Raw genomic sequence first — 72,089 nt, forward strand, 5'->3', positions numbered from 1 at the left:
AGGACACCTATTTGCTAGTCTGGATGTGCTTCACTCCTAGGGGAATGTGAGAAGATCCTTAGAGGTTTGCTCAACAGAAGACTCTCTGAAGAGAGAGGAAATGAGGAAATCAAAGCATCTACAGTGTTTGTAGAGGACAGAGACTGAGGGGGTAGGAGCTGTTACATCCATATTGCAACACTCAGGTGTTGCTTTGGGTAAAATGCAGAATGCCAAGAGATTGGCAGGCAAAGTCTTTTAGCATTAGAAATCTTGCTGGTGATGACAGAATGTGACTCCCTTGAAGGCAGAGTCAGTTCATAGCTGAGTAACTGTGTTCCTAGAGACTATTCTGTTCCTTCCTTCAAACCCCCCTCAGGTGATACACCATTGTGCAGGAAAATGAACTCTGCAACCCACTTTGGTCAGGTGAGACTGGGTAGGAAAAATTAACACAAACCCAGTACTAACCTGTGTAAAAATGATATGGGATTTCCTTTTGACTGGAAACACTGTGTTTCAGGTGGTTTTGCATTTAGCACCTTTAATGGTAGAACTTAGTTCAGGTAGAGACAGTTCCCATCACTCTTCCTACCAGTGGTACACGTAATGGCAAAGGCTTAATACTAGAAATGCAATTCATTTAAAGTCAGCAAAACTTCCTATACAGCCAATGGTGCAAAATACTTTGAAGTTTAAAAATAAATCCTTCAAAATGTCAAGATTACCATCTGGCAAGAAGGTTGGGAGAGGATTAGGTACTTTCATTTCAAGTCACCTGAGGACAGTTGTTTATAACACAAGATTTCTTATGAGCAAGAGTAATTTGGAGGACAGTGATTCAGAGCTGAGTGGTTCTAACTTTGGAATAAAAATTCAAAAGAGAGGATCAAAATATATTAAAAAAAAGTCCTTTCTGAAAAGGACAAATTTAAGTTTATTGCAATGTTAGAGAAACAAAAAGTTTGGGGAAAAAATATATTTATACTTATATTTATATTTATGTTTATTTTATATATTATATATTATATATTATATTTTATATTATTTTATATTTTATATTTATTTAGTTATTTTCAATATTTATGATTTATATCTTGTTCTCTTTTTCCTGACTGGCAAGAGACCAGTGATCATAACCAAGAGCAATGAGGTCTGGAGCTGTGCTTTGTAACTCAAACCAGTATCTCCACATAACTGGTGGGGTGTCAAGGCAGCCAAGTGATGACTACAATTCTGCAATGAGAAGCCTTTTTTTGCTTAAGAAAGGGAATTATTAAAGCACCAATAAATGTTTGGGGCTTGCTTATTAACCAGTCAAACACTGGTCATGCTTCTCAGAACTCTACCAGGCACCAAACACAGTATCCTCAACAGTTGTGCCAATGTCTCCTGCCTGGTATATTTAATTTCCTTTTAGCCAAACCAAGTAGTTATTGCTACAAAGCAACCTCAAATTGAAGGAAAAGGCAAAGGACAGAAGATGTTGTTCCCTTCCTCCTTCGTTTTGTGGGTACACAACCATCCCTTGCTGCTATGATGCCTTGATGCTGCGATGCACACAGTGCAATGGGACCAGCCTGCCACCTGCAAAGCTCAGAAATCAAATATCCAAAAGTTTCCAAAGTGCTGAGGATTTTGAAAGGTCTGAGATCTCTTTTTGTTAAAGAATAGCTGTCTTACATGGAGACTTTTATTACCTAAGGACCTGAATGTGCTTCTGCATTATTGAAAATACGTATTAGAGCATTGCAAACAAGTGATGATTCATTATGGAGTCAGAAGGATTAGCAACAGAGTTTTGTCACTTTCTTCTATGAATAAAACATATTAGTAACAGCTTTGTAAAACTAAGTAGGGTAGAGCATAATATGCTAAGGCATATAATAAATAATAGTCAGAAACTTTAAAAGGCAAGAATATTTGTTTATCTCTCTCCTTAAAACCAGCAGCTCTGTGCTGCCTCAACTCTTTTCCATGTCCCTGAAGAAACTTTCCTTAGCAAAGAACTGAACCTATTGAAAATTGAAGGTACCTCTTGAATATCTTCTTGCATTGAAATCTGCAGCACTAACACCAAACAAATAACTCCCCAAAGGCTAACAGTGTTCTGTCTGTAATTTTTAACAGATTATGAATATTTACATGTACCCAAGTCAAAAATTGGGGAATTGCTGGGATGGTGATTTAAGTCTATCACTGAAAGCATGAATAAGCATAAACTAAGCTCAAGGCACCCCCTTCTGCACTCAGGTGCTGCTCTGTATCTGTAATAAACACTGTAAAAAGAGGAATTATGACTGTCAGTAAAGTTTCCTATATAGTTTGTGACAACATGCCATTAAACCTTGCACAGAGGTTTTGCCACAGCTGTGAATTGTATCAGGCTCCTTTCAATGGGGTGTAAAGCACAAGACCCCAATCTTTCTTCACATGCCCCAACAGCTCCCATCATTTAATTCACATAAAACCTCCTTGTTCCTAGTGAAAAATGGTTGATGAGTGAAGTGGGACATATCCCTCTATATGGTAACTTTAACAAAGCATTTCCTGCTCAAACAGCTGAAAGTTACTTTAGGAGGAATTCCAAGATTTCCAGAAAAGAAAAAAAAATTAAAAATGAAATAAATGTATTGAAAGAATAAATACATTTTTTAGAGCCAAGATTTTCTTCTAAGATACACTTTCTGTTGTGTTACTATAACGCTACACTATAGCCTTGCAGAAGATTTCTTTCCTCACAAAACCTCCTTTTATAGTTATTTTACACCTCCTTTTAAAGAAAATATGTCTATAAGGCATTGCCATTTCCCCCAAAACATCTACAACAAACCTCTCTGGTGTCAAATAAATACTTGCATTATATAACAAATATAACAACCTCCTAAGCAATTGATTTCCTATCATTAATCCAGCCAGGATCTCCCTGCTATTTACACACTTTATCATATCATTTTGCAGAGGCTCTGTGACACAGGAAATAACAAATATTTATTCAGTTCCAGAACAGGATGGATGGTTTCAAAGGTAACATCTCTGTTCACAGCTGTGGAAACAGGAATATTTGGATGTTGTTTAGCACATGCAGCTGCTCTGGAAGTGATGCTGAGCATGGTCCCTATCCCACCGCATCCAGCCTTGCTCCATCCATTCCTAAAAACTTCATGCATGGCTTTCCTGCTGTACTTAAGTACAGAAAGGAGGCAGTTGGTGCTCCACTTTTGTGACACAACATTAAAATCCTTTTGGCCCATCTTTTTTTTTTCTTTTCTTGTGGACAGACGACATGTCTCTTCTGTGATTTATGACACTTAATCATGCTGACTTGCACACTTTCCTGCTGTGATGTGTGTTGAAAAGTGTGCTGACTGACATGAAGTTTTATCTGACAACCCTTCTACGTAAAAATGCTGTTTGAGGGTGATAACGAGACCACCACGTGGGAGCTGATGCTCTGCCTCAGCCATGGACCTATCCTGGAAGCCTCTCATCTCTTATTCCTCCTGTTCTCTGCTGTAAAATATTTCCTTTTGGAAAGTACTTCACTGATTTTAAAGACTAGATTATACCTGCTCCTGCTTTCAGAGAAAAGAATGGGCAGTGTGTGAATAGAGAAGACAGTAAAAGCACAGCCTACCTTACAGCTCACTGCTCTCAGCACCATTTCTAGTCTACAGCTAATTAACAAAGAAAAGCAAAAAGTCTGAATGAAAATACAGTCATCAGCTTCACTGGAGTCACTGAAAGAGCCCCACAAGTTCATTCAAATGTCTTCCCTTGCATAACTCATCTCTGGCTGAAATAACTGCATTGTTCCTATGGGGGTTAAACATAATATTTGTTTTACAGCCTGACTTCATCACCATCCAAATTGCTCCTACACTCCACATACCAACAAGCCCCCACTCCAGCTGTATATTTTAAATAACTCCACAGAATCCATCCCTTTTTAACTTGCAAACTAGAGAGTCTCACAGTCAATGGGACTTCAACACATACTTGTTTGACAAAAGCACCCATATTTCAAAGAATGCTGGAGTCATTATTGACTGTCTATAGGAATTCAGACTAAGTTTACAAACACTCTCTTCACTTTCCCTGTCCTGCTTAGTTTTGAACTATTTGTATGTCTAGATGCTGTCTTCTAAAACCTCTATTCCCTTTTCTCTTTATTAGCCTATCCCTCCTTGCTTTTTCTTCTTCTTTTTTATTTTTTTTTTGAGTGGTTATTGATTTCTCTCTTCTGTATTTGCTCTCAACCCCTTTCCTTCCTTTCAAGCTAACAACTCCACACTGTATTTACAGGCTGGATTTTCTTTAAGAATAACATACCAAAGTCAGGCTACAACTATTACTTATGCCTGATGTCAGTTATTCACTGCTTGTCAGTTCCAATGCACACGTCCCCAGAGAGTCTCCACTGACACTCTGGCCCAAAGTACAAAACCTCTACCACTACAATTCAAAAAATAACAAAACCTTTTCATGTATGAGCTGTCAAAAGCACTGTTACAGTGCATCACAAGCAGCTCCTGGATTAGGCAGCAGAGAGAGGGTCACGAGCACTACCCACATGTACCATAAAAGTATGAGCCGTGTAACTAACTCCAAGCAGCAAGAGCTGATCACTCTAGGGGGATGGTGAGCCCCTTCTGAGCAGCTCCAGTGCAGGAACATGGGTTGATAAATATATTTGGGTTTCTTTTTATCTGCCCTTGCCAGGGTATTTGGTGCAGGGTTTGGGGGAAGTAGTGCCTGGAACACAGCTGGAGCTCCGGTGGAGGAACGTCCCGGGTGAGTACCAGGGTGGCATTGCACATTTGGTAGCAGACAATGAGTAAGGCCACATTGTGCTGCTTGCTGAGCTGTTCCCAGAAGAGAACCCAAGTCAGAAAACAAAAGCAAGATATGGGATGTGGAGTCATTTCATACTCTTCAAAACTGCTTTAAATAACCTCCCTCTGATAGCCTCACTGACATGAAGGCAACTCACCCTGCATCCTGGTAGGATCCTGGGCCAGCTGGAGCACTGAAAGGGTGTGAGAGCCTTGCTGCCAGCTCTCAGCCAAAGGGAGGTTAAGCCTCTCAAGCAATTTAAAACTGGCAGCCTTCTGGACCCTTCTTCATGTAGACTTGGGAAAAAATGGGAAAGAGCTGCTTTGGGGCAGCAATTCTTGCAGATGAAGTTCTTGAGAAAGTGGCACCTGTTCCTTCTAGCAGAGTGCTGTAATGAAAAGGAGGGGGAAAATGCATGTAGCTATAAAGTTGCTAACCTTATAGTTCAGCCTTTGATTAAGATTTTTGCTTCTCACATTAGTGTGTTTCTTCAACTGCAAAGTACTTCAGTAGCACTGGGCCTGTTCTCAGAAAATAATTCAAACAGAACAGATACCATGGACTGGACATTATGATTAATTCATCTTTATTTTCATATATCACAGTTGTTTAAATAACAAATTATTCATTTCTACACAGAACTCACATCACACTTATCTTTTAATATTCCTTCTCCTTAAACTGTTCCCAAGATCCTTGTAAAGCTGACCCTCTTTTGTGAGAAAAGAAAAAGTAAATACATCTTTAGAAAGGGTGACAGCAAGCTTGCTTGCAGAAAAACAAACCCCACTGTCTGGATTAGTAGTTCACCAGCACAAACCATTTTTAGTTCTTGAGAGCTAGGTGCATTGTTCTGTCCCTTCCCCTTTGTGTTTCTAAGCTAGTTCTGCACCTCACACAGCACCTGGAATAAAAATAGATCTGCCTGAATAACAGTGAGACCCTGAAATCAGAACTCACAGCTTCTGATTAGATTCTGACAACCACACCATATCTCAGCTGGCTTGAATGGTACTCAGTCACACCAGGCAATATTGACCCATCTCTCTTGATCTCGGATTTCCTAGCTCCTGGTAATTAAAGGAGAAAGCCATGCAACAGGCAATAAACGACTCCCCCAGTGACTCTCCTGTAGTGTTTACTGTGTGCTACAGGAACTGCTGGATCTTTCTCATCTCCCTTTCCAGTGCAGCCTTCCCTGACAGCATCACTCCCCACGCTGGCTTGATTAGCTGAAGAGAACTAACTCCTGCCTTGGTATCCCAGAGCTGTAGCAGCCAGAGAACTGCAGGCAGATGGGAACACAGAAGTAGGGTGAGGGCTTTTTCCAGGGAGGAACTCTGCCTCGTAGTTCAGTGTCATCACATAATCTGTCTGTTCCTGACTCTGCCCTCCGTGCCATTCCCTGCTGGGGTCAGGAGTGTGCTCCTACATTCCTCTGTACAATAACCAGAAATGTGATGCTCTGTGGTTTTAGTCCCTGTAATGAGAACAAGGCAGCTCTCCTCACACACAGAATTTGTAATTATACACAACTATATTGTGTTCCTGGCAGATAATTAGAACTCTCTGTTGAAATGGCATTACTTTATTACAGATCATTAACATAAAATGTCAAAATTAGCATGATAGATGTTTTTTTAATAGGAAAAATGAGCCCACTTTTGTAAATGAAATGTACAAAATTACAGCACTTCAAGTCCCAGTATTTTAACATATCGTATACTGTTGTTAAAGAGGTATGGTCACAGGTTTTGCCATATCAGAGGGACTTTTCCTTTTTAAAAATGCCAGTGACTATCAGTTTTGTCCTCTGCATGTGTAATGCAGATTAAACAAGATCCAAAAATCATCAAATGCCAAAGGGGGGCCTGAAATTATAGCGTTAAGCTCACATTTCACTCTGTATTCCAAAAGCACAGGGCACATCCTAAGTAATTTACTCTCCTCCTTTGTGAACTACTATTATTATCGTATTACACACAGTTAAACCCAGGCAAGGAATTGAAGTGAATTCCTCCCAGCCAGCCAGCAAGTAAAATGCTGGTCCTGGGATGAGGACACAGGGCTGAAACACCAGGATATCACATCTACTTCTCACTCATGGATTTAACTCAGCACATGGACAATAAATGACCTGTTGTTAGTGGCAAGGTGTTTTGCAGTGATGAGTACACACACAGAAAGCAAACAGGATGCTCAGAGATGTAACTAAAAGTTTCTTACTACTTATTAGAGGTTTCAGGTTAAAATAAGTGTATAATCACTATATAATGTTGTGTGATTTTTGTTTACTGGAGTAATGAAGGCAATCACTCTTGGCATGCATTTATGTGCAAGGTATGAATGTTTGTAAACTGGATAATAAGCACATTTCTGATCAGAGGGGCTGTAGGAGACATTAGTGAATCCAAACCAGAGTTCCCAAGGTTCCCTCACAGTATTATGACGCTAGTAACATACAAAACTGATGTGAGGGTAACATTCCCCTGGCAGCATACTAAATATGCTGCAAGACACATAACCAATGGATATAATTTGCAAATGTGGATGGAGAATCAGTCTTGACAGCTTTGTTTACAAAGGCAGGCAGCTATTTGCTGAGAGCAGATATGACATGCTATTCATCTTGCTGCTGCTAAGCCAAAGGGATTGCCACTATGATAACAAACTGTTAGATTTGATTGTTGGAATGCTTATGCAATGCTGGTAATAAAGGGTGTTTAAAAGCATATCTTGTTTGTTCTTGGGCAATCAGATGGTATTTCTTATAATTTTCCTGGGGCACTTAAAAGGAGAAGCCTAATTAAAGAACTGATATCTATCTGCCTCAGCTTTAATGGGGCTGTGTTCTGTTAGTGGGTGTATATAGGGAAAAGGAGCAGACACATCTTTATTTCCCTGCTTGCATGGGTTGAGGCAGGATGTCAAATGATGTAGTTGCAGCCTCCACCCTTCAGTTCCTCTGTTTCAGCTGGGGTTAGCTCCACACAAATTCTGAAACCAGAAAGCACAACCATAACAACCTCATAAGTAAAGCCCAAGGTGATAGCAGAGAAAAAGACAGGAACAAAACTAAAGCCTTGTGCTGGATCCTAAATAAAGCCAAGTTCAAGCTGATGATGGAACTAGAGTGAACTGCAGCACCCTGTTTGCACATGCCTCACTCACGGATTTAAGCAAGGAGGAGCACACTAAAATACTTAGTGGTGTAGCTGCTGCACGTTACAGCTTGGCCTCTTAATGCAGGCTGATGCTGACCTCCCTTCACACCTCCTTGTCAGCAGACTGGAAGGACTCAAGAGCAAACACATCCTGCGGAGGTAGGGGCAGGGAGGAAAGCTACACCGTTCAGTGCTTGAGTTGCTGTGGCTAATTCAGCCTGAGTGCCGTGGTAATTCAGGCAGCAGCCTGCATTTTGAATTGAGTATTGATCATTACATGGAAGTTTACACAAGAAAGACAAAGCCAAACCCCAAACATTCTGCAGCCAGGCTCTCTAGGGCCAGACAGAGGGAGATGAGCTGCTTTGCTGTCAGCTGTTCTTGCTCACAGTTACAGGTGATGTTGTGAATAGCACATAGGGTGCCAAAATACAGCTGAAACTCTTTGAATGCAAGCAGACCTTGGGTTTAGCAGCAGCTGTGAGATGGAGGCTCACAGTTAATGGCATCTTCAAGTTGCATGAACAATAACAACACATTGTTTAAGGTGGACAGAGCTTCACCCTCCTGTTGTGCTGATTTACAACAGGACCTTGAGAACCTGTGTTAATTAACAAAATTTTAAGTAGTGTCAGCTGATTCTGAGTACTCCTACAGATCAGAGCAATAAAGGCTTTATTCTGCTTATTGTATGGATATGGATTTAGGAAGAGTTATGATGAATAAGTGGGGTTTAAAATTTTTGTATCCCAAAACCTTTCAAAAGCTGTGAAATATTTTAATGCAGCAACAAGATCAATGCATTTCATAATAACCTGCTCTTAGCAAAGCACAGAAATGTCTGGAATGGGGTAATTTGATGTTCATTTCCAGAGGTTCTTGGCTTACTTCCAGACAACACAATTTCTTATGCATGCTTTATTCTACTCCTGTTGAGCAGTCTTATTGAATTAGATGATCTTAATCACATATACGTCTTGCCCTAGATGTTATTTATAAATCAGGGGTTATGGTATCTCAAAATGTAAAGAGTTGTGTTCAAGGATAATCACTTAATGCACCCTTAAACGGCATCCTGGGGCCAGGGTGCTGGTTTCATGAAAGGGATTTGGAACATAATGAAGTCCATGAGTGTTCCTGATCAGCACAGGTCTGCAGCTTGTCTTGCAGCTGGGGGATCTCTAGCCACTGCTTCAGTGTGTTGGTTATTCATCTAAGGCAGAGGCTAGGCTGTCACTGGTCTTTATGGTGAGAAAAAAAGATATTTTAGTAGCTAAATTGAAAAGGTGAGACATTAATTGGATTGTTCCATTCTTCTTCCCAAAGGCAACAGCTGGATAGCGTGGCATAATTTAATAAAGTGATCCAGCATGTGATGCCTGGGTGAGAATAACTTACTAGTTAGTGGTATAAGAAACAACTCCATAGAAAGGGTCTAACAGAAAAGCTGTCCACATGCCTAGGTTTCAACAGCTGCTTGCATATTCATCTGGAATTAAAATATTCTTTTTTTTGACCAGGAATAAGGAAATCTTCTGGCCAGAACTGGTCATACAATTTTTCACATAGAATGAGGTGAGCTGCATTTGCCTATTCCTCCCTCTTCCACAGACTTCTAGCCTAAAGAATGAAGGGCAAAATGCACCTCCTGTCAAAGGTGGCCACACAAGGTGGGGTGCCTGTGCACTGACCACAGCACAGATGAGCACCCCATTATGTGGCAGGAGCTGGTGGTTAGCTTCCATCCACAAGGAATAATGCAGACACCAGGTCTTGGCAGTACCAAGGATATATGATGCAGCTTATCTCTCTAGCTTTACTTAAGGCTGCCTGCTGAATAGGCAGGCTCCTCCACAGTTATTACCTTGCTTTGTATTTTCAGTCTTTTTCCCCCCCCAATGCTCAGGAGGACATCAGTTCCACTTTATTTTTTAAATTTAAAAATGAAAATAAAAATTTATCTGCAAGCCCTACCATGGCTACAAGAGTTAAGCTTCAAATCACCTACTTTTCTTTCCCATTCCCAGAAATGCTTGCAGGAAACAGAAGGTCCATGTTAATAATGTGGAAGAGCCCAAGCACTGCAGGTTCTCCTCCTTCGTCACACACCTATGCCTTGCAACAGGCACTTTCTGCACAGATAACTTCTAGGTAATAACTAGAGGAGCTGATAAAGCACCTGTTTCTCAAGAGCATGCCAAAGCAACTTGGACTAGCACTAACCTCAGGGAGCTGGCTTAGCACCAAAACACCTTCTGCTACCCTGCCCCTTACAGCCTGGGAAGCAGAACTGTGGGCAAAGCAAGGACTCCAAGGTGGGACCTTTGAACTGCTGAGGCTTAATGCATTAGGAAAATGAGTTTTTAAGGGAGGCTGCTTTGGCAAGGAGTTTCTCAGTTTATGCCTGGTCTTGACAACTCTAGCACAAGCTACTTCAGTTACTGCCTTCTTAAAGGGTAATTTGTAGATACATGGTCCTTTAGGCTGAGTTATTTTGCTCATCTCATCTCTATACAACTGACTAAAGTCTAACTACTTGTCAGAGAAGACTTTGTACAAGTTCTTTTGTAAGTACGTCAATTTCTGCTAAGTGAGATGTGAGCGAAGGGAAATTCCATTCTACTGTTATAACTGGTGTGACACGATTACATGTGTTTGAGTCTTGGGAGGAAGGAATGGCTGAAGGATTTGGGGTCGTTTAGCCTGGAGAAAAGGAGACTGAGGGGAGACCTCATTGTTCTCTACAGCTCTGTGAAAGGAGGTTGGAGCCAGGTGGGGGGCAGTCTCTTCTTCTAAAGGACTAAGAACATGGTTACAAGTTGCAGTAGGTGAAGTTTAGTTCAACATTAGGAAAAATGTCTTCCCTAAAAAGGTTGGCAAGCCCTGGAACAGGCTGCCCAAGGCAGTGGTGGAGTCGCCATCCCTGAAGAGGTTTAAAAGCTGGCAGTACTGGATTAATGGCTGGACTTGATGATACGAAAGGTCTCTTTCAACCAAAACGATTGAGTACCTGAATCGAAGGACTGGAGTCAGTAAGATGGGAGGAGGTTTATAGGATGAGCAATGGAGTACTGTGGCAACAACTGTACTTTTGGAAGGTACCTCAATGATCAGCAAACAACTGGAGTTGTAGATCAGTATGAGAGGCAACCTTTGAAAGGAAACCTTTGCACGACCACATGCAACGGGATAAAGGTGTATCTAAAATTAACTCCTTGATGGTGCTTGGTAGCTGCCAAGTGCAGAATACTAAGAAACTGATCTTCACGATCCCACCTACCCTCTGCAATAAAAAAACCCAAGCGCCTTAATTTAACAGAAGTAACCAGCCAGCTCCTGAGGTACGGCCAGGCAACTGAAGCCCTGTTAGGCTGAGCACAGCGCCGGCTGCCGAGCAGCGTTTGGCACAGGCGGAGGTGGGGGGGTTTCATCACAGACCCAAATTAACTTCAGTGAAGTTGCCCCGCGTCTGCCAGGGCCGGAGGCACAACCCTGGGGTGGGAACAGCATCCAGCTTTGCCACACCGCCGCCCTCCCCTCCCTCCCCGGGCGCCTCTCGGCCGAACAAAGGCGGCAGCGGCGGGTCCCCTTTGTGCAGCGCGGGAAAGGGCGAGGGGCAAGCCCGCCCGCCTGGGGCTCCCCGCCCCACCAGCCAGGCCTGTTGGCGCTGGGCGGACCCCGCAGCTCCGGCCCCCGCGCCCGGCTCGGCTGGGCTCGGCAGCGTGTCGGGAGGAAGCGCCGGCTGCGCGGAGGGCGGGCGAGCAGGCAGGCAGCTGCCAGGCGCTCGGCTACCCCCCGCCTCTCCGTCTCCTCCCCTCCGCCGCCGATCCTCCGCCCCCCTCCTCCTCCTCCTCCTCTTCGCGGCGGTGGCGGCTGCTTTCTCGGCCCCGGCTCTTCCCCGCAGCTTCTCCTCGCTCCTCTCCGGGAGGTTCCAGCGCCGCGCTGGCGAGGACGGTAAGGGCGACAGCTAGGCGCTGGGCCGGACCGGCCGCTGCTCCGGTGCCTGGCGGGCCCCGGGGTTGAACGCGACGCCGTCCAGCAGCCGTTCCCCAGCTTGCTGCCGGCGGCCCCTGGCAGGAACCCTCACAGGCAGCTCCGGTGGGCACCTGGCGAACGGCCGGTGCGTGGGCGCGGGGCTAGCGGTGCCCCGGGGACGGGCGGGGGGCTCGCCCCCACCGGGCGCTGCGGCAGGAGCCGCCCTGCCTAGCCCTGCCCTGCGTTGAGGGTCGGTGGGGTGGGCGGCTCCCTCCGGTGATAGAGAGCGGCTCCCATGGGGTGGACACCGCGGGTGGGTGCCTGGGGCTGGTCGGGCTTCGTGCTCCTGCCTTTGGAGGCGGCGGTTTCACAGCCCCCAGCCTGCGAGCGGGTCGGCGGCTGGTCGGGCAAGAGCGGTTTGGCTCCCATGAAATACCTCGCTAATGTCAGGGGAAAACATATAGCCCAGGAGAAAGTGGCTGGAAGTGATAGCTGCTGAACTAACTGCTCCGAGTCGTTGCCCCCGAGCCGGTGTGAAGTGTGAGTTTCCTCCCGGGGGGCCCTTTCGGGGAGGACGCGGGGCCGAGCACATGGTCGCCTCCCGGGGACGGCGCTCGCCCGGCTCCGGGTCTGCTCCGCATCTGTCACAGCACCGGCTGGGAGCGGGCCTGCCCACGCTTGCTTTCGGGACACAGTGCTCCTCTGACCTAAAGCAAAAGGTGGGAGGAGGCTTATCCAAAGCGAAGTTTACTTAAAAACGCATTTCCCCCCTTCTTTTTACTCGGACAAGGCATCTCTGCAAAGAAGGGAGAGCGTTCATGTCTTAAGGGTCCGATACCTATATGGCAGCTCACAGGGCAGAGAAGAAGGTTAAAACTTTCAAAGACCTGGCACTGGCAAATTAACATCTCCTGTGAATCAGAGCATTAAGTTTTCTAAACTTCATGGTCATTTGCAATGTTGATCTTTGCTTGTCTTTAAAGTCTGCAGTTACTGTCTCCAGATATTTGATGAAATATCTTCTTTGTGTTTAAAGTGACAATGCTCTTGTGTTTTGCAAGCAGAAAGGCAACTTTTTTCTTTAATGTAGGCCTTTTTATCACTTAGCTTGTACTTGCTGTGTTGGTAAATCTGCCACTGATTTGTTGGTGCCTTTGCAAAGGTCACTTCAGTTCAACTTCCTTTTTTTTTTTTTTTTTTGGTAAAATGTCTGTATGGTTTTAATGTGATGCTGGGTCAGGTTTGGTATGTATCATTTATTTCACATTCATACTTCTGTGCCACAAGAGCCATGCTTTCTAAAGCAGCTTGTCACTGGTTCTGCCCACAAAGCCAGATAGCTGATGGTGGTGTGCAGGAGGTGCACAGCCTGAATTGTGTCTGTGTTAAGTGTCCTACTTAGTTAACAATGTTGAGAGCTCTGAAAGGGTCAGTGTAATCCATACCACACGTGTGCTCAACTGACCTAGAATTAACAAGATAAAACACTTTAAAGTCATTCTGGAGTTAAAGGTGGCACGTTAGTTCCTCATGTGTGACTAACACAGTTAATTGTCTTTTTATGTGTCCAGTGCCATGCCCTCGGTTCAGAGGGTGGCTGAACCCTACCTCTTGCGTTGAGAGGGAATGGATTGAAACTTGAGGAGGGTAGAATTAGACTGGAGATTAGGACAAAATTCTTTACAGCGAGGGTGGTGAGACACTGAAACAGGTTGCTAAGAGAAGCTGTGGATGCTCCCTCCATAGAGGTGTTCAAGGCCAGGTTGGATGAAGCTTTGGGCAAGCTGGTCTACTGGGAGGTTTCCCTGCCCATGGCAGGGGTGTTGGAACTAAGTGATCTTTAAGGTCCCTTCCAACCCAAACCATTCTGTGACTCTCTGAATTGAGCTAGCTAGACCAGTCATGAGAACAGAAGGCATCAATAGCATGAATGTGCTCCTTGGGGAGATGTACTTGTTGGTGATGGTGGCCAAGGGAGGTGGGGGCAGAGACCACTGGCAGTCCTTCAGAGACAGGAGGCAGCCCCTGACATGATGTGGGGCAACTGGAGCTGACTGAGCTGTGTGCCCTGCCAGGCTTCCCTTGTAGGTGCTTTGGAAACAGGGTGTCAGTTTCCCTTTTGCAGGTTGTACCCTCTCAGCAGGAGGTAGCAGGCAGGTGCTTGTGCACCACAGTGTAGATGGAGGTGTACCAGGAATGTGGTGGCTAGTGTGATTTACTGCCTTGATGGAGCTGATAGCCTACATAGCATGTTCTTGCTGTTGCACAGAAGGCCTGGACCGCCCTCATGCCAGTGCAGCCATGTGAAGAAAATGGTATCACAGACTCAAGTTGAGAGAAATGGTGTTCTGCAGGTTCATGTGGAGATCATTCACTGTCACTTTGCTACAGCAGTTCTCTCTGTGTCCTACTGTAGCACCTGACCATCAGCACCACCCTTCCTTCCACCTCACAGGCTTGTGGTGAACACGCTGGAGATGTCAGATCTCAAATTGTCGCTGCAGGCACTTAATATGGGTTCAGTCTTCCAGTGGATGGGAGATGGTTTTTGTGTTAAAGGTTTGTGTTATCCTCCAAAATCTAGAGCGTTAATAATGATTTAGTGAGGCAAAACTGAGTCAACTTGCAAGGTGTAGCCTTGCAAACATGTTCTGGTTGCTCAGAGCTAAGGAGCACCTTTGAGATAGTGAAAGGAAGGTGTTTCTCAAGTGTGCTTTTGTAGGTATGTTTCCCAGTGAATAGTTAATTGGAAATCAGTCCATGAAATATCAGAGGGTAGATTTTATCCATTAATTGGAGTGGAATGCAGGGTACATGAAGGTTCATGTTTGAACTCTGGGTAAGGAATGTCTCTGGTCTCTCCATGGCTGACACCGGGTCTTGCTTTCCACTGCTAGAATCCAGCTCCATGCCACAAAGCCTTAAGCACATGTGTTGATTAACCACAAGTTCATTATTTTAAATTAAACTGAGGCATAAGTATATGTCAGCTGCAAAGTGGTTTTATTTCAAGAATATTTTAGCAGGGCAAGTTTTGAAAAGTTAGAAGAGCTAGTTTGTGAAGTCCACAGGGCTGAAGAGATGTAGGAGTTAGAGGCTTAAAAAAAAAAAAGGAAAGGGCTTGGACTGTCTTAAGTGGAAGGTACAACAGCTGCTTGGAAACTGCATTTTAAGGAGGGGGGGGAAAACTTGCCAAGTGGGGCTTTGGACCTTGCTGTAAAAATAAGATACTGCAAGTTACTGGAAAACCTGTAAGGAATGAAGTGAAGGAGGGGATTGATCATCAGAGGAGAAACTGCAGGGGTAGCACATGAATTGCCAAAAGCAATGCATGAAGAAATTTAAGATGAAGAGGGGAAAAAAGCTAAAGGAGAAGAGAACTTGGCTATGATGTGGTGAGGACCACAGTATAGTTGAAAAATGTGTCTAATGCTTCCAAAATCAGCAATTGTAACCAATTTTAGATAGGGATGAGGGTTTGAAGGTAGGAGAAAGGGTGCCAAAGAGAAATGGCCAGAGTAAATGTCTTATGCCTAGATTTAAGACAGACTAGGGAAGCAAAGGGTCTTTGCTTCAGGGGTCTGAAAGAGTAAGTACAGGATAGTGGAGCCAGGTTAAAAAAAAGGATTTGTTGTTATCTATCAAATTGAATGTAATGGTTGTGATAGCATTATAGGACAAGAAGTATACTTGCATTTATTTTAGAGGGAGAAGAGAATAAAATCTTCACACGTTTTGCTCTGGTCTCAATAGTATTCAAGGATTTAGAGCAAATTTGGAATGGAAAAAGTAATTAAGTATACAAAGATAAGTGGAAAACAGGATAAAATGCATCATGGCTTTGCCACAATTAGGTCATAGAAGACTAAAGTCGTATTATTACTGGTTAAGTACTGAATATCCTTGACAAAAGGAGCAGAAGACTTCAGTTTGATATACACCATGGCAAGCATGACACTGAAAATTACTAAATTGGAAGTATGGGGCTAAAGAATGGTGAGGTGTCTCCTGAAGGAGAAATTGTGACTCTCTCACAGTGTGTGAATAAAGGAATTACTGCCCTGAGTTGGTATTAGTGGAGGGCTGGTTTTCTCACTGCCGTGTACAGGCTAAAGCTATGCTGAGGATGATTGCTGATGAGGCAAAGATAGGAAACAGTCAGCAGCGAGTGGGGTTGGATTATTGCACAGGAAGAACTGAATGCCTGTGATGACTGAAGCAACAGGAATGAGAGGAAGTTAAATAGCTCTAAAAGTGAAGTTACCTACTGAGTGATTATTAACAACACATCTGCTATCAGCTGGCAGGTCATCCTTTAAAACAGGCCTGGAGGAAAAGGCCTGAATTGCATAGTCTGACTGATGGTGAGCATGAAATGAAAGCTCTCAGTGAGAGCCCTTCAGCAGAGACAGGCAAGCTGTTCTGCAAGGCATTTGGGAGACTTCATGTCAAGCCCTGCACAGAGTTCTGGTCACTTGGGTAGAGAAAATATTAAGTTCTAGTGGAATGTGTACAGGGACATGCAGGCTGCAGAGAGGATGGGGTGTGATGGAGTTAGATGAGAGACCAAAACTTAACCTACGCTGGGTTTTGTGGCTTAGTAATGGCAGAGAGGGGAGATAGCAGCTGCTTATAAATTCCCTGGGGCAAATTCTTGGAGAGGAGGAAGGGTCATAAACTGAAAGCTCATCTGGGTTTAAGAACTTGACATACAGGAGGGGTGATTTGATGGCTTGTTGAATGTACGTACATGGGGAGTTCAAAATGAGTTTCCTAGCCATCAGATTTTGGATGCCCTCCCAGACATATGTCTTTCAAGTTGTTGTTTAAGTTTGCATGTGACTGTTAGGGAAATGGGCAGCTCAGGTAACTCAAGCTACCATAACTTTTTCAACTTTTATGTTTCAATCTTCACTGCTAATCAGCAGAAATAGAAAACACTTCAGCAAAAGAGGTGTGATGAGCAGAAAAACTTCTTTTTGGGTGGTATGTGTTGTCCAGTCACTTGATGGTGGATTCAATTTATAACAATTGAAAAACCTCATTCATGGCATTAGTAGCTGCTGCTTTTTCTTCTTTTTAGTGCATAATGGAATCAAGCCTAGCCCATAAAATGTTAAAGATAACCACAAATTAATATATGTGGGACAGAAAATGCATAAATGGACATGCAAGCTGGAGGTCAGGATGGGTGACTTGCACCCATAAATAAATAAAAGGATTATGCTCTCCTTTTGTGTGTGCTCATATTGGTCCTCTGCCTGATTTCATGCTCTCTGATCTTAGGAGTGCTCGTGGCACTGTCTGCATCCTTGTGTTTCAGGGTTCAGTGGAGCTGTTTTGCAGGTGTAGTACGTGATCTAGATGCTGGTGCTGAGCTAGGTAAAGGCCAACACAACCTGATTGCCAGGAACAAATTGAGGTATGGGATACACCAACTCAGATGTTCTCTGGTAACTGATGAAGACTTGTCTGGTATACACTGAAGAGACATGCCTCAAAGAAGGTGTAATGATGGTGTATGTGGTTTGAAGGCTATACTATACTATACTGACTTCATAGAATCATAGGCTGCTCTGGTTTGGAAGGCCATCTAGTCCAACCCCCTCTGCTGCAGTAAGGAAGGGCATCCTCAACCAGATCAGGTTGCCCAGGGCCCTGTTGAGCCTCAGACTTGATTTGATTGTTGCCATAGCATCAGGGTCTGTCCATTTATAAACTCTCCTGTAGCTGGGCTTTGTGTGCCCACTCAAAACTTTTGGAAGTGTCAAGATGACTCTTCAGAAAGGAAGAAGAATGTATGCTGTCTGTGTGAATGTATCTTGAGAAGAATCCTTGAAAAAACTAAGATGCTTTGAGAGTGGTTTTCCATCAAAGCAAGATCAGTGTCTTCATATTGCTTGATATCTGTTTGTTTTGAATTTATAAAGCAGGTGTCCTTCTTCCTTAGAAGTAACCCAGTTGCAAACTCCTTTCTAGCATAGTTTATTAAAAATCTGAAGTATTAAATCTTAGGTGTTTAGTTTGAATATATGTTTTTCCTTCAGAGGGGAGCTGTGTAATCAGCTCAATGCCTCAGCATCCCCCTCAGGAAATAAACAGAAAGAGATTGTGTTGAGCCATTGAAATAATAATTGAACAATCCCAGGGAAAATTGAATTTATTGTCTTGGTAGCTTTTAGCATGTGTTATTAGGCTAGGTTATTGTGGTTTTTCATTTGCTCTTATTGCTCCTTTATATGATTGTTGGGTGCATCATTAAAAAAGATGAGACCAGGGCCCCGATTTGCATTTGTGCAGCGACTTTCACTGGACAGCCTTCAAGTTCCAAATATTAATGGATGAGGTGGAAAAGTTATTTCAGATTTACAATGGAGAGCTTCAACCTAAATTCAAACAAATATCTAGCAAATCAGGGCGCAGAGCACTTGTTCTGATGCTTTGCTGTGTTCTTTAAAAAGAAAATCGCTCAAATGATTTCCTGTTACAATTTGAGGTCTTGGAAAAGTCTGCATTAAGAAATGGGAGGAAATGTTTTAAGACTTTATTGGGCAGGGAAGATAACAGCAGCAGCCAGTATTGTCTGCAGCTGAAGCAAATTGAAAGGAATAGCTTTCTTGTTAACAGAGCAAGGAACTTTCTGTTTGTAGTGAGCATGGTCAGACTGGGAAGCAGAGAAATGGACTGAAGCAAGGAGCTAGTGGTTAAAGAGATGAGGGAAGAACCTGGAACATGCACACCTGAAAGAGAAAATGTGATTGAGAAAGTGAGAGTTGTGGAAAGCTTGAATGAACAAACTGGTGAAGAGGGAAATGAAGGAGAAATACTTACATATTCCACATGAACTCAGTGTGCACATTAACTGGTGTCCAAATTGGATTGGAAAGCTCATGTTTTATTCATGACTGTGATGTAACTGGGGGATATCTATTAGCTCCTTGGGGTTGAACTGTTTAGAAAAGCACATTTTGCATGAAGAGAGGTTACAGTGGGGGAAGGAACAAAGCAGAACCTCAGAGTAAACTGCAGGAGAACCTTTTAGAAGTGAGAATCTGTAAATTGCATGGTGTCTTGCATAATTTCAAAACAAAGCACAAGAAAAGAATTGTGGACAGTCGGAGGAGGATGAGAGAAAGGATGTTTATGCCTTTCCCAGTGGTTTAACTTGCAGTTTCCACGTGGTTTTGTGCAAGTAAGAGCTGAAGGAGTGTCCTTGTGCTGTGCAAGGACCTTTGGTAACAGTCTTCCTCTTTGTCCAGTACCTCTAGATGGTGTTAGACAGGTCTAGTTTAAATAACTACCCAAAATCATGACTGGACCCAGACCTTTGGATTTGTGATGACCTTTGTATGTTTTCTTTCTCTGTTTGACAAGTTAATCTGTGCACATTACCATTTGGGGGAGGTCAGGAGGCCACTAGCATCCAAACAGTTTCTTGGGTCTACTTATGGATATATTCAGCTTAAACTAGGATGGAGGAGAATCAGTTAATAGTTGGGTGGAGCACTTTTGAGATGGTGATGATAATATACATTTTATTTGTACTTTATCCGTATCTAAAAAGCAATGTTGCTGTTGTCATCTGTTTGACAGGCTTATTTCTCCTGTCCACCTCCACTGGCTTTAAAAAAAAAAAATCTTAATTAAGGACATCTTGTTATTTCCCATGTGTGCACATCGTTCAAGACTACATTTAGAGAAAATTCAAATTTAATACTAAGCTCTGTAAATTAGTCATGTAAGTACAAGTGTGACAGATTTCACTTGCAGGTTGTTTTTAATTGCAAGATTGTTATTATCTGTGTTGTTTTGCTTTTCTGAGCTGTGATGTTTCTGAAGTGTGTGACTATAGAGTTCTCCCAGTGGGGCTGAGGGAGCTGGGGGTGTTCAGTCTGGAGAAGAGGAGGCTGAGGGCAGACCTCATTGCTCCCTACGACTGCCTGAAGGGAGGTTGGAGTGAGGAGGGGGTGGCCTCTTCTCCTTGTTATCAAGCAACAGGACCAGAGGAAATGGTTTCAAGGTGCACCAGGGGAGGTTCAGGCTGGATGTTAGGAAATATTTCTTCACTGAAAGGGTTCTCAAACATTGGAATGGTCTGCTTAGGGCAGTGGTAAGAGTCACCAGCCCTGGGGGTGTTCAAGCAGCCTGTGGACCTGGTGTTTAGGGACCTGGTTTAGTGTTGACCTTTCAGTGCTGGGTCAAAGGTTGGACTGGATGATCTGGAAGGTCTCTTCCAGCCAGATATATTCTGTGTGGTTCTGTGGTTTTGGACATTGAATGAGAATTGCAGTGAGTGACAATCTTGAATGGGTTTAAATGGTAGGCAGTGTGAGTTAGGGCTTGGATTGCTTTTGCTGTGTTTGGGTTAGATGCTTTTTCACTGAAGATGACTTGTTGGACTTCTTGACACAAAAATTGACGCAAGGAATTTACTGATAAATCAGTTCCATTAATTAATATTGCTAATAAAAAACTAGAATCCCAGTTCTGCGACACGTGAGATTTCTGTGATGTTTTTGTATAAATCCTTGGGAAATGTTTGCAGATGTTTGCTTGCTCAAGAGTGCCTGAAAGACCTTCACACACACTGTGGTGAAGGATTGCGGATGGTTTGATTAGTTATTACTTATTATTACTGTGTTGTCCACATGTTGTAGCATTTGCTATGCAGGCCCATGGGGTTACTCCTTGTGTAGTACTGGGTCTTGTTTCAGTACATGAAATTATATTTATTGGGCTGAGTTTCAGAAGTTCTAGCTGAAGAGAAGCCTCAAGATCTTTCTGCATTTAAAGCCACACATTTCAGGTATTTTTCTCCCCCCTCTCTCCCCCTTTTTTCCTATTTGCTGGACTGTGAGAAAAAGAAGTAATTGACTCCAATGATGCACAGCATACAGGAATGCACAATGTAAGCACTTCAGTTTGGAGAGAAAAATGTTGTTTTGCTCTAGTCTTCACTGTAGGAGTTTGAGGTGTTCACTTGTGATTGTAATAGACAAAAAATTGGAAAAAATGTTTGTGTGTTTTTTCCTTTCCCCCTCCCCCCCCCGCTGCCCTGCTTATTATAGCAAATTTGTGCTATCACAGTTTCTATTTTAGGAATGAGATATCTCCTTTTTTCCTGTTTAATTTGAAAGATGATCAGTGTCATTTCTCTCTTCCTTCCCTCTCCCTCCCCCTTAAAACAAACCCTTCAGCTCTTAAACAAAAGTGTCTTTGTTTTTACATTTGTTTTATAAAATTGCTTAAATCCTTTGGGAAAAGCTTTTCTCTAACAGGAAGAGGGGAAAAAACCCAACAATCCACCCTCCTAAAGCCAAAATCAGCAAGTCTCTACCAGACATCACAATGTTTTGCTATCTGAATAGTAGCAGATTGCATAAAAGAAACCATTTCTCATCTTAATGAATGAAAAGTGCAATTGCAGAAGTGCACACAAATAGACATATGGTTTTCGCTCAGCAAATGTAAGATTGGGAGCATTCAGGATACAAATTTGCTACATACCTTTCTTAGAGCTTCTTTGGGCTGTTGCTGTTGGGAGTTTAATTTTAAATGTGGTATTTCTAAGCTCAGAAAGATGGGGGGAAAACAACTGCTCTCTGCAGTTCTGATTTTTAATTTTTGAAAACATTTATTCCTAAAAATCTCTTGGTTTTACATCTTTGGGCTGTTCTGATGCCGTGGCTCCAGTTCGGAAGCCTGGTGCACTAGGCAGATGTGTGAATTACCCTTCCCTGATCTAGGAACCTTTCACCTGACAGCAAATAAGGCTTAAGTGAGTGAATGAACCATAAAGACCAAGAAGTACTCGAAATACCTCACCCTGTTAATTTGTCTGCATGGGTTTTATGCAGAAAACGTATTAAAGAACAGGAGTGCTGATGAGATAGAGCTAAATTATTGCAGCAGACTTTCCCCCAGATGTACTAAAAATGCAAAATTGAGCCAGTGGCCTACTGTTCTCCATCGTTTGTGTTATTGTGTAGGCTGGAGTGATCAAGGATGAAGGAAAAATTTCCCAAGTAAATGCTGAATGTGAATGAAAACACAAAGAGGCCTCCCTTACTGCCAGGATGTAAGGAGCAGAGTGCGAAATCAGACACTGGACTGAAACAGGGGCATAGGACTGTCCTAGAGGAAACCTTTTGAAGTGCTATATGGAGAATTTGGAGTTGTGCCCTCCCTAGGATCCAGTGGTGCCTCGCACAGTATCTCCTGATGCTTTGGGCAGCTCTGGGACTTTGCTTGATTGACAATCCCTCTGCACCTTGCCTTTCTGCTTGTCCCCAAAAGCCTGTGAACAGTTACAGCGAGCACTGCGCTTTGATATGCTCACAGCCTGTGCAGTCACTGGAACTCTGAGCTGTGAAACAGCTGTGTCCTCACAGCTGGCTTGTCCATAGCATGAGGGTGAAGCCATTCGTCTCTTTGTGGCTTTACTTTTATACCCTAACCTTGTAGGTATACCTGCTTGGCTTTCTGGTGCCCAGGAGGGGACCTGTGCACTCTGCCATGCCTTCTGGAGTAGTGTCCTTACCACCCATAGAGAGGCATGCACAGAGATGATTATATGGAATGTTCACCTTATAGTTAAAACATTTTAAAGTGCTCTTCATGAAGACTAGACCAGAGAATTATAGGCTTTGGAGAGATAGAAGCTGAATTAACTTGTGCTTTGCTGGCTAAGCAGTATTAAAGTTTTCATTACTTGGCCTAAAACGGAATAGGCAGAAGCTGTAAGGAGAGGCCCTGTCCTCCAGCTATGTTGGGTTTAATAAAAGAAAGGATTTCTCTTTCTAAACTCTCATTATCTAAGAATTACTGTGGAGGTATCAAATGATGCCGTTTAGATTGTTGCAATCAACTAATTTGATTTCCATATTGCTTCTGGATGGCTGTTGCTGAAAAGACTTTTTATAAGGTGCTCTGCCCCAGGGTGAAATCAGAACCTTGCACTCTTCCTCTTCCTACAAATGCTTTACTGCATGGTGTGCACTGCACAGCCAGAGAGTAGAGAGGGATGTTTGCCTCTGGTGCTCTCGTTAATACTAATCTAATGCTGCTAATGACTCGGCTTGCTTTACTGCTGAATGATGGCATAGTTTGGTCAGAGGAGATTGAGCTGTAGAGTGGAAGAGCTGCCACCCTACAGACCCGTGCTTGCTCTCCCAGAACCTTTGGTTCCTTTTTTGCTGCAGGGCCAAAGCATTCTCCTTGAAAACTCTTTCCTGTGGGTGTTACAGCTGAAGTGGGACAAAGTGGATACTGAAGGGGCAAAGACATCAGAAAAGGCTTGGCAGTTTTTGCACCTGATTGTTGTGCAGTGGCTTAGGAGTAGATGTGGTTAGTATTGTGGTGCTGCAGCCCAGTAGCATGTCACCCATTGCTGTGGGTTAAGTCTGAGGAAATAGAGGTAGATTTAGACTCAGTGGGTAGAAGGTAGAATTTTTTTGAGCTGAGGCTGCTGAAACCCTGGCTCAGGTTGCCCAGAGAGATGCCCCATCCCTGCAGATATTCCAGGTCAGGTTTGTTGGAGCTCTAAGCAACCTGCTCTAGCTAAAGATGTCCCTGCTTACTGCAAGATGAGCTTTAAAGATCCCTTTCAACCCAAGCTATTCTGTGAATTGCAGTGTGAATCAGACAGGAAGGCAAGGAGACTCTGCGTTGTGGCAGTTGTGATACAGATACTGTCTAATGCAAAGTTGGCTGCTGTGAGGTTCCAGTCTTTCTGCTATGTCTTTCCCATGCCTAGAACTTCCACTAATTTGAAGCTGAATTCCTAATGAGAAACAAAACCTGTTCCTTAATCAGTGTGATTTGCTTTCATGGAACACTTCATTCAACTTAGTGCAAATTATGAAAGCTGTCTAGTATTTGAAAATGAAGTCAGCTGTCCTTAATGTTGAACCAGACTGAAGAGTCCTAGCAAGCCCTGTGAAGTCCTCCTTCAAAGAAGTCTAATTTAGTACCATAATACACTGACCTGAAAGGAGCAATAAAACAGTTCTCCACTTAGTCCTCTTTGCATTACAGGCCTGGAGCTGCAACACTGCAGCTACTCCTCTTTCCTTAATGCCTTTCTCTTTTAGGTAATATATAGAAGGCTGAACTTCTAAAATCCACTTTAAGTGTACTTAGAATAATAGATATATTGGAGTTGAGAAATAACCTTTTCTTCTTCTGTGGAACAGTCACCTGAATACTAGTTTTTTTTCTTCTTTGTTTGAAGCTGTTTTGCAGTTACAGAGAGCTGTGCAGACCTTCCCAGACAGGGACAGTCAGTGTCAGAGTCACTTAGAATGATTGCGGTTTCTGACTGAGATATGCCTCACTTCAGTTCTGTTTATCTTGCTCATCAAGTCAAACAGCTTTGCAATTATTATCCATGATCAGCTACCTCATTGACATGACAATTAATAGAAGTATAAATGAGAACATAAGAAACTCTGTGGTTGCCACCCTATAAACTTCACTGGCACCTCTAGGGAGTGTTCTCCAAGGATAAGAGGTTGGTGAGGAGGATGCGGAGGAGGGAATTACAGTGCTAGGGGATGGCTGGGTTAGTCCTGGCTGCTGTGCTTTGTACCTCTGAAGGTTCCTGAGAAAGAAGGGAGTGTGACATTGGGTTGCTGTCCAGTGTCTCTTTCGGAGTTTAATATTGTGTCCTTGATCAGAGCGTCACAGCCTTTAGCAGCTCAAAGTGTAGGAAAACTTCTTTCCCTTACTGAGAAGTTGCAGAGCATACCTGCTTAATTGTTCTCAGTTGCGTGATGGCTTTTGTTTTAACCAGATCTTTCCTAACTTGGGAAGAAAAAGGTTGTTGTGTTCTTCATGAGATAAATATTTTACATGGATAGAACATACAATAAAAAATGTAAAATACATTTTATTTCAGATGATTTAAAAGCACATTTCAAACCCAATTAAAATTATCTCGAGCTATATATCATTGGTCTTCAGCCTGAATACATAAGAAATGCACAAGGATGGGAAATGCAGATGTCTGGTTTATTATGGTTGCTTTTAAAATGCTATCAACTGGTCACAAGGGGAAAAGATTGACATTAAGTACTGCCTTGCTGTCTCTATTGTTACTTTTCTGTTGTTCTAAGTGTTTGTTTTGTTTTTAATTTAGGATTTCTATTACCTTCTAGCAATCCCTAGTACATGTATTTAAACAAGCCATTAATACTCCAGTTCTGATGGCTGCAGTACTTTCACCTTTATGCTAATGTAAGCAGATGAACAGGTCAGGACTTGACCTATATAATAAAAGTGCCTTAATTTACTCCTGTGTACATTCCAGGGTGTGGGTGTTTAAATAAGAGGGGGGAAAAAAGGAGATGAACTGGTGCCTGGTGCAGTAACTGTAGCTGGAGACTGGGGCCTGTGAAAGGAGTGCAGTTGTCAAAATAGCCACCATCTGATGCTGCTTTTCCTGTCCCTGCTCTAAAAAAAGCTCATGGAGACACATCTGCAGCAAGGCAGAGGCAGTGCCCACCCAAGGCAGGCTTTCCAGAATCATCCATTTGGTGTTGATAGCAAGATGTGTGTTGGGCTTGTCCTTGCAGCAGGGTGTGCCCCTGGGAAGTGCTGCAGCTCCTTGCTGCAACCCAGGTCCAGGCTTCCTGTTGTAGCCCACAGTACATGGCCTGGCCTGGCTCTCCCCTTGGGCTGGGCCTTGGAGTTAGACCACAGGGTCTACCTAGCCATCCCTTCTGGGTCCTTTGGTGTCCCCTACTTGTGGTTCTGTGAGGGGTGCTCAGTGGAGAGCCACAGCTGACTTCAAGAGCTGATGTGCCAGGAGCCCAGCCCTGCCGAGCACTCACAGGTCGTAGTCAAGGTTTTCTATTATGGGTAGGTAGAAAGTAGCAATCCCTTCACATAAACCACTGTGAGACTGCACAACACAAGGTTCCCAGGAAAATGTGCATGCCTGAGACCAGGAAAAGGAGTTGGACAAGGAGCTCTGGTCTGTCAGTTGCACCACTGACTGGGACCTGCAGTGTTCCTCAGCATTTAAGAAATATTATGTAGATGGAGTCATCTTGGGAGAGAAAAGACTAAATCCTCCTCCTCCTCCTCCCTTGACATTTTTGTCATAACATGATGGTGTTCACATGTACACACCCAGAAATAATGTTCTTTGTTTAAAAGTCCTAAATATTTCTGTAGGGATCTGATCTAATCTTCTAGATGAACTTTCCCTTTCTGCAGCTGGTTTGGCATGGATCTGGGGAAACAGTTACTGTACGTGATCTGAGTCCAAAGGAGAAGTATTGCTCCTCTGAGCACTGTTAGCTGTGGCAGGAATGTAGTCCTTAGTGGTGAGTGTGGGCTCAAATTCATGTCCTGCCCTGGGCTTTGAAGAGGTTGTCTGTGAATCCTGAGCTATGGTGTTGCTCCCCCATATCCTCTGAAAGGTGCTGAACAGACTGACAAGGCAGTGTGAGGTGGGCACCCAGTGAAATGCATTCCCTAGGTCTCTCTTTTGGGTATCTCTCCTAAATTGCATCAAATGCTTTTACTTTTCACTTACTCTCTGTCCTCCAGTGTGTGTTGTCTGGAAGTATTTACTTGTAGAAGTTCTTACTGGTGGTGTGAGATAACTTGCCAACACCTATGAGAAAACAGTTATACAGGGAAGAGATTATGTAGAGATATTTGGCTTGCCTGGAGAGCTACCAAAAGCTGGGAAGTGCAAAATACATGTGGTTTGTTTCTCCCCCCCTCCAAATTTCAGACCACTTTTCAAAATGAATTCTTCTGCCTTCAAGTGGAGGAGTCCTTGTTCAAAAGTAGTGATTCCCAAATGAAATGTTCCTGTTTGAGCTAAGAATAAATGCAATTGCTTCAGAGCCTGTCTTTGAGAAAGAAAGAATTTAGTCTTCTTTTGGAGACTTCATTCTCTTTATAGACTGTAATGACTTTGCTTTTCAAAGGCAAAACCGAGGCTTGCAATTGAAGATGCTCTGTTGCGTTTCTGACTCGATTCTATGCGGGATAAAGCTGTTTAGCATTTAATACATTAAACTCTTTGAAAAGGATAAGTTATATAATTACCATGAACTTTTAAATAACCATTACTGTTAGTGCTTGATTGTCAGGAACAGCACAGTGTACTAACATTCAGAAATCAGCAAATACGAAATAACTATCTGAGCCTTTCCTCTTACTAAGCTGAAAATCAAAGATGTGGCTTTGTAAGTAGGGAAATGGTTGCAGATACAGTCAGATCTTTTGAAGATTTTGTTTGCTGTTCTTCTTGTTTACCACTATTTCCATATCTCAATTATGTACAAGTCTTCAGTTTAGAAGCTGAAGTGCTGTTTTATATCTCCAAGTGTCTTTTAATATCAGCTTGCTGCCGGATTTTAGGAGCTTGTTATCTTGCCTGTGACAGTTTTCTTCATAGCTCAGATATGGCAGCTGCAGTCTGATGGCTTTGAAGTAATAACACCATAAAATTCTTCGTAGACTTAGGAAAACTGTCCTGTAGCTTCATTTCTAACAAGCAAGCATGCATATGGTGGATGGAAACAAGTTCTCCTTCGCTCTGTGATGCCCGTTGGTGGACTGCAGGTGACTTCAGGCAGGAGAAGTACCTAGTGGTAGAATATGCAGTGGTATTAAACAGTGCTGATGGCAATCAGCTTCTCATGTGTGCTTGAGGGGAAAGAAAATAGCCTGCAAACATATCCACTTCCCGGTGTGAGTTTGGGCTTTAATTACTGTCTGGTGGCTACAAGTGGGGTAGGAGTTGAACCAAGTGTATGGATAAATCTCACCAAGTTAAATTCTCCTCTGCTGAAAAGAGAATCAGCACCAAAATTCAAAAGGAAAATGTCTCTTGCAGCTTTGGTATTTAAACTTTCATGACAGAATAGCTGAGGACTGAAAGTTCAGTCTCAATGGAAAATGGAGACTTCTCAAAGCTGCTGCACTGGAAGGTATCTTGTTCTTGGTGGTTCTCCTTTTTTACTGCAGTCTAGAATCACAGGATTTAGAAGCACTTTTTAATAGTGACCCAGATTTTCCATGAAACAAAATGGGTCCATTACTCCTGAATAGCTGACATTCATTTAGCCTCCAGGTGCACCAGCAGAGCTCCTGGTTATATACTAGGAATTCCTGAGGTCCTGAGCCCAGCTGGAAGTTTCCTGCTGTAGCACCTAATGTGACATGTTGCAGTAGAAAACCATCAGAAAAGATTGCATGAGGCAGAAGGAAATGGTATTTAAAAATTAACTTTTACTAGCCATTTAGCTGCAGATAAATTATGCTAGTTTTTAAGATTATTCCATTCTTAGGGGAATATTATTGTGTTTGAGGAATTCCTCCTTGCTTTATGAAGATCTTTACCAAGTGCTTAGACCTCATCAGATAATCCAGGAATTTACAGAAAGGTAATGCAGAGTTCATGGAGGAGTGGTGTGGTATGACTGTGTCAGTTTGAACTGGTTTTTTTATGTTTCCAACATGAAATTTTTTTTGGTTTTCTGTTTTCTTGAGCTTTTTTTTTTTCCACACTGTCAAGTCCATTCTCAGGAATGCTGTGTTGAGTGTACATGTGTCACATCCAGGGATCCTTCTGGCAAGTGATTATTGTTTGTTTTTGAAGAAGGCAGATACTCCACTCCCTAAGACCAAAAGAAACATTTCTCAGACAAAACTTGATCTCTTTGTAAGCATTTTAAAACCCTGCCTGTGTATTGCAGGTGCATGCCCAGACCACATGCTGCCTGGTTACCACTACTTCTGTGGACAGAAGGATTAGAATAGAGTTTCAGCCTTAATCCTGAGTTTCCTGTGCAGATTCACATTACAGTTTTATTCCTCTTTAGTTGCCTGTGTATTAAAGAGCATGGTTTTATTTGTACTGCTCAAAAAAAAGACCAAAGAACCACCAACAAAAAACCAACAAAACCAAAGCCAACAACACCACCACAAACACCAAAACTAAACAAACAAAAAACCAACAAAAAACTCCCAAACCAACCAAACCAAAAAACCCCCCAAATACCCAAAACAGACAAAAAAAATCCCCACAGGCACTATCATCATTTTGTTTAGTTGTTTTTTAAATTATATTAATGAACTATGTAAAGACTTCTGCCTTTTTTTTTCCCCTCCTGACTCCTCACAGGGCAGTAATTAGTGACCTGCTATGCAAATTCTTGCAGTAAAGGCAATTGGTTGCCTGTTAATTAAAACTAAATGATTGGAACAACCTGAATCTAGAATTGCTAAGTATCTAAATTATTTAAGATCTATAGTCTTATTTTTTTTTCAATGAATGCCTTAGTCTGCTTTTTTGGTTCCTTTTAAATGCCACAGTAAATGTGTTTTTTTTTTATGCACAAAATGATACCCTACAATTAAAAAACCTGCAACTTTTGTCTGCCTCAGGGGCTTGAACTGACCTTCAGAATTTTTCAGAAGTGTGGAAAAAAATCATTTGATCACTTTTTTTGTTTTTATAATGGCCTCACCTTTTGTGCTTCATATAATCTGTGTGGTTTGCACAAATTGAACTGCATCTAAAATTTAATGCTGGCCAAAAATCTGTAACTAGCTTTGTTCAGCAATATGTTTAATTGATTTAAAAGTTTGGTAAAAGACTGTTTTATTCCTACACAGTTCCTCCTGTTTATCCTCAAGATAATTGTATTTAGGGAACTATTTAAAACAGCATCATAGAATGGTTTGGGTTGGGAGGGATCTGTAAAGGTCATCTAGTCCAATGCCTCTGCAGTCAGCAAGGACATCTTCAGCTGGAGCAGGCTGCTCAGAGCCCTGTCCAACCTGATTTGGAAGGTTTCCAGGGGTGGGGTATTTACCACCTCTCTGGGCAACCTGAGCCAGTGTTTCACCATCCTCAGATATAAGAAATTTTTTTCCAGTGGTCTAAATCTCTCCTCTATTCGTTTGAAACCATTACCCCTTGTCCCGTTACAACAGGCCCTGTTCAGAAGTCTGTCCCCATTTTTCTCATCAGCCTCTTTAATAACTGAAAGGCCACAAGAAGGTTTGCCTGGAGCCTTCCCTTCTCCAGGCTGAACAACCTCAGCTCCTTCAGCATATCCTCATAGGAGAGGTGTCCCACACTGAGGGAGCCGTGAGCTTCCCCCGTGCATGGGAGGGAAGGGAATTCTTCCATCTCTGACCCATCTATTTGTAATCTACTACTGCTGCTCTTCAGAGGCCTAAAAATATACTGGATTGCGTTTTAAAAAGAGGATGGAATATATTTTACTGTAGGAACAGTATTTTGGGTAGTTTAGGCAGGAGATTAGCTGTTGTATAAAAATGCCTACACAAAGTCTGCCGTTGGCAAGCCTGGAAAACAAATCAATTTGTTGCCTATACAACTCTGTGTTACCCTTCTTTTTTTATTATTATTATTCTCATAGAAGCTCAGCAATAAGCCTTGAGCACAGAATAAGTTCTTTATCCTGTCTGATTTGTGTGTGTGTTCTCTTTTTTAATCTGTTTAACAAAGTAGTGCAGCAAATTTGGGATTAGCGACGTGCAAGTTAGGTTTGCTGGAGGAGGCTGGGAGAGGGAAAAATGGGGAAAGTGACTTTATTTGCATTAGGTATGATTAGCTGGCTCAGAGATTAGCTGTGTCATGTGTTCCTTTTCAAAGGGTTTCGGACCTGATGGGTGCAAGGAAGTTGTGATCCAGCTGTAGCAGCATCAATTTGGTCGAGAAAATAGGCAGAGGTTTTGTGCAGATTTATATATTGGAAGTAAAACATTCTCAGCTCATGGGCTTCCCTCTTAGCTCTCAGAACTATTTCAGGTGGCTGTTGTTCCACATGCCTGTTGAGACTTTAGTGTGTTTTAGTGCTTTTAGGGCCTTTATTACTTATCTGGATCTGCCCTGACACTTAGAATACAGGAGGTTGTTAATACCACCTTAAAACAGGTATTGCTCCCAAAACTTTGATACACAATGAAATATGAATTTTAAATATCAGTAACATGGTGCATGGGTGGTAAAATCCTACTTTAATCTTAGCTCATTTGGTTAGGCTGTGTTATGTTAAACCCATTCCTAAAAATGTTCAAGCTTGTTGTTGTTGCTGCTTTTTATTATGTTCATTTGGGATCCAATCTCTTTGAACCATGTAGACACGCACCTGTGCTCATTTTAATAATCTCTGTGTAGCTTTCATCAATTATCACAGCAGGTAAGAAGAAAATCAAATTGTGCAATGCTTTTGAAAAGTAAATAAATTCAGCCCGGAGTTCAGGTTTCTGTTTTAATCAAACATCATCTGTATTCATGTTCATACATAAAGCTGGGGTAAGGGAGGGAAGCAAAAAAAAAAAGCCTTTTTTTTTTTTTTTCCTTTTTTGGTGTTTACCTTGTGAAATACCTTTTTTTGAAGTGCTCTGCTGCAGGAGGAGTATACATGGTAGTGTTTGTTGAGGAAGGCTGTGTTGTGTTTGTGTGTAGGAATTGGGTTGTGTGTTTTGTGTTTGGTTTGTGGTTTTTTCTTTTTTTTTTTTTTTTTTAAGCTGGAGAAAAACTAGGTCAAGAGATTTCATTCTTATTAATAACTTAAGGCTTTATTCCAGAAAAATTATGCTCCATGGCTAGAAAGCTTCCTGATTTGGGAAGCGCTGGTGGGGAGGGAACCTCCTGCCCTCAGACACAGATGAGAGCATTTTCCTTTCCATCAGGGTGTTACAGCCTCATCTTCCCCCATGTGTTTTTAATGCCACCATACAAGCTCCCAGGGATATGCTCTTCATGGAGCCATACTTGAGCCCAGGGGGCCCTGGATGTTCTGCCCACCATGTCCAGCCTTGGCTCCACACCATGGCCCCAGCCTTCAGCACTGCCTCAACTACCTTACTATAGGTGATCACAATCCATCCAAAACAGGTCTGGTGCTGCTGGAACAAACTCTGGAGTGAATTTATGAAACTATCCCTGTCAGCAAGATGAATAAGCATGGGAGGGTATCAATTCTTGTTTTAATTCATTGGGAGATACTAAGCTTGGACTCTTTCCCTTAGCCTTCTGTCAGTTTCCTGTTCCATTCCTTCATCAGTCATTGCCCTGTGTTCAATATGTACCCAATGTTAAATATGTAGACTGGACAAAGTGCTGTTCAGTGTGGAGACTGGAAGAATAGGAGAAGTTTGGGCTCTTTCAGCTGAAGTAATCTATGGTATTAAAGGTTTAAAGAAACTTGGGGAAAATAGTTGTTGCAATGCCTTTAGTTTTCTCTTAAGCTTCTGTGTCACCCTACAAGCAAAGCAAAGGTAGTTAAAATAGGGCAGTTAATCATGGAACAACTTACACAAGGGATGTAATGAGTTTTCCATCAATTTACAAGTTCTGTAAATCAGGATAAGAGGCTTCTCTAAAATATGCTGTCTGGAAGCTATGGCTGCTGTACTTGACAGAAAAAATAGGTTAAGTTAGATGCCATCTGTGTTGGCATCTTGAAGTTGTTTCTGGAGTAGTTCCTTCAAAATAGGTTTAGGGAATTACTCTATATTTCCATGTCTTAACACTGTATCAAGGAGTGCAAACTTGAGGGGAATAAAGGTCATTTTAGGTTAAAAAATTTGTGTTCAAGACTCTTGCGTTGACACTTCCCTTTTCCCCTGTTTCTGCCCCAAACCCTGTGGATGTGGGAGAGGTCAGAAATGCTGCCCAACTGCTGCTGTGGGATCTGCCCTGCAGGACTTGGTTTTCATAGAATCCTGATTTTATGCATCTGTGCTGACAGAATTTGTAATTTTGTGCTGATGAAAGACAAGACGATGGTATTTATTGCTTTCAGGGGGTGTCTTCCAGATGTATGGAGCTGGAGGTCCTAACTTCCCAAAGCAAGATGTGCAGAAGCCTCAGACATTGTAGTCAGCCTGTGTGACTAATGTAATTGCATCTTCTTTTTTGAATAACTACTGTAGATGTGAAGCAGACTTTGAAAGCCAGTCAGTTGACACCCACACAGGACGAAATTATACCATCCTGAATAAATTGCTATGCAGAGTGAGTGCTAAAGTGTTGTCAATACAGAGAAAGTTTGCTCCCAACAATTCTTCCCATGTTGAAAAATCACTTGAAATTTGCTGGATTAAAAAGTTAACGTGCGTAGTTAGGGTTGTATTTGCATGTGAAATAAGCAAGGATTATCAAGAGCATTAGAAACCTCTGAAGCTTGAGAGAGGGGAAAAAAAATGTCAAGGGTATTTTAAGTAGGCCTACCCAATTCTGTTCACATCCCACATATTTTATTGTGACTATTATAGTTAGTGGCCAAATGGTGACTTTTGCTGTACTACTTTTCTTCAAGTTCTGATCATTGCCTGTTTTGTGGCATGCAAAGAAACATAAACTGGGTGGCATGGAACCCTTCAGCAGAGTCTGAGGAGGGAGGAATGCTTCTGAAAACTTATTTCCCCTCTTTTATTTAGCACACAAACAGAATAACTGGAAGCTTTAATATATTGTTTGCACAGTATGAAAATGTGGCAGTAGAAATGATAGCACTGCAGTCAAGATTAAGGTAGAAATCTCTTTAGATGTTGGGCTTCATTTTAAAGTTTGTTCCTTTCATCTTTAGTGCTTTTGATACTTACTTCGCATGTTACAAAGCACCTTCTTAGATGCCTCATATGTTTGAGATTACAATCCAGAATGTTCAAATTCCATGTCTGAGTTTTAATGCTTGTTTGGGTGCTTGTCTTTGTAGATAGCTTGCATGGAATTTTCAGCGTATCCGATACAGCAAATGTTAGCAAGGGAGAATGCCATATTGACTTCTTATTAGCCTGGTGGAACCACCAAAATGCACAGCATTGGGGATATCTGAGTGCCTCCAGTGAAGGATACATGCTTTGATATACAAAGATGTTGCATCTGGTTTTGGAGATGTTTTGACAACCTAAATGACTTTCTTAGCTGCAGGGTTATGGAATTACAGAATCTGTCTGGTGGGAAGAGACCTCCAAGCTCATCCAGTCCAACCTTAGACCCAGCACTAAAGGGTCAATACTGAACCATGTCCCTAAGCACCAGGTCCACAGCTTCTTGAACACCCCCAGGGATGGTGACTCCAGCACTGCCCTGGGCAGACAATTCCATTGTATGAGACCCCTTGCAGTAAAGAAGTATTTCCTGATATCCAGCCTGAACTTTCCCTGGTGCAGCTTGAAGACAGAGTCACAGAATTATCATTTGAAATTCCAAAGATTAACCAGTTCAAGTGTTAGTGGTCCATGCCTATTATTTGAATAAGAATTGCCAGGTAATTTCACAGTGAGTGGCAGGGTAGGATGATTTCTCAATTGCTTTTTGGCTTCAGGGTAGAAGAGAGACCTTGCTTTATGGTCTAATAATGTGCAACTGACAAGTTGAAACCTCCATGCATCCTTTCCAACAGTTATTTCACAACAGCAATCTACTGTATGAATTCTGTTCATATTTTTAAAGCTTTTTTAAAAATCCTGTATGTTCTCTTCTTCTTCCCTGACCTCACTGCTGTTGAATGAAGATAAGAGTTGTCAAAGTAAGATTTTTTTTTTTGTTTGGTTGGGGTTTTTTTGTTTGTTTCTTTCTTTGTTTTGTTTTTTTTATGTGCAACCCATGGCAAAGCCCTATCTGCTTTCTGGCTTTTTTGCCTTGCATCTGGTGATGTGATGCAACTGCTTGATGTCCTGCTTCATGTTTTTGTGGTTTGTGTTTTTTTTTTATTTGAAAGCTGTAAGAAAAGTGTCAGAAGCTTCTGTTTGAGTTGTTAGAACAATGTGAGAATAGAGTCTTTTAAGCTTCACTCCTGGTTTGACATCTGACAAAAAAGTGGCTCAGAGCAAGGTCAAACTGATGGAGGTACTCAGCAAGTGCTGTCACTTTCATGCCTTTCCATAGCAACTTGATCCAAGATTGATAAGTGTTTATTAAAGCAGCAATAAGTGGCTAAGACCTCAGAAAGGAAGTGTAAAACCTTCTGATTCAAACCATTGATTTATACTGCTCTTAGCCTTAGTTGTTGGTTTGGCTGCTTGCCCCTTGCCTGTGTTTGCCAGCTTCCCACTACTTGGAGCAGAGCAGTTGCCTGGATTCACTTCCTCTGGGGTGGGGAAGTGCTGTAGCACTGCACTGAAATTCTGGGTAGTAACAATTTTGTCTTTGCATTCTAATCTTTTACCCAATAATCAGATGTTGATAGCTAGCTTTAAACCAAGAAAAGGAAACAGTCATCAGACCCTATTTTTTTTTTCTCCTGTACAGAATTACCTCAAATGGCCCATTTCTAAGCTACAGTTACATTGGTATATGAAGCTGTTCCCTTCTCTGCTTCTCAAAATTGTGGTGTGCAGTGTGAGAATGTTATTAATGCCTCTGGTGATGCTACCTTCACTTCAGAGCTGGCATGTTGTGCTCAGTTCCTGGTTTTGTAAACCTCTTCTGAGCTGTCCTAAGCATTGAGTCCATGGCCTAGCTGTGGGCTCTGCTTCTGGTGGTCCAGGGAGGAAGATTTTTGGTAAGACCTCTCCACATGTCACTGGGTGTGATGCAAGGACTCCTTCTGCAGCCTCATTAATATTGAAGACGTTGATATCATATTCATAGGATCACAGAATGCTAGGTTGGAAGGGGATCCCAAGGATCATCTTGTCCAACCTTTCTAGGTGATAGTGTAGTTTAAATTCCCATCACTCTTTTTTTTTTTTTTTTTTTTTTCCCTGCAAGCGTGATACTCTTTTACTGTTCCTACCAATGATAGTGCAGTGTTGCAGCAGACCCCAAAGGGAGGCTTTAAACTGCTGGTAATTTTTTGTAGTGCCAGTGGCTGTCCTCAAGTGAATACAGATTAAACTAAATTCTTACACTTTGGGATTTTAATAACTTGCTGATGAAAGTGTTTCTAACCTGGAAACTTGCATGTAGAAATGTGGGCTTGGAAGGTCTTTCAGGCCAGAGGAAAATTTGCCCTACGCAGGCTGCAACATCCATCTGGATTTCAGCCTTGCCTAATGAAACGATAAATTGATGACTGTTTCCCTCAGCTGATTCCTCCTGCCACTTGTTTCTTATTTCTTCTGAAGTGCATAACTTTTTTTTGTCCTCTGCATTTGCAAATGTCTTGTTATTGCTAATCTGTACTTATTCTACCTCAAGCTTATATTGTAAATTCGGTTCTTACTACTTTGGCTAGTGAGCACATGGAGGTCAGCTGAAACTCTCCGAAACTCTTGGCTCAGTGTTCAGGAACCATCTGGCCACTTTCACACTCCCCAGTCTTCCCACAGATCTGATGGAAATGCTGTACTACCTCAAGTCATTCAGGTGCTTTGGAGAACCACTCTTCCAGCTCCTTGGCATTGTTCCCTGGCAGAATTGCTTCGGCAGGTTTTACCTCAGCATCTAACTGTATCCTGAACACCCAAGAGCTGTCTTCATCTGGCCCTTTAATGGGATGGGATGTCACTTTGATTGGCTTGAATGTGGGACATTGTCCTGTGGGTCACACCTGAGGGAGAACTAACGCTCCTCACGTGGTGGTTTGGTACCAGGATAGAAGGCTTAGGACTCCCAAGTCTCTTGCACAGCTTGTTTTACCTGGCTGTGGCAAGAGGAGGGGAAGATTAGAGGCTACAGCAAATTTGTTTTATGGTTTGAATAAAATTCCAACTTCTCCCAACTGTGGCTGGATTTGCGACGACAACAATCATGAATCCAAATCTGTTGAAGGCATTAAGTAACATTTGTCTAGCTTTGATGTTGCAAAGGCTTTTGAGAGTGCATTCCAGAGTGTCTTTCTTAAAATGGTAATGGTGTCATTATTGAAAACCAGAGAGAGGCATTAGTCTTCTCAGGTCTAAAATCTCTCTCAAGTATAGTTCATGCTTGTAGTTCAATGCTTTGCTTAGAGTTCCAGCTCTGCCCCTTCAGTGCTGCTAGCTTTTGGGCAGTTTGTTGTGAGAACACAGGGTAGTGTAACTTGTGATTCCTTCTTCAGCTGCAGGTAATTGCTCTCATGTATATTTTCAGGAATGACTTAAGAGTTCTCCCAAATAGCAGGCAAAGATGGTAATAGCATATGGTTGCCTCTAATGTCTGTCCCAAAGTCAAACCAATTACTTAGCTTGCATTTCATGAGCTACAAAGTGGTTCTGCTTTCCTGGAGACTATGAAAAATGAATAAAGCTAAACTGCAGACACAAAAAAAAGAAAGGACAGTTCAGAGTTTTGTTTGTTTCAGGTGTTACACCCAGGCTGTCCTTCAGAAATCTTTGTGTTTTGGATATGGCTCTTCAAGATAATGTACACTGACCTTCCCTGGATCATCAGTAAAGACTCAGAGTGCACTGCTTTTTATAAATGAAAATTTCCAGGGCTGCATCCAAGTCTGAAACCATTTTTAAGACCTCCAAGTCATGAGGTTCATCGGTGTACCTACATTGCTCTCCCTGAATGAGTGATTCTAATTACTTTAATAATGCCCTTTTTAGGAGCTTCATTGACTTTTTGACTGCTGGAGATCACTAGAAGCTCTTACAAAGCATCTCTTCTTTTGCCTTAATTTTGACTTCCCTATTTTATGATTCTCTGTAATGTTTATAGTAATAAGGCAATGTGGTATTTTGCTATTCCCTTTTACAGGGGAACCTTAAACTTAATTGTTCCAATTTAATTTCCTAGGCCTAGTTATTTAAAATAAATCATGGTAGCAGGGCCCTTCTTAAGCCTATCCTCTCTGGTCACTTGAGTCATTAGTCTTGCTTTTCACCACAGAACAGCTGAGAGACCTGGGTATCTTCAGCCTGGAGAAGAGAAGGCTCCAGGGAGACCTTGTGGCCTCTCAGTACTTAAAGGGGCTGATAAAGATGGGGACAGATTTTTTTAGCAGGGCCTGTCATGGCAAGACAAGGAGTGATGGGATTAAACTAAAAGTAGGGAGATTTAGACTGGATAGAAGGCAGGAATGTTTTACAGTAAGGGTGGTCAGACACTCCTGGACTAGGTTGCCCAGTAAGATGGGAGATGCCCCATCCCTGGCAACATTCCAGGTCAGGTTGGATGATGCTCTGAGTAGTCTAATCCAGTTGAAGATGCTGCTGCTTATCCCAGGGAGGCTGGACTAGATGAGCTTTAAAGGTCCCTTCCAACCCAACCCATTCTGTGATCCTATATACCTTGTTTTCCTTACTGCTTCACAACCTTTCAATTCTTAGCTCAGCTGATGTCCCAGGAACATTCACAGGTACACAGGCTTTGTTCTTACAGGTGCCTTGGCCAGAAATGTGTATTCACAGAGACTGAAGATGATATGGGACTGTACATTACCACATAAACTCTGTTCATCAGTTTCCAGTTGCAGTTTTTAGTTGGTACCTGTGGAGCTGTGTGCTTTCAGCTGGGGAGTGCTTTGAGTCATCTGCTGCTTTTCAGCAGAGTTGCTTTAAGGAATGGTTGCCCATGACAGTTCTCTCCATCCTTTTCACTAAATGCTTTGCTGTTTTTCTTAGCAGATTTAAATGTAACTGCCTTTCTGTTATTAATTTTCTTGGCATCTGACAGTTCTTCCTCAGGTGCACAAAGAGATGCAGGACGGAAACCCATCAGATCCATCCCTGCTGCTGCTTTGTTCAAGCACTGTAATTTCCCTGCATTCTCCTGCCCTCCACAATTTCTTCCTCAAGAAGAGGCACACTATCTCTTTTTACTCATCTTTGGAGCCCTGTTTTACTGGGTTGCTCACTGATGCTTAAGAACTCTAATTATCTCCATCATAATACCTATACTTAATTTTATTTATTGTTTACTTCACAAAAAACTCATCCTGCAGAACCAGGTAGCACACTGGCCAGAAAATCTGCTTTTCTGTGCTCCTTTTATTTCCTCTCCCTATTACAATTTAATGAATGTGCTTCATTCCAGCAAAGTGCTAGACTGCCATTAGAAAGTTGCTGGAATAAATGCATGTTTTATCATTTACCTTTATAAACTTGTAGGTAGCCCAGTGAAAAAGGTTGGAAGGACAGAAGCTGTGATTGTTGTAAGTAATCATTATGATTGCATTAAGGACTCTGTTTTGTTTTGCTGATAAATGGTGCAGCAGTGCATGTGGATGGCAAAATGACAGCTTGTCTGTACCCACTGTGGGTATTTCCATGGACACAAAGTATCTGATACAAACCTTTAAATGAAACCCTCAGTCTTGAAGGCTAGAAAAGAGGGAGAATGTGGGCAGAAAACTAAGGAGGATAAAATAAAGCTCTGCTTTATGTCTCTTCTCTTAGATATATTTTCAGACATAGAATCACAGTATGGTTTGGGTTTCCACCAGCCCAGGTTGCTCAAGGTCTCATCCAGCCTGGCCTTGAGAGAGGGGGCATCCACAACCTCCCTGGGCAACCTGTTCCAGTCTCTCACCATCCTCACTGTCAAGAATTTCTTCCTACTCTCCAGTCTGAATCTCCCCTCCTCAAGCTTCAATCCATTCCCTCTTGTCCATCACAGCAAACCCTTGTAAATTGTGGAGATTAGTTGTTAAAGGAACCCTGTGTTTCATCACATGGACTGCAACCTGATTGCAGTCCTGTTTCTAGAGGGAGTAACTGATTAGACAATTAAAATAATTTGAAACTGCTCAGAAATGTTTGCTTAAAAGAAGCTGCTGTGCCATCTGCTCATGCCAGGGTGTTTGAGCACATGCTGTCAATTAAAACCCAGCTCTGGAAACTCACATACCTGAGTACTTTTGTTTTTAGAATCTTATGATCTTACCTTAGGTGGCATATTGATAGAGAACATAAGCCTGAACAGGGATTTAGGTCACATCTTGCAACCTACTAAATTGTGTATGGCTGTTTTGCATGGAAAAAGCAGTGGTGAATCAGGTTCATTTCAGGAAGGCTGTTGTGCTCTTATACTTCTCTTCCAATGGTGGGGGCTAAGGATTTGTATTTTGAATTGTTCTGAGCAAAAGGTAATGTTCTGGAGTGCCTATTGAACAAGGACTGCTTTGTCAGCTGGGTGGAGATCATGCACAGGGAGGTAAGGTGGTTTGCAGGCTGGGTTTTTTGCTTGCAGTTGGCACAGCTCTCTGTGACCCCCCTGAGAAGATGTTGTCTTGCCACTTGTGCTTTTAGCTCTGAGGCATTCCCAGAGCATGTCTCTGAGCACTTGCAGTATGGGGAAAATAATGACATTATAGAAGCTCAGAACTGATACCTGTAGGTCACTTACAGTCAGGAGATTGTGCTGTTAGGACTCGGAGTGTAAACACTAGAGAACATCTAGCTGAGGGAGTGCTTGCTCAGTATCACTAACCAGCTCTTTGCAGCCTTTCAGTCTCCAAAAGAAGACATGCATCCTGATCTATGTTGTTTAAAAGATTCAACCTGAAAGGATGCTAGTTGCCTGTTCTGAAACTGTGACTTTGATGCAGGATGATGAAGCTAAATGTTTTCCCTGTTGCTGTGTCTCCAGGTACTGCTGCAAGGAGCCTCTGGGAGTTCCAGGATGAAGAGACCTGCTTTTGTCTAGAGACCTCTACTAAAGGTGAAGAGTTCCTAACAGGCCAGGCAGCCTTAACAGCAGCTCAGAAATCTTAAATCAAGGTAAGGAGATTAATTTTTCAGGTGAATTGAAGTGGCTGATAAAATTTTCAAAGGATTTCATAGTGAATAAACACACAGATACATCTCTGAGCTTTCTCCTTTTGCATGTTACTGCTTCTACCTGATACAAATGTTGTCATAGCAAGTGTCAGGGTAGGAGGAAAAACCAACACAATGCAGTGTAGCTGGCTTGGAGCTCTACAGCATGCTCTGGTTTTGGAAACACATCCCACTGTACTGCTGCAGTCAGAGCTTGATTCGAGTAGTCACAAAAATACACAAACACTGTCTGATGTCTTCAGCAATGGGAGAAGAATGAGGGTTGCATATCACAGAATATTAGGGGTTGGAAGGGATATCGAAACCTCATCCAGTCCAACCCCTCTGCCAGAGCAGAGTTACCTGGAGTAGGTCACACAGCAATGCATCCAGGTGGGTTTTGAATGTCTCCACAACCTCTCTGGGCAGCCTGCTCCAGGGCTTTGTCACCCTCACCGTGAAAAAGTTTTTCCTTATGTTCACACGGACCCTCCTCTGCTCCAGCTTGCACCCATTGCTCCTTGTCCTATCATTGGACATCACTGAGCAGAACCAGGCTCCAGTCTCCCACTGCTTGCCCTTCACATTTGTAAACATTAATGACGTAGTTCTGTTTACCAGCACTGTAATGATTTCTTAGCATGGTCATCCAGAACTGATTCTTGCTTATAAAGGACAAATGCTGATGGATAAAGAAGAAATGTGACCCCAAGGACTTTGTTGAACCTATCAGCCCTTCACTGCCAGGCACTTTGGGAGATTTGACTGTAGTATAGTTTTGTTAGCCAGCCAGGATTTTGAATGGAGTGATGATATATGCAGAATCTTTGCTTCATGCTGACAAGATTAATTGAACTTTGTGTAGAAAATTGGCTGAAAAAAGGTGAGTAGTAGTGGAAATATTTTCTACAGATTTCTTTAAGATTAAACTAGGGTCCTTGTGAAGGTCTGCCAACTTCTGCATTTTTAAAAATAACCTTTGCAAGGTGTTAACTCCAGTGTTGCAAGGTTTCTTAAATATTCCTTGGTTCATCTGAGAAGAGTTGTGGATTCTTCTTGTTAATCCTGTATTGATCTTTCTAATTTAGACTGGAAGTAGAGCTCTGAATGGGATAAACTTCCCTCATGATCTACTGTACACACCTGGGAGTAAGACCACCAAGCATGGTTAGGCCCACTCATTCCTTTCTTACACCATTCCCTTTTTCTCTGCCCCTCACTTTGAATTGATTTTCAACTGTGTTTCTCCAGACCACTAACAAGGTCGTCTTGAACAAATGAGGATGCTGTAATGAAACCTTAGCAGAGCAGAAAAAGCTGATGGTGGTTATAGAGGGATTTAAAACTGGAGGTTAAAAAATACAATCCAGTTCTTTTTTCTTCTTTTTTTTTTCTTTTTCTTTTTTAAATCTCCTTAATCACAGAATGTTAGGGGCTGGAAGGCACCTCAAAAGCTCATCCAGTCCAACCCCTCTGCCAGAGCTAGAGGAGGTCATACAGGAATGCATCCAGGTGGGTTTTGAATGTCTCCAGTCAATTGAGACTCCACAACCTCTCTGGGCAGCCTGTTGCAGGGCTCTGCCACCCTCAAAGTGAAAAAGATTTTCCTTATGTTCACATGGAACCTCGTCTGCTCCAGTTTGCACCCATTGCCCACCCATTGCCCCTTGTCCTATCACTGAGCAGAGCCTGGCTCCATCCTCCTGACACTGCCCTTCACATTTATAAACATGAATAAGGTCACCCCTCAGGCTGCTCTTCTCCAAGCTAAAGAGCCCCAGCTCCCTCAGCCTCTCCTCACAGGGGAGATGTTTCTCTTTATTACATTTGCCTTGGGAGTATGTGAAACAATATGAGCTGAGACAACTATGCATTAGAAGGGCGAAAAAAAGGAGTATTTCTTCTGAGTGTTACTTAGAAAGTGCAATTTTAAACAGAGAGAGTAAAGGCTTCATAGAAGGTATCTGCATAACCCCATGGGGTGTGTGGATATGTGTAAGTGGGGTGGTGGTTGATATATCCAAGTGGTGGTGGTCAGGATTCCTGTACAGCAGTGTGGGGTGCTGTGAGGTTTTGGTGATGCACAGTGTCCAGGAGGACTGAACTGCAGCCTTGAACGTTGTCACTGCTTCCAGCCAGTCAGTTTGTTCTGTGCTTTTCTGTCTTGTCTCCCTTTGTTGGAGGGATGTGTTGTTAACCAGAAACACATGATAGGAGACAGCCAAACGCTCTGGTGAAAATCAAGGGCACTGTGAAGATTTTTATATATTTGCCCTAGATTCTTTTTTTTTTTTTTCCATTGATGCAGCTGCAACTGTTGCTATAAATGAGATGAATAATTGATCAAGGAGTTCTTGTTACCTCAAGTAATGTTATGCTTATTGCTACGCTGCTCTGTCTTGTACTATAGCATTGCTCTTACGCTACTCCATGTGTGTGGTTTTTATTCCCTTAAAGTTTTCTTCAACTCTCCCTCTCTTCCCCTTTCCCCTCCAGAGCATGCTGTTTCTGCTTCAGTGTATTCCAGGATTCCACTGAAAAGTGGGATCTTTTTTAATCGACAGCAGCAGATTTGCAAAGCCTCCCCAGCCCTGGGAACCGAGCAGTGCACACATCTGGTTTCACATAAGCATGAATTGCTGGCTTTACAGGCACGAACCATGGAGTCCCTGCCACAGAGCTAGCTAAAGTGTTCTGTAACTTGAGCCTGCATTTGAAAGAAAAGCAAAATTGTACAGCTTCTTTACCCATACTAATGGAAAACATTTAATTTACTTCTTCAAGCCAACCAAAAGAATGACGCAATGCTGCCCAAGCAGATTTGCAGAGCCTTTTCTTCCCTAGAAATCAATACAAGCTTGAAGGTGCTGCTGCTGTGGGAGCTGGCTGCTTGACTGCCATCCAGCTGCCTGCAAATGTAAACTTCTGGACCACAAACCAAAACCTGATGATTCTGATTTACTCAGGCTTCACTGCATCTCTGAGAGATTGTGCTGCTGGATTTTATTTGTGGCTTTTCCCTGCTTTATTGCCATTATTACTAGATCAGAATTTTAAAATAGCAAGCTCAGTCTGCTCAGGAGTTGTTTTTTTTTTTTTTCTCAAATTGTTCAGTTATTTTTTTCCTCAAATAATTCATTTCTCTTCCCCTCAAATCATTCAGTTATTTTCTGCATTTCCTGAATGACAGGATTTTCCTCTCAGTCCTCCAAAAGCAGCTCTGTGTACACGCCATGTGTGCCTTTCAGTGGAGGCCTTTCCCCATCCCCTTCAAAAACAAATAAAAAAAGGGCAAACCCAAAAACCAGGCCTTCATTTAATGGGAGTGTTAAAGGCTAGCAGAATAATTTTCCACTTGTGTAGGAGAAGCTCTGAACATGAAATGTTCTATTTTCTCCTGCTCGAGGAGGTAAAGTGCAACAGTGTTGTTTAGACTCAGTCCAGAGAAGTTCTTAAAATATAGAACCATGTGTTTTATTTTTTTTTAAGGCATGAAACCAACAGGGGAGATTTTTTTCCATAATACACCAACTTTTATGGTTTTGTTCCTGTTCTGTTCACTCTGCCCACACTAATAGCTTGGGCTTCATTTAAATTCTCTGCTACAAGAGGCTGTTGGTGTTTTTCTCTTTCTTTTCTTCCTTAATAGGATTTCAGTCTTACTTAAGTGCTTTAGTTGTAGCAGAAAATCTTTTCTAAACTGTCCCTTAGGATGAGGGATCCCTGATGCTGTTTTTTTCCTCTCCAGGTGCTTTTATTCCCTTGGGAAGTCCCTCACTGGTGGTCTGTGTTGGTTGTGCACACTTCTACCAGAAGAAAAACTGCAACTTGATACTTGGCTGCTAACTTGCCAGAAGTACTCTTAAAAAAAAAAAAAAAGAGAATTCCTATTTCCATTTCTCAAGTAACTTTTGATCCAAGTTGCTTTATTCTCTAACCATTTTCCTCCCCCATGTATTTAATAACCCCATGCTGAATAAATAGCTTGGGAAGATGCTGTAGAGGAATGGAGGTCCTTGCACAGGTAGCTCAGGGTGCTGTGGGTTGGCAAAGGGGAGGATGGGGATTTGATTTCTGAGTCTAGAGGTGTGGAGAGGCTTTTGGACTATTTTTTCTTGGATGGAAAAGGTGATAATACAATTAAGAGGGAAATCTGTGCTGCTGGTAGCAGTGTTATTTCCTTTGAAAAGGCTGTCATGTGAGACTTGGAGGAGTGAGTAAATCCAAATTACAAATGTTAATGATTTTGCTGTTCTGGAGGAAAACAGTGAAAACATCAGGTTTAGAGGCCTGAATTTCAGTGTGGTTTCAAACAGCCTTTAAAACCAATTTTGTAAATTTTCAAACTGCTGAATAGTTTTACCCACAGTATAAATACTGAGTTTTTAAGATGTATTATATGTCTACTCTGGTACAAAATCTTTTTTTGATGGCAGTGTGGGAGAGGATACAGTGAGAGTGAGATGAGATTTCCTGTGGCCCCAAGGACAGTTTATATCCAGTAGCTGCTAACTTGGTCATAACAACAAGATTCTGGATATTATATACTGCCAAGAAAATTTTGAACAGCCTAAATTTACTTTCTGAAATGCTTCCTCAAAATGGACAAAGTGCCTGGGCAGGAGCATCACTTACTCGGAGTGACAAATCTGGATCTCTGGCGTTTGCACAGCCATAAATTTCTGCCTGGCTGCTGTTTTGCAAACTTTCCTCTTGTGTTGCTGAATATCAAATTACCAGAGGTACTGCCCCTCAGTGCCCTTTCAAAGGATGGATGTTACAAGGCGCAACACAGAAATCACTAGAAGAGACCAGACAGATTTTGCCCTCTGCCCTTTTTGTGCGTGTGTGTGTTTGGTTGGGTTTTGTTTGTTTGACTTTGGATTTGTTTTGCCTCTTGTTGTTGTTGAATATTGGAAAAATGTTACCAGTTGTGAGACCCCCCACCTGGAGCACTGCATCCAGTTCTGGTGCCTCCAGCATAAGAGGAACATGGAACTGCTGGAGTAGGTCCAGAGGAGGGGCCACAAAGATGATCAGAGGACAGGAGAACCTCCTCTATGGGGACAGGCTGAGAGAGTTGAGGGTCTTCAGCCTGCAGAAGAGAAGGCTCTGGGAAGACCTTAGAGCAGCTTTCCAGTACCTGAAGGGAGCTACAAGAAGGCTGGGGAGGGGCTGTTGATGAGGGCTTGTAGTGACAGGATGAGAGGGAATGGATTAAAGCTTGAGGAGGGCAGATTTAGACTGGAGATTAGGAAGAAATTCTTTAGTGAGGGTAGGGAGACTCTGGAACAGGTTGCCCAGGGAGGTCATGGATGTCCCCTTCCTGGTGGTGTTGAAGGCCAGGTTGGATGAGACCTTGAGCCACTTGGGCTAGTGGATGGTGTCCCTACCTGTGGCAGCGGGATTTAAACTGGATGATCTTTAAGGTCCCTTCCAACCCAAACCATTCTATGGATTTCTATTCAGACTGTCTGTATGAAACTGAAATGCAGTTGACTCCATTGCATTTTGGCAACATTTGGCCCAAAAGTTTTCAGTCTGACTGCTCCAAAACTCTAGTTAGGATGAAAGCTGTGTCACAAAGTCTTCCTTTTGCCTTTTTCTCTATGCTGCTAGTACTGGCAGTCCAGGCTGGAGGATGCCATAAAGACTTTTAAAGCTACACTTTGAATAAAGCTTACATTTACTACAGCATATTTGCATTGCATGGTTACAGTCCTGGCACTGTAGTCCTGTGTAAATACTATAATGAAGCTGCTAAGAAGAAATGCTTATAGCATTTAAACTGACGTTCATGGAGCATGAGATAGCTGTGTTTAGGATGCTGCTACTTTGAAGGGATTTCAGAAAAGCTTCTCAGAAATAAATAAATACAAATAACATTCTCAGACTGGCAGAACAGTTTGTAAGTGATGAGAAAAAAGACACTAATTATAATGTAGAGGATAATCTGACTCAGAATGCCTCAGTGGAAGCCACTTTATGATCTGATGTTCCTATGTATGAATTGAAAAGCAGGGAAAAATACAGGGCATGACCTAAAAATGGTAGTCTGGAAGCTTCCTTACCTTATTTTTGTCTGGTCTGTGCCTTATTTTCATCTAGTCTGAAATTGAGTTTTTCCTCCTGAGTCAAACCTGAATAAACTGTTTTGGCAGTTTGTGTTGTCCTCATGGTTCCAGGCTCTGCCAAACGTAGCTATTGCTACTTGATTTTAAGAATGACTCTTGCTTGCAGTTTGAGTCAAGCTGGAAGCAGAATGGTGTCAGGAGACTGCAGTCTTGCTGTTAAGAAACTTAAATAAGATAAGGCTAATCCTATTGTATACTTCCACTTCAGGAGTTAGTGTAGAAACTTCCCAGTCATGGCCCAGCACAGGTTTTGTGGGATTTCTCCCCCAATTAATACTCAGTCTGTTCCACACAGCTGTGGATCATGGCACTGTACTGTGCCAGTTTCCAGTCTGCCAGGCAAAAAAAAACCCAAACCTGTTTTCTCTGGGTCAAAAAAGGTGAGCAAAAATAAGTGTACCTAGAGTCTTTCTGCTTGCAGCAAATTTACCTTTCATTTATGCAGGATTTTTTATTTTATTTCTTCATATCAGTAGAGATGAAGTGAGAATAAGGGTGCTAAATACCTGTGAGGGTCCTTTCCAACCCCAGTAATCTGTGAATACCTGTGAGCTTTTTCTCAGGTGATTTATAGTTTCAGGAGCAAAGACTCTGTGCACAGAATTTTTTTGTTTTAATGATCATTTTGGATCAGTACTAAAAAGTGAGTAGTGTCTGTTTAAAAATCCAAATGGAAGAATTTTCCTACAGGTGACAGGATAATCTACTCCTAATATTTGTTTTCACCTTCATCTCTTTCCATTTGCAGATTAAACTACAAACCAACTTCAGAAGGAGGTTATCTTTTGAGTTATCTAAAGCACCCTTAGGTTTCTTTTAAGCTTGCAGCATAATTGGAAGATTTGAAGAGAATTAGGGATTTAGGGTGTATGTTGTTGAACTAAGTTTGTTTTGAAAGGCACACTTTGCAGAGGTTCCTGAAAATGAGTAACTTCTGTCAATAACTTAAGCAATGGTTGCATGCAAGCAAGTAATTCATTAGTAATTGGTCTCTTTTCCTTTCTTCTAAAGAATCTGAAACTTTTCTAAGCCTACTAGGGTTTGACTCACTGGGAGGAAGATCTAGATTAAGAGGAGAAACTTTTTGTTCTTAGATGAGCACCTAATTTGCCATGTGGCGTTGGGCATTGTCCCCTCGACTTCCTTGCACCAGTTTCTCATTGTATCCACTGTGGTCAGCACCACCATAAAACTCTGTAAGCCTTGGAGGGGGGTTGAAGCTGAGAGAAGGTAGGTTTTGTCTTGGTTTTAGGAAGAATTTCTTCAATACAAGGGTGGTGAGACTCTGGAATAGGTTGCTTGGAGAGGTTGTGGATGGTGGATGCTCCCTCCCTGGAGGTGTTCAAGGCCAAGCTGGATAAGCAGAGAAATGTGGTTGAGAAGTGTCCCTGCCCATGGCAGGGAGGTTGGTGTAGACGATCTCTAAAGTCCCTTCCAACCTAAGCAATTCAATGAAATACTGTCAGAACTGTTTATTATTCTGAGTGGACTCCACTCCATTTGTTGTGCAGTTCCTCACATGGGGATCTAAAGTGCAGCGGAAAGAGGTAGGTTAGCCCATAAAGAACTCCAACAAAATCAAGCCACCCCCTGCCCCATGTATTAAGGTGGATTTGAATAAAACACACAGTTTTATTTTAGGGGTACCAGCCTGTACAAAGACTGAGGGAACTTCAGCTATTTGGTTAAAAATTTGAATGCTCCAACCATACCACTTGAAATAAGAGGGAAAGAAAAAGATCTGTCCTGGAATGAATACGTGGCAGTCTTAGTTTGCCCAAGTCTTTAGCAGGAGATTTCCTCTTGTGTTTTTCTGCCAAGTAAATGAAATTTCTGAAGAACAGCTAGACTCCAAGTGTTGGACTGTGGGTATCTTGTAACAAGGTTAATGTGGTAAGGCAGAATAGTGATAAAAGTGTGGTGCTGGTTTACCAGTAAGCCCAGCTGAGAGATCTTTGTGTTCCTGTGTAAGTGAAGTGTCCTGTAAGCTTCATTGTTTTGTGCTTACTTTGGCTTGTGCCAGGACATGCTCTGGGAAGAGGCATAAACTTTTTCTTTTCCTTGTGGTTTGTTTTTTTTTTTTCTTCTTTCACAAATACATTTTATTTCCTGTCTAGAGCTGGAAAAGAGACACAACAAGAGGGGTTTTGTTAAATACAGCAAAATCTAATTACAGCTTGATTTAAAGCCACATTTGCACAATGGCCGAGGGCTGAGTTCACTTCCACAAAAACAAACTCGTTGGCTTCCTACTGCACATCGGGGAAGATGCATGTCCTGGAAAGCAGCTGCCTCCCTCTGCTGGCATCAGCTTCTCTTGCACTGTTGTGATGGTTTGAAACTGTCTTTTTAATTTTTCTTTGCAAAGTTCAAGCAGAGAAAGCGGAAGAGTGTAAATCACCATTGGGTGCAAGAAAGCAAAATACTGATTGTTCTAAACACTTCCATTGGATAGATAGAAATGTTTAAGAACTGCTACTCTAAACAAAGTAGGCACAGTCAGGGCAACTTGCTGAGCTGTCTGGCTGCTGTTTCTTTTCTTCTGGCTGAAGATAACACACTGACCTTGGTGAGCTAAGTTCACATCCTTTTTGCTTTTAACTAACTCTGCTTTCTGCCAGGGGGGTCGGGAGGGGGGGCCCTTGGGAGATCCCCTTTGGGGGGAAGCAAAGGGAGCTTGGTTGTGCTTTTCTGTTGATTGTATATATTTGTAAATGTTGTGAATTTTGTCTATTTGTACATATCCATTGCATTTCATCATATATTGTAGATCTGCTTGTAAATACAGCTTTCATTCACTTCCAGACTGAGCTATCCTGGGTATTGTCGGTGGGGGAGGAATTTCAGCTCACACTGACACAACTGTGCTGCAGCTCTGCTGCGTGGGACCAAACCATGACTGTGCTCCTACAGAGTCCTGGGGCATGAATCCATTCATTGCTGTGTGATCATGGTCTGATGACACTGTTACATCTCAGAGCTTTGGGGGCTGCTTTCTATGAGCTCTGCAAAGACTTTCTTACTATGAGGAAGGACTGAGAGAACTTGGAGAAGGAGGAGTAGGTACAGGGAAGGGAGTGAGCAGATCCTTGTGAGGGTGAGTGGTGTCCTGGAAAGGAAGGACGGACACCAAAGCTTGCTCAGGAGAGAGAATTGCAGATGCATTGGTGGAGGTGCAAAATGGCTTGGACAAAGTGTGGACATAAAGCAGCTGAGGGAGGGGAAGCTCTCTGAGCTGACTGATGTCAACCTGAATTTCTGCAGTTTCTCTAAACAAGATGCCCTGAGAGACAGAGGTGTGTGGGTTGCTTTTACTTTTTCTCCTGATCATTTTTCATTTTATAGTTAAACTTTCAAAAACCACACAAGAAACCCAACAAAACAACAAGCAGCAGTTTGAGAATCTCCCAGCTCTTTGTCGGTGTTGATATGCAGAAATGACTCAGGATCAGTTGCAGGCTTTGTTCTTTTGGAAGCTTTTCTTTCAGCTGTGACAATTGTAGAGTTTGAGATGCACAGATCTTCCACCCCCACCTCCTAATCATTAAACAAGCTAGGAATTCCTCCTCACTTTAGTGGAGGAGGAGACAATGACATTTTCAGCTATGTTTTTTTTTTGCAGAGACAATGAAATTTTCGGCTGTGTTAGTTGCCATTGCACTGCCAAAATACTGGGTATGTGGTTTTATTACTTCCCTGAAACAGCTAGAAAAACCAACAATCAAATTCTGTACTTTGTGTAATTTTGTGAAATACGACTAACTGAAAAAAGGAAAAAAAATTAAAAGGAAGACTAACTTAAATCTGTGAAGAAGGATGTTTCTAAAACATGGAATATAGGACAGAGATTCTCTGTTCTGATCACATTGAATTATCTCTCTATTGTAAGGGAATTTAACTCCTGCAGTGAATTTAACTTTTAACACATTTTTTGGGGGGGACCCTGTCTGAGGAGGAAAGATTGCAGAATTGGAGTGGAATAAACCCTCCTTTTGCTTCTACCAGATATGGCTGCATAAGGGACTTGATGTATCAAATGGGGCCAGTAGGTCACATGAATCAATTGACTGCTAATTTCGATCATTAAATGCCTCCTGTGGATGTGTCCCTGGTTAGTGCTGAGCAATATGGGGCACTGAGCTGTTCAGCAGGCACAGGCTGTGTGTCTTCTGCACTGAAAAGCCCTCTTGGTAGATGGAAGCTGCTCTCTTTTACATGCAATGTGCTGAGCCTTAAGTTGACTTAAGTCTCCTTCTCTGGAGACGTTCAAAACCCACCTGGATGTGTTCCTGTGTGACCTGGTCTAGGTGATCCTGCCCTGGCAGGGGGGTTGGACTGGATGATCTTTCCAGGTCCCTTCCAGCCCCTAATGTGCTGTGATTCTGTGTGGCTTCCCATGGAGAACTTTAGTCCTATTGAAGTTCTGCCTCTGTGGATGCCAGTTCTGGGACTGTCTTTCAGCTTACCACAAGTTGCATCATTCCACTAAAAGCAGCTTTTCAAGGTAGCCTTTATCCTTCTAAAAGGGTAGCTCATACCATAGTGGTTATCATGGTGGGTGATCCAGAATTGCCTACTTTATGGTAAAATTTTACTCAGGCCACTTTCTTAGAGTGTGTGTTGAATGAAAAGAATCCCTTTTGAATTCTTCCCAAGGAACTACTACTGAGCTTTCTGATTTATTGAGATCCCGAGGGTATAAAGAATAAAAAGCAATTTTTCAGTGAACTCATTCGTAGCTGATTTTACGTTTTCACCATTGTCTCTGAGTCCTGCGATGGCACTGTGGCATGAGAAGAGCTTTTTACCTAACAATTTAGAAGTTTCTTAATAATAGGGTTCTTCAGTATTTACACTGAAGTCCATTATGCTAGATAAATGCTCAATCTGTAGCCTAAATCAGCCTTCCCCGATTTATCTGTGCCAAGACTTTGATGATGGTTTAGGTCAAGTACATGGTCCTACACCTGGATCAGGTCACTTCCAAGCACAGATACAGGCTGGGCAAAGAGTGGCTTGAGAGCAGTCTGGAGGGAAAGCTCAACATGAGCTGGCAATTGCAGCCCAGATGGCAGCCAGGTGCTGGGCTGCATCCAAAGCAGGGAGAGCAGCAGGACAGGGAGGGGATTCTCCCCCACTGCTCTGCTGAGACCTTACCTGGAGCACTGCATCCAGTTCTGGAGCCCCCAGCACAAGAGGGACATGGAACTGCTGGAGCAGGTCCAGAGGAGGCCATGAAGATGATCAGAGGGCTGGAGAACCAACTCTATGGGGACTGGCTGAGGGAGCTGGGGCTCTTCAGTCCTGTAGAAGAGATTTTATGCAGTCTTAAAGCACCTGAAGGGGGCCTACAAGAAAGCTGTAGAGGGACTTTTTGCAAGGGGTTGTAGTGATAGGATGAGAGAATGGATTGAAGTTTGAGGAGAGCAGATTTAGACTGAGATTAGGAGTAAATTCTTTATGGTGAAGGTGGTGAAACTCTGGAACAGGTTGCTCAGGGAGGTCATGGGTGTCCCCTCTCTGGAGCTGTTCGAGGCCGGGTTGGATGAGGCTTTGAGATTCTGTGAAGTTTTTTGCAGAGGCATGTTTACATGTAGATCTGTTTAATATTATTAAAATTCCACAACCAACCAAGGATTCACTTTGTCTCTTTTATTGCTGTAGCCTGTTGCAGGCACCATTTGTGCTTTATATTACATTAGGTGCTGTGAACTTTCAGAGGAGGGAAGAATTTTCTCATGTGTCATATAAACAGTATTTGGTCAGAAGCACTCTGTGGTAGACTGCTTAAGCAAAGCAAGCCTGAGATACATGACCTCAGCCTCAACTTAGTCAGTTGTTTCAGTGTGGTTTAAGTTATCTCTAGCCAGAATTGCTTGGCATTAAAATGTAATCATTCTGATATCCAAGCTCGATGTGTTTGCATGAATTCTAAATGAAGCTTTCTCTTACCTGGGGATTATTTCAGGAGGGTTTTTTTGTCTTCTCTAGAGCTTTCTTTTTGCCATCTGTCTTCTTTCTGTGTTCTGCTAATAAGAACAGGTTCAAAGAGATGAATAAACCTATATCCACCACACTTGCTTTGTGCTTGTTTCAAGTTACATCTTGATAACCTATTCCTACCAGAACATGTTTTTCTGCAGTGCTCATTCACTTGAGTTTTCACTGGTGATAGGCAGCCTGTAATGAAAATCTTGACTCACCTGAATGATATCTTTTGTTTTCTTTACTTTGTAAGTCAGATTGCAAGATAATTCTAAATTACAAGTATTAGATCACATTTTCTTGAACGATTGCTTATGGTTCTGCCAAGTCGCTGCACTCACTCACCTGTTTTAGTCACAGCCAACGTTTTACATTTCAGCATTGAGGGAAGCAGAAGGTGTTTATACAGTCCTGACTGATGAGAGCTTCACATCTTGTTAGTTTAATACCTTGAGTCTCTTTCAATTAATGGGAAATCCTTATGTTAAAGATCATTGTGTAAAGAACATAATGGATTCAGCTTGTAGCAGAAAACCCAGGCAACCTTGGCAAAGGATGGAGGGGAAAAGGATCTTTGGAGATGTAGCCTGGATGGAGGGAAAAAGGGATCCTTGGAGATGTAGCCTGGATATGGATGTAATGGAGTCTTCCATTCTTTCATAGATTGCACACCAGCAGCCTTTAATTTTCAAATACCTTAATTCTAGTGCAGGTACTCAAATGACTCACCAGTTATCTAAAGCATCAGGTAACTATACCTATATTTAGCTTTGTTCTATCTTCTTATCCTTGTTTCTATCTTCATTTTCTCAGCTGTAAGCTACAGTGAGTTTCATTAATGTTTAGGAAAACAAGAGCCCAAAACAATGTGGGACATGTTCCCAGATGTTCTCACGAGTACAGCTTCTGCAGGCCCTTCACAGGCTTTCTTCTGCTGGTTAGGGCATGTGGAGGGTAAGTCCTCTGTCGTCTTTCACAGTACCTTCAAACACAAAATACTTAACCCCCTGCCAGCAGGCTGCACTTTTCTCTTGGAGGTGATACCATTTGTAAGGGGAGGTGTCTACTTGCTGTGGGGTCTGCTGTGGTGGAGGTGTGCCCGATAGTGACCACCTCCAGTGGTGCCTTCATTTTGGTGGTTGGTCTTTGCCAACACATGAGCCTGGCCTTAGCTGCTTTCCTCCTCCATTGAGGAAATGCTGTGTGCTGCAGCCTGCACTGTTTAACCACCGGTCCAAGTGTCTGCCTTTTCAGCTCACTGGATTGAAGGGCTGAATTGCAGGGGGTCAGACAAGAAATCAATGCTGGTTTTCCATCTGGCTGCCTTGAAGACTATGTAAATTAAATCTATTTATCTGTAAAGTTACGTCCACATGGCAAGAAATAGAGTTGGCAAGTACGAGCTGCTGCTTGTGTTGCTTCTGGGAAGGATCTTGTCTGGATAATTTTGGTTTTAAAGTAGTTCCAGGTAAGTTCCCCTGAGATCTGTAGTACTGAGGTGCAAATAATCTATACAACAACAACATTTTTACTCTTTTCCTCCTAAGTTTTGGAGTTCTGCCTCCAGCAGGCTTTGAAGGCTGCTGAGGTGAGTGAAGGTGTATCACCACCTGCAGGTGATCCTTTTGTTTTCTGGAGTTCTCTGTCTATTGATACCTGATAGATTTTTTTTTTTTTTCTCTTGCCCAGAGAGGTAGTTGAGGTCCCATCCCTGGAGATATTCAAGGTCAGGCTTGACAAGTCTCTGAGCAACCTGATCTAGTAGAGGATGTCCCTGCTGACTTGAAGGAGTCTTTAAGGAGTCTCTAGTTGTACTCCAAATCCATTCTTTCACTAGTTTTGGGAGTTGAAAAGATCTGTATGTAGAGACCTAAAAAACCCTTTGTGACTACTGCAAAACATGGGAGGTAATTCTCAGATTTTTCCTTTATGCACTCTCAGATCTGTAAAAATCAGTTTGAATCCCAAGTTGTGATTGAGTACAGATTTCTGAATATAGTTAGTTCTTTAACTTACGAAGTAGGCTTTTAAAAGAGAAGCCATAGATGTGATTTGGGTTTTTTGGGTCTCATTTTATTGATGAGATGCAAAACAGCAGTAGAAGCTACTGTTTCCTGATGTAGTTTACAAGAAATAATTATATTCCAGGTTCTTAAAGAGAAAACAAGCCTTCCAAATTGTTCTTAACATCAATATTTCACAGGTATTTCCATTTGGTTGTAAAGAAGCAGATATGGAATTACATAAATGGGGCAGCTGGAGGTGCTCAGAGCAGCCTGAATACTTTAAGGGAGATAAGTAGTTAGATTTTGCAGCTTTGCCATGCACATGCTGTAGCCTGGGTGAAAGCTCAGTACTGTGTGCAGGGTTATTTACATTGCCTCTCCTTGGTCCTTCCAAAGATTCATATTTATGCTTGTGGGTGAGGTGTGGGGGGGGATTGCATGCTGCAGTCCAGCTGAGCATAGAAATGATGCTGGCTTTTAAGCTATGCAGTGCTTTTCAGAGTTGTGCAATTTCTGTTGTAAAACATGAATAATGTGTACAGTGAAGTCAGTATTCAACACTTGTACAGCTTGGAAATTCGCTGATGTTTCCCTTCTCCTGCAGCCCCTTTACTGTGGTTGTGCTGCTTGTTTTGACTACAGGCTCTTGGAATTTGCTTTGAAAATATTGGTGTCTGTTTTACTTACCAATTAGCTTTTGGAGTAGCTGCTGCTTTAGATCCTAAGGCAGAATTTTAGGGAGCATGAAGAAACTTTCTCCTTCACATCTTTAAAGGCTATGTTATTGTAGAGTGTGCAGGAGACGCATTTGAGACAGGCTGAAAACTGGTTCTGATTTCACTTAATTTTGAGTGCCTACCTTTTGACCTTAATTTCCCATATTTGCATCTAATTTCTAGAGGGCCACACAAGGATTATTGTTAGGCTCTTAAGGTTATGTTGTTACAGGATTACTGATTTCCCTTTCAACCTCTGACATGTTTGGGACTTTGGGACTCATCACTGAGGCATCATCTGCTTAATGTGGTGGGAAACCAATGAGCTCCAAGACGTGCTGTCCTTCACAGGGTACAGTACTAGGAGAGATGAGGCATCCACCAAATACAGCAGTTCACAGTGAAGAGTGGGTTCAGACCTATAACCATTAGCCTCCATAATTCCTAATCTTACTATTTTGGCAAGAATTTCTATCAACATAAATGCCCACTATAATGGTGTGTGTGTCAGCAGGGTTTAATTACACAAAGGTTGTTGTTGCATTTTGTTTAATGTAAAAGTGAAGGTCCGGGAGCCTCTCCTTTCAGAAACCTGTTCTGGGGATTTGCAGCTGGGACAAAAGGATGAAAGGCTCCATCTAAAATGAGATTGCTCCTCTGAGCAGTCAGGACTTCATGAGGATGGCCACTTGAAGAAATTCTGGTTATGCACAGCAGTAGTATTAAAAAGTGGTGGCTTGTGTGAGCCTATGCAGACTTGTGCTGTGGAAAAAAAGGGCAGTGTTGTTTCTTGGTTTTGTTTTTTTTTTTCTCCTCCAGGCCTAGGAAAGGAAGGTGAAGAAAATGCCTGCTCTGTTGCCCAAGAAAGGTTTGAGAAGGCAGAGCAGAAAGTTTTGTCCCCAGGATGTGACAGAGTTCCTCATGTATGTGTTTCCCATTTTCTTCAGAGCATTTCCTAGGTCCTGTGTTAGTTTTGGTAGGATCATCACTCTCCCACCTTAGTTGGACCACTGCAGGGAGAAGAGTGTCTGATCAAGTGGCAGGAAGAGGATGGAGAACAAGCCATGGGAGGAAGTCTCTAGGCTTGAGTGGAGGGCAGTCATCTGTCCCCTTTTAGACTGATTTTTCATAGCCCTGGTTACAGGAGTGGTGTCCTCATTTTGCATTAGAGGATTGGATAAAAGCAACAGACAGTTCTGGGAAGGGTCTGGGATCTTACCAGACTCAAAAACTAGGTCTACAAGCTGCAAGTATGCTCTTCCTCAGGAGCATTATATGGAATGGAGTCCTAAAGGCTCTCTCATAAAAAGGCTTTTTGGCTTGCTCTATTAAATAATTAAGCTTCTCTTCCTGGATCTCTGCCAGTAAAATGCTTCTGGTTTCTTGTAAGAAGACCAGGAGTCTGGGTTCTGGTATGGCAAGTCACAGTTGCTGGTTTTATGGGGACGCAATTGCTAGTCATTAAATTAACAATCTTTCTAAGATTAAAATCTGTTTGACTAGAAAGGCTTGAAGTTTAGTAGGCTGCCTTCACACTTAGTCTTGAAATGATGACTGCATTCAAAGCTGGTTCATTGTGCTGAGTATCTTCGATTCCTGTGTAAAGTAATAAGATCTGAGAGTTGCTCTGAAGCTCTGAATTATGGGTGTGGACTGGAGACTTGAAGTCTCCAAGGTTTGCAGCCTGAGCTCCCAGTGAGCTGGCTGGCAGCAGGGCAGGTTTGGAGCGAGTGCCTGGGTGCATTAGCTCCTGTGAGGAACCACTTCATGTTCCAACAGTTGCACCTTGGCTGGCTTTCTAGTTGCATCTTGCAGCTCAATCTAAACACCTTCTGTAAGAGAGCAGAAAACAGTCTTTGAAGAATAAAAAAAAAAACAATGGACCTTAGAGAGCTTGTTGGGTTTTCATTGTCATCACACAAGATCAAAGAAGGCCTCAGAGCTGCACTTTCTGCTCAGAGCTGGAAATAACACTCTTAATTACAGAAGTGAGCAAGTCTAACAGAGTTTTGCCTTCAAAGGGAGCAATGTTGCACTGCATCCTTCAGCTTCTGTGCTCGTTGCAGCATGGTAGTGTTGAAAAATTACACCTGTCCTCTGACGGAAGACTTGCAGTTTAAAAAAGTTTTCCCATGCTGGGCTGTAGATACCTCAGTTAGAGATACTGAGCATCAGATTATGTCACCCAATGCAATAAGGTGGTCATAGTGAGAATGAGACTACACAGAAAAGGAGAAGACAGAGTTGACAGTGGCAATGAAGATTAATAATGTGGAGGTACTGGAAGTACAGTTGTTACATGGCAAGCTCCTTTTTCTCCTCTTCCACTGAGGAAAATCTGTACTTGTCAGTGTTCTGGCTTGACGCTCTCCAGATCCCTGTTTTGCAGCACATCAAGTACAAAAAATGTATCTCCACTTGTGAAGCCCTTTTGCAGTTTGTCCCAGTGTAGTTTTAACCTCCAGTGTCCTTGTGAGCAGTTGACTTTGGCTCCTCTTATACTTTCTGTTAGGACTTCAGCATCCTCCATCAGTTTTAATTGCTCGCTCTCTTTCTCTCTCTCTCTCTCTCTCTCTCTCTCTTTCTCTTTAAACCTGGTCATTCCCACCTGCTAATGTCTTTCTCACTTGGCTGTTTGGAAACAGGGACTGCTTTTTCTATAGTTTATTTTACAATCTTTGACTCATCACAAACCACTCCAACATACGTCTATCCCAAAGTCAACCTTCCATTGCTCCTCAAATGCCTTCATTGATTTGATACGAGTCAGACATACACTGCATGAAGTCCATGGCCTGGATGCACTGCTGAAGACTATTTCTTAGTGACAACCTTTGTGGTCCTGTTTTGTGGTTCACCAACCTTGTGGCCATCTAGCTGATCAGCTAAAGGTCAGGAAGTGGTGGTTAGGAGGCAGAGGTTTTGGTCTTGCTAAGGTCTCAGTTGTGCTGACAGGTGGTGTTGCCCTCTGAAATGGATGGTTCATACTGCACCTCTGCTACTGGATGGGGGAAAGGAAGTGGAGGGGAAAAGTAAGAGTGGAAAGACAGGAGAGCATAAAGGATGGCTTGAGGTGGTTGCTGAAGTATGGTAGAGAGGTGAAAGAAAACATTGCTCTGAAGGAAAAATGGAAGAAACTTGAGGAGAAATGGAAGGTTGACATTGGGATGGAAATGTTTGGAGTAATATGTGACATGTTCAGGGTGATGCAAAGTCTGTAAAATGCCCAATGCTTGACTATGGGATTTCTGTGTTCTTAAGGAACCAACAGAATAATGCTGTGTTCTTGCATGTCTGATTGTGTGGCCAAAGTGCAAGTGCTCAGTGTAGTACACTCCTGCAGTTTTGACTTTAGATTTCTTCTTCACTTCATCTAGCAGTGGTAGGATGAAACGCACCTCCCTCGCAGCTTGACTCTCAGATGCAAGCTCCTCTGGTTCTCCAAGACAGCAGTGATGGACTGGAGTTTTCATTCTGCCAGGTCTTCAAGTGAAGATACTGCCAACATCTAGGTTCTGTGGAGCTGACTGCTGTCTTAAAATTGAAACCAGGAACAATCCAAGAAATGTCCCTGTGCTCCATGAAATGAGGATAGATGTTTCCATGCTGAGTGCCAACCTTGGATACTAGCTTTTCTGACTTCCTGAGTAAAATTTATATGACAAGTACTTGGCCTGTGTTTTATTTTCCTCCATAAATGATGAGGAGTCTTGTGATGAGTTTGCCACCAATTTGCAGACTTAGCAAACTCCACAAAGTACTTCCTAGGGAAAGAAAGAGCCCAGCAAATAATTATTGTGAAGTCAAAAGCAGGTTTTGAAAGAAAAACAAAGTAATGTGGGGAAAATTGTGGAAGAGAAAATTGTTCCTTCATCTCTTAATCTGGGTACATGTATAAAGGATCATACAGAAGTCTTCAGGTTTTATTGTTGTTATTATGTTTATGTATCCATGGGATGGATTAGCTTACATCTAGAAGTCTAATGAATTCATCAAGCCAAGTAAAATATTCATTAGAGTAATTGGTTTGGTTCAACCTCTCAAGGCTACAGCTTGGAAATATCCACACTATTGCCTTCAGAATGCAGCATGTTGATTCACCAGCTTTTTTTTTTTTTTTCTTCTTCTCCTTTTCATTCCGTGTGTTTACTGTATTGTACAAAATCTAATCAACTAACTGGGGTAGCAGTTTCCAAGCAATATTTGGTTATATTCTTAAGTCAAAGTTTAAGTGATATCCAGAGTGAAACCCATTTAAGTTGCAAGACACACCAGAAAATTTTTGTTGTAAATATTTTTGTCTTGCAATCATGGCTGTATCAGCAATTACACAACTGGTCAGAACGTAGTGAAAAGTTACTACTTGATCCCAAAACAGTCATCTGTCAATTAATTCACTTAGGTATGCCTAAATGAAGTGTAAAAATTCATTAATGTGCTGGCTAGGCAGCACTCACTGTAAGAAGTTGGCTTCAGTGTCGTATGATGAATTCATCATACCCCCATAGGCTTTCCTCTCTCCTCCCCTCTGTGATGGGCATCTGCCTCAGACCATATGCTTTTGGAAAATCTTGACTGGAAGTGTTCTCTCAGGGAACAGGGCTAGAGAAAACCCAGCTGGCTTTCAGTGCCTAAAAACATTGTAGAGACCTTCTGTTCTGATGTGGAGGAGTAGGAACTTGCAGCCTAGCACAGGCAGGTGACTTGTGCCAGGGACAGGCTTTTGCTTTCGATGAACTTCTGCCCAGTATTGGCCAACTCACCTACCTTTCACAATTTGTTCCCTTCCAACTGAGACTTGCTGGAGCTGAGGAGTCTCTTGTGGCTGTGTCCTTATGAAACCTCTCTTGGCCTCTTGTTGTTGGCAAGCCTGTACATGGTCACATCCTGTCGCAGGTCTGGTGCATAGTTCTTGTGTGCGGTCACCATGGGTGGTGGGGCAGGCTGGTGGAGCTCTGTTGCTCTCAGCTGGAGTTTTAGCCACCTGCTTTTGCCAAAGGTGGGGCCCCACAAACCACCACTGGCTCCAGACATCAGACCTGCAATGCTGTTCCCCATGTCTGCCTTTCCCTACACATTGTCATGATGGTTACAAGTGATGGTTAAAACTGAGACAGACTTTGGGACCGAACTGTGTTCAGTTCCGGGCCCCTCGCCACAAGAGGGACATTGAGCTGCTGGAGCAGGTTCAAAGAGTCCTGTGGCACCTGAAGTCTGTTTAATTCCTGTTCAAGGATTCTTGGTCCTTTTGTCACCTGTCATAGGTGCCTTGGCAGTCAGTGAATGTGGACTAGATTAAAGGAATGACTTAAGTCTGTTGCATTTGCTTTACTTTGGGTGTGTCTGTGTCTCTTCCTTGGTTTTGTAAACATGAATATTCCCAACAGCTGGATTAGAGGACCAGGGTCAAGATTATTGTTCCCTTGCTGCAAGGGAAAACATTTAGAAAACTAATTGTGGATCTGATCATCAACTAATTGCACACCTCTTCTTCACAGGTCTCTTGAACTCTACTTAAATTGTACTTCAATAGCTGCCTCTCCTGCCTTTATTCATGAAATACATAATTTTCAGGCTTCAAGCAGTACTGCTTGAGAAACTTGAAATATTGGACAGGATTTTACAGAAGCAAAGTTTAGAAAAGGTGATCAGCTGCTTGGATGATGTAATCTTAAAACCAAAACAAAACAAAAAACCCAACAAGGCTTCAGCCTCCTTTGTTTATTGCAGCACAACCTTAAATGTTGACTGAACATTGAATCAAGGAGAAAAATGCCACTATTCCTTCATTTCATTTTTATTTCTAGCCATATATAGCTTTAAGAATATTTCTCTTAGAAAGATGAAGTCTGCTCCCAGCACAGAATGGCTCTTTATGAGCAATTTTTCCTGGCAGATGAAGAAAGCTGTGATGCAGTTATTTACATATTGACAATAAATATGGCCTTGTGCTGTACCACATGGAAGTCTTGTTCCGTTGGGAACGTTTTATGTAGTAGCAAATAGAATTCTTGTACTGAAGCAAGTATGAGAGATAAAAATGTTTATAAACAACTTGTAATGTTGTGCACTTGGACTGTGCCTGGTACTGTGTGGTGCTGGTGATAAGAGTGAAGAATTAGGGAAAATGTCATCGTGGGCACATAGGAGCTCATTATTGCAGTGGGATTCAGGGTCTTGGAAGTGTAGTGTTAATGGGTGTGTTTCATGTGTAACTTAGTGGTAGAAGCCCCATCCTTGGGGGTTTTTAAGGCCAAGCTGGATGTGGCTCTGAGCGACTTGATCTAGTGTGAGGTGTCCCTGCCCATGGCAGGGGGCTTGGAACTGGATGATCCTTGAGGTCCCTTCCAACCCTGACAATTCTGTGATTCTATGATCTTCAGATGTGTTGTAAAGTTTGTGTGTGCACAATGCTGTGGCAGTAGTGATCATGAAAGCTCTCTCATGAGACACAGCTGGCACTTCTGAGAAGCAGGCTGTGTGCTTCTGTCTTGCTGCTGCTCTTTGAAAACCTTTTGGTCAGTGGAGAGTTCAGGTGATTGTGTGAACCATGTGAAGAGTGATGGAGTGCTAGAACAGGCTGCCCAGAGAGGTAGCGGAGTCTCCATCTCTGGAGACATTCCAAACCCTTATGGACTTGTTCCTGTGTGACCTTCTCCAGGTGAACCTGCCATGGCAGGGGGGTTGGACTCCAGAGCTCCCTTCAACCCCTACCATTCTATGAAAAAGGAAAGAGCAGAAAATTGTTTTGCAGTTTGTGCTAATCATAGCAGAGATTACCTGAAATGTATTACCAAGGAAGACTAAAGTATAGGTGCCTGTATCTGGGGTTTTTTTTCCCATGATTATTGTAGAATCTCTCAGCATCTTTCAGATACACAATGGTGTCTCAGACCGTAAGATTCCTTAGTTGTGTGGATTTATATATTTATAAGATGTGTGGAAAGCTTACTTGGGTTAGTTCCCCATAATTCTAAAGGGCATTTGCTCATGCTAAGTGTTTTCTAAATGAGTTGAGTTGTTTTGCATAATGGAAAAAATTTCCTTGGCATTTACACCATAGCCTCATGAAAGCTTAGTTAGGACTTTAAGTGCCAATGCACACAGAATCCATTGGGTCATCTGCCCACGTGTAAAAGTAAAGGACAGAGGAGGTCCTGTTGGCTTGTGTAAGGCTACTGTGTGCTGAAAGCAAGTGTGTGGTGCCTTGCTGCTCTGAGGGCTGTGTTGTAAATTGTGAAGTGCTGTATGTAAACCACTCTGAGACCTGCTCTGTGTGTGTGTGTGTGTGCTGGTCATGTGTGCTGGCAGGATAAACTGCTGCACTTTGTTGTCTCCTCATAGACATGGCAAAATACAACTGGTCAGCTTATTGCAGAATCATAGAATAGACCTCCAAGATCATCCATGCCATGGGCACCTCCCACTAGCCCAGGTTGCTCAAAGCCCAATCCAACCTGGCCTTGAACACCTCCACGGACAGGGCATCCATAACCTCCATGGCCAACCTGTTTCGGTGTCTCGCCACCCTCACTGTAAGGAATTTCTTTCCTCTCTTCCAGCTTAAAGCCATTCCCCCATATCACTACAAGTTGTTGTATAAAGTCCCTCCCCGGGTTTCTTGTGAGCTGCCTTCAGGTGCTGGAAAGCTGCTGTGTGTTCTTCCTGAACTGTTTCTTCTCCAGACTGAACAGCCCCATCTCTCAGCCTGTTCCCGCAGGGAAGGTGCTCCAGCCCTCTGGTCATCTTCCTGGCCCTCCTTTGCACCTGCTCCAACAGTTAGATGCCCTTCGTGTGTTGAGGGCACTGTAACTGGACATAGTACTGTGGCTGAAGGAGCACTCCTAACAGAATCACACAATCCTAGGGGCTGGGAAGGACCTCTGAAGATTGAGCCAACCCCCCAGCCAGGGCAGGATCACCTAAAGCACATCACATATACCACATCCAGGCAAGTTTTGAAAGTCTCCAGAGACAGAGACTCCACCACCTCTTTGGGCAGCCTGTCCAGTGCTCTGCCACCCTCGAAGTAAAGAAGTTCCTTCTCATGTTTAGATGGAACTTCCTTTGTTCAAGTTTATGCCCTTTTCCCCTTGTCCGGTCACTGGGGACCACTGAGAACTGGATGAGGCACTTAGTGCCGTGGTCTAGTTGATTAGATAGGGTTGGATAATCAGTTGGACTTGATGATCTTGGAGGTCTCTTCCAACCTGGTTGATTCTATGATTCTGGGTGGAGAAGAGCCTGGCCCCATCTTCTTGTCACCCCTTCTCCCTCAGGTACTTGTGAGCATCCCTAACAACAAACCCATCGTTGTTCCTGACAGATGCGGGCAAAAAACCCCTCGTGGGTGAATCACAGCGATAACAACAACAACAAAGAAAAACCCCAGACGAGCATTTTCTCTTTGTGCACCCAAAGAGCAGTGCCGAGGGTGGATGCTGCGGGCTGGAAGGTGTAATCCCTTCAGCCCGGTGCGGTGGCGAAGGGCTATAATTAGCCGGCAGCCCTGTAAGCAGCGCTGGCAGGCGGCGAGCCCCAGCGAGCATGTGCTGGATTCCGCATGTGCCTGCCGCTTATTGGCGGCCGCCGTTGCTGCCTGCCGGTTTGATAGGTTTGCCCAGGAACCTTTATGCTGCATTACAGACATAGATACAGAGGTACCCTGTGTGTGCCTGCCACGGGAGAGAGAGAAAGAGGTGCTCAGCAGCTCCCAGCCTAGAGGAGAAGCCCGGGGATGAAAGACGCTGGGGCTTTGTTGCAAAACATCAGCACTTAAAGGACTGCTGGCTGGGAGCGGAGAGGTCAGGAAGGAGTTTGACTTGGTGGTAATTACTTTCAGGTCTTTATCTCTCCGGTAAGACAGTCATGCATGAAATGAATACTGTTAATCATGTCATCTGTTTAATTTGATCTTGCTTTCATTAATATCGTGTGTACTCCGGTGGGAGAGCCATCAGATTGCAAAACATTATTAGAGTGGATTTAGTTCAAAAATGCAGTGTATTTATAGAGGAATATTGTTCTATTTAGGGGGAAAAAAAAGAGCCTGTTCATGTGAGTGATTTTACTGGCTGCCTTTTGTTATGCTAATGGAAAATATTTCTTTTATTGGGATGTTTTCTGCAGACAAATTGAATCGGAGCATTTATAACTGTTGGCATATGAGGATAAATCTCTATAAATAGTGATGAGCTGAAAGAATAATTCCATGAAGTGTTCTTTAATTTGATCACAGCAATAACTATCTTGATGGTTCTCTTGCAAGAAGATAGAGGGACAAGGAGTAATATGCTATTGTTCTTTCAACAAAGATGCTGGAGCCTTCATGTTTGGGTGGATTCTTTGTTTCATCCACTGGGTTTTATTTTTAGGTGGCTTTCAAAATGAAACTAAAGCCACTGTGCCTGGTGGATTGCAGTGTATCCTTTGCTTGCACACGCCTGTGTTTTATATCTAAATGTATTGTTGTCAAAGGCTGAATTTTGGCCCAAAGCCTTGTTTATTGTCAGGACTGCCTCCAGCAATAAAATGAAACAAGATCTCTATGCCAATCTTTTCCTCAGTGATTGAGGCTATCACAGTGTTTATCATAGCATCATACCCATTTAAGTTCTCTACATACTTGTCCTACACATCAATTGATTACAACTTTTCCTGTAAAAAACATGCATATTTTATGAGCACATTGTACAGTGAAAGCTGTTCAGAGCACGAGGAAGCAAGCACTGAAGTGTACATATATATATATAAAATAGTCTCTTCATATAGTCACGCCTCATTTAATGACTTTTGGATATTGAAGCTGACTGTTGAGACTTCAAAGTTAATGTCCTTGTCTGTGTCATACTCCAGAGCCCATATGAACTTGGATATTAAGTCACCAGTCATCTGGCTGGCTGGCTGCCACCATGCGTCTGAGGTACGAATAGATTGTCTCAGCCAGGATCAGAGAGGTGTTAGGAATGAGAGCTATTTTTGTAGCAGTCTTCACCTTTCCCTCTGCACCTACCCAGGAAGATGTTTCTTTTCCTACTCTATAAACCAAAGCAAAATCTGAGTTTATTCATTCATAAACTGTATGGTATGAAACTCTGTTACCTCCTGAGTAGGAGCCCTTAAAGGTGGGCATCTCTTCAGTTGCTAACTTTGCATGGCTGTGGCTACAGCAGATACACAGGCTTTAGTATTTCTGCTAGCATACTCAAAAGGGAAAGTATTTGGGAGGTTTAATCACAGTTGCTACCAGCTCCTTTGTTTTTGTTTTTGTGGTTGGTTTTGTTTTGGTTGGGTGGTTGGTTGTTTTTTTGTTGTTTGCTTGATTTTTTTTCTGTTGACTAAAATAGTTACCTTGGTGTTTACTTTCACCTGGGGTTTATTTCTAAAGTTGTTTTTCTCGGTGCAGGCTTGGAAAATGGCATGTTTTGCACAGTAACAGTGAAGGCAGGGCAAGGAGGACTCGAGCTGTGAAGGTGTGTTGTTTTCAAGCTGTTCCATACTCCTCGCTGCTCCTAAATTACCAACCCAAAGACTCTTAAAGAGGTTTTTAAGTTCATCTCTGCCTTTTGCGACAGAAGCTTACCTGAAGCAATTGATTTACATCTTTATGACCTTGCTACAGCATTGCATGAAGTGGTAAATAAAAGTGATGTTAGTAATAAAGAAATGTAGAAAGCAATATCCCCAGCTGGGTGATATATTTGCCACATCCAGACGGTTTATTTTCAAGAGAAGGGAGGAGGCTGATATTTTCTGTTTCATATATTGAGCTATCATTATGTGCAAGCAACATAAAGCCCAGTTGGAAAAACGCTGTAAAAGTTCATGTATTTTGTGGTGGCCACAGGTAATCCCCTCCCCACCCGCTGGAACTGAAAGGCTGCACCAGCAGCTCTTCCAGTGTGGGTATCTCTGCCTCCAGAGAGAGCTGTGATGATCCATGCAGGCATCACCATTACAAATGACAGATGTGAAACTAGAACTGGTGACACTAATTTAAACTTGCAGTGCCCTAACAGCCACTTTGCTATTGCTTCTCTTTTGTTGCAACCTCATTTTTTTTTTCTTAAGGGTGAATGAAGAAAACAAATAGAAGCAACAGTCTGGGTGGATTAGTCACTAAAAAAGTTATCAGCTTTGTTGCTGTCAGTTTATTTTAATGATAACCAGCCTATTGCTGTGGGAAATGGACCATGCTGCAGATTATTCTACATGAGATTTTGAAATCAGGTTTTGCCAGTGAGTTTCTCCATGTGCAAGTTTTTAGTTGCTCTTAAGAGCTGCACACGTAGCCTGTTAGCTCTGCACCTCTATGAACTCCTCTTATCTCTCATGTTGTCCTCTAGATAAATCTCCTGCTCCTTTGTTACATGAAAGGGAACCAACCAGGAATGCAGTGTGTGTGTGTGTGTAGGGGCACAAAAGGATGTTACAAAAAATCAAGGTTTCAAGTAGTTTTTGTAGAGAGGTGGGGGAGAATCACTTAGGCAATCTAACACCGGTCTGTGTTTGTGTGGAAATGAATGTGGTGTTCACACTTCCAATGTCATATCAGCACTCAGTAAAATCCAATAGCAATAGAAAAACTCCTTGAAGACTGATGCTTTTAGAAACTAAAACTATATTGGCTGCTAGCTAGAGATGGAGATACGCAGTAAATTGAGAGTCTGTGATAAACACTGCTCCACCAGCTGTGGTTTATTAAGATTTTTAAGTCTTCTTACTGCTACGTGGATTTTGCATTGCTTAAACCCACCCCAAGTCTGAAGGAGAAGATGATACCTAAGGTTAATGCTTTTTTTTAATATTTATTTCTTTTTCTTTTATAGTCTGTTAGCAATGAAACAGATAGTCCTGAAACGCAGTCACAGGGATTTAAAGTATTACCACAGTGTTTATTTTGCAGGATTTGTACTTCTATGCCTTACAGTTTTTAAGTCTAGTGATATATATGTAGAGGTTTGTATCAGAATGAGGCAAGTGCCATTGTGCCCTAAAGCTCCTTTTCCAATTTGTTCTCTCTTTCTGGAACCAGCTCCAGTTAGGGCTTTGCTGATGAAATGTCTGTTCACATGGTTGAGACATTCAATAGGCCATCTATAAATGCTTATTACCATGCTTTGAGAGGTCATGGGAAATCAATAGTCTGTTTTCTGTATTTTTTTGGGTGGGGTGGAGGTCTTTTTATTCTTGTAAATGTGGTTAACTTTGGGGCTGGGTGGTGGAGAGGCGCTGGCTGAGCCCTCTTGGTAGAAATTCCTTCTGGCTGCAGTTGAGCAGGCTGCATTATCATGATGCTCTTCCCATACTGATGCAGCAGCACTAATTAGTGGGGTCAGAAATGTGACCGTGTTCTCTGGATGCAGACAGCTGCTGCCCCACTTTGGGTGCTTCCATGCTTGGAGAACTGGGCACAGGCAGAGACTTGTGGTGGAGAAGGTCTGGTCTGCCCATCTCCTGCAGGGCTCACCCTCATCTGGCACAAGTTATTCTGGGGACTGTGTGGAATCATGAACTTGAGCAGTGGATGATTTAAGCCTGGCTGTAGGCATTTGCGTGCCAAACGTTTGCAATGTTTAGAAGAAGGTCATGGTTTATAGAGAGATGAAAGCAGCAATGTTCTTTCCTTGCAGTTCTCACAGCTGCAGTGGTGTGGTGAATTGAAAACAAAATGGATATGATTCAGTTTTTAATTTATTCCCCCCCCCCATAATCTCCTGTTATGATTAATTTTAATTGTTCCTAAATGTATTACCTGCACTATTAAGTGTGGCTTGATAGATTTAATATGGAATACAACCAGAAAATAGCAATCCTGGCTGCTATTATCTCCATAATCCTGGTAACTGGATTCCTGTCTCGGTTTCACATTGTCTCTCATGGATGTGCTTCAGCCACCTGTAGGCACAACTATTGTGCTGTGGTCTTTCCATGAAGCACCTGAAGCTTCCAGCCCAGATCCTTGCTTGTAAATATGTCATTTTAAAGCATGAATTGTCCATTCCATTTCATAACAGTCATAATTTGGTTTTATGCCCCTGTTCTGCAGTTGTCTCCTGCTTCTGTGATATATTGGTTTATTAATTGCAACATTATATTATTTATACTGCTGGGGATTATATGGCTAACTCTTTTTTTTTTTTTGGCTGCATATCTGTTGAGTCTTGTAGAATGATTTTCCTGTGGCCATTCATACCTTCCTAATATGGATGCATATACTACAAAATCCCAATTAATTAAAAAAAAAAAGGCTATTAAGTTCTTGCTTCTCTTTGAAGGGAGCTTAACATTTTGGAAGCTGATAGACTAGCCCAAGGATGAGTCTGTGCTGCTCCCTGATCAGGAAGGCTGTAGAAACACATTCTGTAGCAAAGTTGTGCCATGCATAATAAGACTTGTATGGGTTATTTGTAGACTCAGACTGCACTGGGTTGGAAGGGACCCTCAAAGGTCATCTTGTCCAGCCCCTCCTGCAATGAGCAGGGACACCTCCAACTAGATCAGGCTGCCCAGGTCCACTTTGAGTCTGATCTTGAATGTCTCCGAGGCCTCAACCACATCCCTGGGCAAGCTGTTTCAGTATTTTACCACTCTCATTGTAAAGCACTTCCTCCTGATGTCTAACCTAAATCAGGTTCAGCCTCAAACCATTGCCCTTCATCCTATCACCACAAGCCCTTCTAAACACTCCCTCCCCAACACTCCCTCCCCAGCCTTCCTGTAGGTCCCCTTCAGATATTGAGATGCAGCTCTAAGATGTCCCCAGAGCCTTCTCTTCTCCAGACTGAACAGCCCCAATTCTCTCAACCTGTCCTCAGAGGAGAGGTGCTCCAGCCCGCTGATCATCGTGGTGGCCCTCCTCTGGGCCTGCTCCAGCAGGTCCATGTCTCTCTTCTGTTGGGGGCCCCATAGCTGGACACAGTACTGCAGGTGAGGTCTCACCAGAGCAGAATCATCACTCTCAACCTGCTGGGTCACACTGCTTTTAATGTAGCCCAGCCTGCCTTTGCCCTTGGGCTGCAAGTGCCCACTGCTGGCTCATGTCCAGCTTCTCATCCACCAGCACTCCCAAGACCTGCTCTCAACCTCCTCAACCCCCAGCCTGTATTGGTTGCCCCAACCTAGGTGCAGGACCTTGTACTTTGCTTTTTTGACCCTCATTTGACTGGAGAGCAATGTGAATATCAGGTTTACAGTAGTATACATATTTTCATTAATTTGGGAGTATTTGGCTCTTGCATCTCTATATGGTCTGTGGTTATGATTGGTTCTTTAAGGCTTGGATACTGGTTTTGTAGGTAATGATGCTGAAGGAGAGATGTTGATGCAGTAAGGTGTGTTGCCCTGTGGTGCAAATGCATAATATCATACAGTTCCTCTTCCAGAATGTTTCCTGCCTGCATAATCTAGGCAGAAAAAGGCTAGAGAGCAAGGGCCAGACAGAGACAATAGCAACGAAGCATCTTTTATGTGACCACAAACTGTGGGTTTGCAAAGGAGTCTGAACAGTCTGTCCTTTAGGATTATAAAACATCCCTGCAAATGTCTTTAAAAAGAGTGAGAAATATTCTAAGATCAGTGTAACTATTCCTGTCTGTATAAGCACTTTGAGCATAAACTTCCCAGGGTAAGGATGATTTCCTTCTGTCTCAGAGTCTTAATTGGCATTGGATATTTTGGGCATTGCAGTCATCTGGAAATGAGCATGCAGCTTTGTGTTTCTGCCATGACCTCACAACAGCAGCCTGGTCAGAAGATGTGAGGCAGATGGAAATTACAGCTCTTCTTCTTCCATCACTGCTACAGCAACCCTATTGCAATCTGTGCTCTTGTCCCATCCACCCTCCTCCCATTTTCCTGTAGCTTGCTGTGGGGTGCAGAGACTGCTGTTTTGGACCCTGCCTCCCCAGGGACTGGCTGAAGCTGGGCAGAGTCAGTACAATTGCTGTTAATTTTCCATGGGAGGCAGGTACTGTGCTCGGTGCAGCAGCCCAGGACCTCAAAATAGATGGTGTCACTGGCCTTCAGTGTTTTGGTGCCTTTGGTGTCTCTCTTCCCTTCAGTTCTCTTCTTGTTACCTTGCTGCCACATCTTTTCTAAATTTGGCTGCCCCATTTTCCTATTCAAATCTCCTCTTCCCTCCCCACACTTTTTCCAATCTCTCTTTCAGCTTCTCTCTGCCATTCAGCCACGTGCTGTGATACCTTCACAGCCACTGCCCCCTTTCTGGGGGGGTTGGGTATCCAAAGATACCTTGTAGGCAGAGGTGCCCAGGGATGGTGTGCAGGTGGAAGTTCTCTTACCAAAGGTGCTTGATATGTTTTAGGTTACTATTTATTTCTTTGGAGCAAGATGTCCTTGGCTGCTGCTTGGAAAGCTCTTTCTTACAAACACAAATCGTACCCTTGACCTTTCCAAGTCTGACAGAGCTGCTTTCTTTGAGCCTGTTACCTCTTTACTCAAAGCAAGCATCTCTGTTCATCTTCCTGTCATCTCTAGATCAGGCTGTTCTGAAGTGATTAATGAGCTTTGCTGACCTGCTGCAAACAAAGCTCCTTTCCATCGTGCCTCCATGCAGGTACCCCACACCAGCCATGCTTCTGCAAGAGCCCGACCGGGGAGCTGCTTCTCTCCTTCCTGCTCTTCTCAGATCTCTCAGGCAGTGTTGGCCCATTACTGACCTCAATCTTGACAGCTTCACTGCTGCCTGCAGGGTTCCAAGCCCTGTGGGTGCTTACTGTCTTAAATTCATATTTGTCTTGTCCTTTTTTTGTGGTGTGGGGTGCCACAAGGATCCCAGGAGAGGTTCTCCACTGGGAAGAGGCTTTGCAGAGTGCTTAAATCATCTCTGAGCAACAGCCAAGGAGATTGTGTCCCCATCCTGTGCTAAAGCATACAGGACTTGAGTTCATCTGTACTGTGGCTTGAGGAGTTCCCTATGGTGTGTGTAGAGAAGCTGGGATGCAGCTTTGCTGCTGTGTGACTTTTAGCTGTATAAAGAGGCAGAGCTTTTGCAAGTATTTTTCTTTTGCCTTATGCTACAAAGCAACTTAACACTTTCTTAATTTACTTCAGCATGATTCTGAAGCCTATATTTGCATCAAAAGCATGTCTGTAACTAACTCTTAAAACACATCCATTCTTAGAAGACATTACAAATACAAATACTAAACCCATCTGGTGTTGAATTTACCATCAAGTTTTGCTTTGGTTTTTTTGCAAGCTTGCTGAAACTGGATTGGTGCTTCCCTCATCTCCAAGAAATATGTACATTTGCCATTTATAGTGACTCTTACTTCTAGCTTCTCCAAAACATAGTACTGGATGCCTTAAGATTCTGCAGAGAGGGTATTTTTTCCCTCTACTTCTCACTAAAACGAAGTATGGAATTATCAGTGCATATGAAAATTTGATGAAGAGGAGTAGAGAAGCTGGAGCTAGACTTTTCTCAGAGGTATCCCATGAGAGGACAAGAGGCAACAGGCACAAAGTGGAATACTGGAATTCCATTTCAACAGAAGAAAACACTTCTCTTACTTTGAGGATGGCCAAAGACTGGCACAGGTGGCCCAGAGAGGTTGTGGAGTCTTCACGCTTGGAGCTATTCAAAACCCGACTGGGACATGGTCCTGAGCAGTAGGTTGTCATCAGTGT

The sequence above is a fragment of the Indicator indicator genome, chromosome 31 (assembly GCF_027791375.1).
Source record: "Indicator indicator isolate 239-I01 chromosome 31, UM_Iind_1.1, whole genome shotgun sequence".
Lineage (NCBI taxonomy): Eukaryota > Metazoa > Chordata > Aves > Piciformes > Indicatoridae > Indicator > Indicator indicator.